This window comes from Mustela lutreola, chromosome 10 (assembly GCF_030435805.1).
Source record: "Mustela lutreola isolate mMusLut2 chromosome 10, mMusLut2.pri, whole genome shotgun sequence".
NCBI lineage: Eukaryota > Metazoa > Chordata > Mammalia > Carnivora > Mustelidae > Mustela > Mustela lutreola.
Window position 1 is genome coordinate 95276647 of NC_081299.1, and position 61537 is coordinate 95338183.

General features: G+C 43.7%; 4 protein-coding genes across 6 annotated transcripts; 2 read left to right on the forward strand and 2 right to left on the reverse strand.

The window, feature by feature from the left end:
- Positions 1-540: 540 nt before the first annotated feature.
- OVGP1 (oviductal glycoprotein 1) lies at positions 541-17910 on the reverse strand. Its single transcript, XM_059134896.1, is given in 12 exon segments — positions 541-802; positions 805-849; positions 852-1379; positions 2371-2506; positions 6152-6268; positions 7842-8027; positions 8123-8231; positions 9935-10059; positions 10559-10724; positions 10946-11002; positions 11928-12132; positions 12532-17910. Coding segments are annotated over 11 exon segments (1653 nt in total). The 5' UTR covers positions 12008-12132; positions 12532-17910; the 3' UTR covers positions 541-698.
- A 146-nt stretch (positions 17911-18056) lies between these two features.
- On the reverse strand, positions 18057-26702 carry WDR77 (WD repeat domain 77). 2 transcript variants are annotated; one of them, XM_059134898.1, is made up of 11 exons: positions 26411-26702; positions 25973-26158; positions 24826-24967; positions 24489-24538; positions 22097-22167; positions 21910-21964; positions 21359-21430; positions 20696-20804; positions 19855-19923; positions 19123-19198; positions 18057-19067 (listed from the first exon to the last, which is right to left on the reverse strand). In XM_059134898.1, the coding sequence occupies exons 1-11, from the start codon at positions 26523-26525 to the stop codon at positions 18945-18947; spliced, it is 1068 nt and encodes a 355-aa protein (XP_058990881.1). In that variant the 5' UTR covers positions 26526-26702; the 3' UTR covers positions 18057-18944. The 2 variants fall into 2 exon arrangements, with proteins under 2 accessions (XP_058990881.1, XP_058990880.1); XM_059134897.1 differs by having other exon boundaries at positions 18057-19198; positions 26411-26697.
- A 67-nt stretch (positions 26703-26769) lies between these two features.
- On the forward strand, positions 26770-40862 carry ATP5PB (ATP synthase peripheral stalk-membrane subunit b). Its single transcript, XM_059134899.1, has 7 exons — positions 26770-26926; positions 27206-27242; positions 31171-31316; positions 33242-33405; positions 33806-33931; positions 39321-39500; positions 40542-40862. Exons 1-7 carry the CDS (start codon positions 26887-26889, stop codon positions 40617-40619), a joined length of 771 nt encoding a protein of 256 aa, XP_058990882.1. The 5' UTR covers positions 26770-26886; the 3' UTR covers positions 40620-40862.
- A 13302-nt stretch (positions 40863-54164) lies between these two features.
- C10H1orf162 (chromosome 10 C1orf162 homolog) lies at positions 54165-59030 on the forward strand. 2 transcript variants are annotated; one of them, XM_059136708.1, is made up of 7 exons: positions 54166-54303; positions 56264-56339; positions 57134-57200; positions 57678-57772; positions 58046-58113; positions 58514-58618; positions 58727-59030. In XM_059136708.1, exons 2-7 carry the CDS (start codon positions 56303-56305, stop codon positions 58787-58789), a joined length of 435 nt encoding a protein of 144 aa, XP_058992691.1. In that variant the 5' UTR covers positions 54166-54303; positions 56264-56302; the 3' UTR covers positions 58790-59030. The 2 variants fall into 2 exon arrangements, with proteins under 2 accessions (XP_058992692.1, XP_058992691.1); XM_059136709.1 differs by lacking the exon at positions 57678-57772 and having other exon boundaries at positions 54165-54303.
- Positions 59031-61537: the final 2507 nt, after the last annotated feature.

Here is a 61537-nt window from a genome sequence, read left to right on the forward strand (position 1 = left end):
GAAGAAAAGAGAGCCAGAGAAGAGACTCGGTACTCCCCAGCATGAAGCAATCCGGGATGAGAGGAGAAATCAGCAAAGAACATTGTGAAGAAATGACCAGTCAGGTAAAAACAAAAGCTGGAAGTACAATGAAGAAAGTGTCAAGGAGGACAAAGTGACCAAGTGTGTCAATGCTGCTGCTGTCTCAAGGAAAGTAGGAACAGGGCTTTGGTCACTGCAATGAGCAGCATGTGTATCACCAGGGACATTGGCAAGAGTAGTTCTAATATATTCATGGGAGCAGATGTTATACTGGAGTCAAAAAGAGGATTATGGGAAACTGTGCTGGGAGAGATCCTGTCTCTGACCACCCATGAGGGGAGTAGTTGTGCAAGGCAGAGAGGGAAACACATAATCCACATTGAAAAAAACTGGTACTGACTAGACACAAATTTCCTCTTTCCAAAAAAAAAAGCTGTAGGGGAAAGTGAACTTGAAAGGCAGAAGCTGACAATTGCATTGTACAGGTCATTTCAAGAAAAGAACTCCAGAAAACTCAGATGGATTCTTGTGTTTCCAGTTTATTCAACAGAAAAAGAGATGATCTCACTGATATTGGGGTTTGCTCATACCCATGAAGGGTTTATGAATGTCTGGGTAAAAGCAGCTCCCTACAAGAAAAGACAAGGGCTTTTCCCAGCTTCTGCCTTCAACAGAGCCTAGGCTCCTTGACCCACAGCAGAATTTTCTGGGTTTTCTTTTCTTAGAGAGAGAGCACTTGTTGGAAGGGTCATAAGATTGACAGAGGAATTGTTTCCGTAATGGGAATACAGGGATTGTCAAAAGCAAGAGGAATGTGTCCTGGGGCTAGATGACAGGACCAGAGGATGACCTCCTGCTTTCAGCTTCCATGTGAGGAACAACATAATCCAACAGGGGATCAGTGTCCACCTCAGAAATCAAACTCTCTTCTCTAAGGGTCTTGGTCTGCCTATCAGGAATGACTGTCATCTTTCCAGAGGGGATAGTCATCATCTCAGAGTCTATAGCCCTCTTTCCACGGGGCATGGTTCTTCCAGAGGTCCAAAAATAATTAGGAATCATAGTCGTCTCTCCGTTGGTCATGGTTTCTCTAAAGGTCTCAATATTCCCTTCCAGAGTTACAGTGAAACTTCCAAAGGGCTCAGTTTCCCTTGTAGGGGTCACAGTCCCACCTCTGTTTCTTGTAGTCATATTTTGAAACTTTCCATGGTTATTAGCGGCCAGAGACTTTCCTCCTGGGAATGAAATCCTCATATCAGCGGTCCAAGCTTTGGTTATAGCTGGCCTTTCAGGGCCAGTTCTTGGAGAAGTCATAGCAGTTGAGAACCAAAATTTTGGTGAAGGAGTTGAGCTGGACTCTAGAGAAAATCATCAGAACAGGATGAGACTCCTACTGCTTCCTTCCCATCCTATTAATTACTGGCAGGACTACAACAGAAGTACATGCTCCCAAAATCCAGAGTTGAAGGATTTTATAATATACCCACTTGAGGGCATAGATAAAATCCCACCATATGGAATACCTGCTCCTTGACTTCATCACGTTAATGTGACCCCAGACACACATGGGGACTCAGCACATTTACTAGATTTCTGGTGAATGACCCTAGGGAGCCTGCCAGTCTTTTATGCTTAAGACCTCACCTCACTTTGACCTCTCTGATTGTGAATTCAACAAGACCTTGCTGCCCCAAGTCCTAATAACAGAAACCTCTTGTGTCCCCCATTGTAGGAGACACCAGGAACAATGTCAAGGGGCAAGGAGGCCACTCTAGGCAGCATTTTGTAAAGAACTGGGTTGGAGTCCTATCTTTGGCCCTGACTAGCAGGGCCACTAGTTAGCCTGACTAGTTAGCTTTCTGAGCCCCAGTTTCTTGGTGTATAAAATGATGGGTAAACCAACTCAAAGAATGTTTCAGCTCTAGCATGCCAGGTTCCATCTCCTAAACACTGGGGCAGTCTCTACTATCAATGAGATGGCAAAAGAAATCTGACTTTCTTTTCTGGCCCTTGTCCCATGAAAACAGGAGGAGGCAAGAGAGAAATAAACTAGCATATGTTGAACACTAACTATGAGCCCGTAGTTTTCATTCTTCATTTCTTTTCATTCTTGTAATAATGTTGTGAGTATAAGGATCATTCCTGTTTTACAGATAGGGAAACCAAAGCTCAGAGGGGTCACTTGGAGCACACCTCTAAACCAAGAAAATGGACTGGCCTGACATCAGAACTTATTCTCTTCCTTTGAAGTCATGCTGCCTCACCAAAGCCTTCAGATCTAACAGAAGGGACCCAGCCAGAGCCTAGTTACACAACTTCTAACCCCAGTTCCAGGCAATAGCTACTCACCATTCTGCAGCAGGAGACTATTCAACTTGCTGACAAGGGGGAAAGGGCCAGTGCCACAGAAAGCACCCTTGGTGTCATCCAGGTCCAACGTCCACACCATGGCTCCCCCAAAATTCTCTCTCTTTATGAACATTGCCTGAAAAAGTAGTAGTCAATCAACCTGCTATGCTGGGCAACCACCTGACTGGGTACAATGGCTAAACACTGAAGACAGACCCTCAGGAAACACCACAGGAGCAAGAGAGTCAGTGTTTGAATCCAGCCTCTAACCACTTCCTAGCTGAGGGATCTTGAAAAGGTCACACAAACCTTAGTGCCTTTGGGCACCAGGGTGGCTCAGTCGGTTAAGCGACTGCCTACAGCTCAGGTCATAATCCCAGGGTCCTGGGATCAAGCCCCACATCAGGCTCCCTGCTCAGAGGGGAGTCTGTTTCTCCCTCTCCCTCCATCCCTCCCCTCTATTTATGCACTCTCTCTCTCTCTCTCTCATACTCTCTCTCTCTCTCTCTCTCTCTCAAATAAATAAATATTTAAAAACAGCAACAACAACAACAAAAAACCTTATGTGTTTCAGTTGACTCACTTGTGAAAAAGGATAGTAAAATTTCCAACATGTTTAGGGGCCAAAGAATTCCTACAAGTACACACTATAGCAAGGATGGAGCTCAAAGACATTATACTGAGTGAAAGAAGCCATCACGAAAGAACAACTACTGTATGACTCCACTCACAGAGGGTCCTCGGAGTTGTCACTTGTATATAAACAGAAAGCAGAGTAGGGATTACCAGCGGCTGAAAAGATGAGAAAGTTCTGGAGATGTTAGGTGGTGATAGTTAAACAATAATATGAATGCGCTTAGTGGTACTGAACTGGATGCCTAAAAATGGGTTAAATGGCAAATTTTATGTCATGCATATTTTGCCACAATTTTAAAAATAGATTTTAAAAAAAAGAGTTCCTACCTGTAAAATATTTGGAGCAATACCTTGCACCAAGTAAATGTTCATAAATATTTAAAACTGTTTCTCCAAGATCCCATGGCTAATCAACATTATCATCATTCTAAATAGATGTTGCTATATTATTTTAGAATCACTTCCATGTAGCTTATCTCACAATGATGTTATAAAGAAGAGAGAAACTACCTTCACAGATAAGAAAATAAAGGCTTTTGTCCATGATTTCTAAAACCTCAGCTATAACTAGAAGGCAGGGTTTAGACTCCAATCCGGGTCCTATTACTTCTTTGCTTGTGTTCTCTATCAGGGTTGATGGAAAAGACAGACTCTATCACCTCTGCATAGCTGCATGACTTGGCCAAATCACTTTGGCCTCCTTTCTGGGATTTGCTTTCCCCAAATGTAGAATAAGAAGGAGGAGGGACCCAATTAGAGCTCAGCTGAAACTATGAAGACTCCGGGTTTTTATCCTGCTTACAAATGAACAAATTAGCCTGCCAGCTTTATGTGTACATGTGCACGCACAGGATCTCTGGTTCAGAGAACAGACCAGTGATGCTCGCTGCAACAGAAGAGTTGGAAGAGCACCTAGACCTTGGTCCTCGTGCACCAGTTGCCCAGAGAATAACATGGCAAAGGCCAGATAGTCACGTCCACATGCAGGAAGGTGTCAGCACAGGCTCCTGAACTCATGAGCTCATCGAGGACAGCCAGCAAATCAGACTGTCATCCAGAGAGAGGGAGAGCCTCACTGGAACGTAGACGAGCCCTCTCTGAGGAGGGGACCTCTACATCTGGGACCGTAGCAAAGGCTCTGAGGGAGAGGGAGAGGCAGCTTCCTATTTTCATTAGAGCTCGTCTGCTTCCTTTGCTCAGAGGGCCCAGACCGCGCAGGAACACTGAGAAATCCAGGGATAATTCTCTCCCAATGATGATCTCTCAGGTTTCTTTCAGCTCTGGGATTCTGGGATGAAATCCCTTAATCAGCCTCACACAGGGTTCTGCCCCCCTCTAGTTTTACAAGGCATGGTAACAGCCCCTCAAAGCAAGGACACCATCCTGGCTGGCCTGGGTCCTCCCCCAGCATACGTAGGTCAATTACTTCTCCCGTGTCCTGCGGATCATATTCTTAATTCCATCCAACTGGGTAATTCCACTGAGTCATTGAATTTTTCTGTGTGTGTGTCTTCTGGTCCCAAACCAGAGTAAGATCCTAGAGGCTGAAAGCCATTCTCTCTACCTCTCTCCCTGCAGCAGGCTTCACCCAGTGATAGGCACAGGGGAGCTTATGGTGGATCTTCATGAATGCTGCCCTTCTCTGATGCTTCCTACCCCAAACTTCCCCCAAAGAACAGCTGACACCTGTTACTTCTACACTACATCACCCATAATAGAGGAGACTAGAACTTCTTTTTTTTTTTTTAAATTTCTTTTCAGCGTAACAGTATTCATTGTTTTTGCACCACACCCAATGCTCCATGCAATCCATGCCCTCTCCAATACCCACCACCTAGTTCCCCCAACCTCCCACACCCCGCCCCTTCAAGACCCTCAGGTTGTTTTTCAGAGTCCATAGTCTCTCATGGTTCACCTCCCCTTCCAATTTCCCTCAACTCCCTTCTCCTCTCCATCTCCCCATATCCTCTATGCTATTTGTTATGCTCCACAAATAAGTGAAACCATATGATAATTGACTCTCTCTGCTTGACTTATTTCACTCAGCATAATCTCTTCCAGAGACTGGAACATCTAATAAACCCTGATATCCAGGCAGTTGCCAAGTCCTGATCATTTCTTATTCAAAAATTACCTCCTCTTCCAACCACCTGGTCCACGCCCTCACTATCTTCCCTGCACACCTCTGCATTCCCCAGTGCTTTCAGAATGCCAGAATCCCATGGGGACATACTAAGAACAGTTTCCAAATTCTTTTTAAGACCTGCTAAATACTCAGGGATGGAACCACGAATTTCTATATTTGTCAAGTCTCAGATGATTCCAAAACACGGGCAGGTTTGGAAATCACCAAAGGCATGTCATCTCTGTTGTAATTCACTATGGAAACCCACCGGGCTCACTTCCCTTCAACATCCCTTGCATGGGGCGAGGGGGTGATCAGAGTTAGGTTCTAAAGGCTTCAAACTTACAGATCATATGCCTGGTCAGAAACCTGATTTTGTCTTAAAATACCTGCAAGAAGTGGGCCAAACACCTTCACCAGGATTCAAGTCCCTCTATAAACCGGCCTGCACTTCACCACCTTCTCTTACACTTAACAAAAATTCTCTGCCCCCCCCCAAATTCTTTGAACCTACTTTGAATGAGCTTTCAGTGCCCACTGAACCTCTCCCCATGTCCTTATTTCCCCCTGCTGCTCACCTCTGTCAGGAGGCCCTCCCAGACTCTCCTACCCCACATATCAGTGCTACCCATGGAACGCTTAGCATGGTCTACCTTGTATTGCTGTTTGTCTGTTATGAAATTATCTGGTCCAAACAGAAAAGAAGAAACTGTTGCCAAAAATCTGTGTAAACCGAAAGAAGTCATTTCTCCCCTCAAAACCAAAATTCTTTCTCTTCAAAAGGAGAGGGTTGAATAGACGGGATTAGGAAACCCCAGGTTGGTCAGGTACCTGAGACTCACCTGATCCAGCCACCCTCACCTTTTTATCCTCCAACCAGTACATGCACACACGCATGCGTGTACATATGTGCACATGAGCGCGCGCACGCGCACACACACACACACATTGTACAGATAAGAGTCTCATGGGAGCCAGAAGAAAACTATATGCCGGAACAAGAAAGGACCAAGGTCTTACCTTGTGACTGAAGCTGATGGCATCATCATAGCCAACCCACTCCTTCCCCTTGTAGGCGTAGGGGACATGCTGAAAATCAATCCAGTGCTTTGTCGCTCTCTGGAGAAAGGAGCAAACCTGCCCGGAGGATCACCAGGTTAGTTCTGGGAAGAGCCATGGGGAGAAATGCCAGCAGGCACGCTGCTCTTTTCCCAGTGGTGAAGAAACCAAGGGCCCCTCCCCAGGGAGTATGAAGAGGCGGACCAAAGAGGTAGCAGGAAGCCACTCACAGAGGACCTTCTCTTTCCTGAACAAATTCCTACTAGAACATGTTCCTTTCTCTAATGTCCATGATGGAAAGGGAGACAGAACCAAGGAATGGCTAACATCCTTAGAAACCAAATCAGGTCTTGGCTAAATAACGTCAATGCTAATACAAACAGTAACCTATCCCACCTGACCAAACCCGGATCTCTTCCAAAGAGTTACCATAAACAATTTCTCTTCATTTATCATAAACAATTTCTCTTCATTAGAAATCAGCCTGAAGGGCCCAGTCTCGGTAGTTATCACACTAGCTTGTGAACCTCCAATAAATTTAAAGTTCTCAAAGGTAGGGAGAACTGGGTAATTACAATCACTCGACCATCCCAGTGACTACTAGGTGCCCGGGCTTGTACTGGAAACCCTACGCCACAGATAAGTCGAAGTGTTCCAGTCCGTTGTAGAAGCTCATGTCCCAGGCTTTTTTTCTTTCCTTTCTTCCTCTCTTTGGTTCTTTAAAGGTTCCGTCAACATCTTTTTGGCTGTAATGTTGTTCAAGAATATTATTTCCACTATGCTATCACTTGTAGGAAAACCTTCACTGGCTTAGCAGGAAAACCTCTCCAGCCAGCCAGCAGAGAGCAAAGACTGGGGAGACCCTGTGCCTTCACTCCTACCTAAGGCACCCACATACACCATGTGCCCCAGCACCTGCTGTCCTCTGCCTGGGAGGCCCCTTCCTCTTGTCATTCCTGCGCATCAGGATTCTTCCTGTGCTCCAAAGCTCTGCTCCATGAGACCTTTCCAGATCCCTAAGCCACACCCCCTGTTTCTCTTATTGTCCTCCCTCATATTCATATCCCCTTGGGTCCATGTCTCTTCCTTCCACTCAGTAGAAAGCTTTGTTGAGACAGAGAATAAGGGAATGGAACTGGGGGAAGAAGAAAGAATCTGTAGGAAGGAAAGTCTTGAATTGCTTCTAAAGAATCCAGTAGTAGGAGGGAAGGGAATCAGGGAGTGAAAATGAAACAAGATTGGCCAGGAGAGCTTAGTGATTGAAGCTGGGGAGGGGTAGGTGGGAGTTGGGGTGGGGGGTTACACTATTCTTTTACTTTTGCAAATGTTTGAAATTATATATATTTCAGATATTATTTTTATTTAGGCCAGATAGTCATAAGTCAGGGTTGACTTGCGTAACAGTTAAGATTCTTTCAAGGGCCAACCCTGCACTTGGACTTGACTGAGCCCCCTTATCCCCTACAAAGGACTCAGATACCTTTCCCTGAAGAAAAAGGAAGTATCTCTGATAGTGGATTTCTCCTGCACTGGTAAACCACTTGTTTGTCCTGTCTCCAGTCCTCACCCTTGCCTCTGCCCTGCTGACCTTGCTCTTGTCCTGTTAGAGGATGGAGAAGCCCTAACAGATAGATGTCCCTATTTCTGTCACCTCATAATAAGCCAGGAAGCCAGATTGCTTGGTGTACTTTCCTGGAGATGCAGGTCCCACGGCTTCAGCCTGCAGTCCATTCTTAGAGGCTTTAAGGAGGCGAAAGGTACGCCCATAGGTGGGGAAGCCCATGAGGAGCTTCTCTGGGGGCGCCCCCAGCTTTCGCCAGTAATTCATGGCATACGCCTGCAGGTAGATAGAACACAAACCCCTCCGTGTTACTGAGGGCCGATGCCCTGGGCTCAGGGAAGGCATCTGGGCCCCTTGAGGTCTTTCCTTACCGAAGAGCTGGGGTCTCCAGACAGAGAGTACAGGGGGCTGTTGTGCCCTGTGAGCTTTTCCCAGCCTCCATGAAAGTCATAAGACAAGACACTGATGAAATCCAGGAGTCTGTGGAGGCCAAGAGGAGGAGATAAGCAGATTGGGCTAACGAGATTTTCAAGTCAGATCAACCATGGGACTAGCCAGCTAACTGTGCCCTGGCCACCCAAGCTGCCCTCCCATCTCAGCCCAGGCTGCCCGCCCTTCTGTGTCATCTACTTGAGATGAGCTGCTGCAGCAAACTGCTGGTCAGGGACAGCCATGCCTCAGAACCCGGGTCATCCCGAGGGCTTCCAGGGAAGTAGGCAGGAGTCGGACATGAAAACACATTTGTGGGGCGCCTGGGTGGTTCAGTTGGTTAAGCATCTGCCTTCGGCTCAGGTCATGATCCCACAGTCCTGGGATCGAGTCCTGTGTTGGGCTCCCAGCTCAGGGGGTAGACTGTTTCCACTCCCTCTGCCCCTCCTCCCATGCTCATGCTCACACTCGCTCACTCTCTCAAATAAATAAATAAAATCTTTTTAAAATTTTTCAGAAGGAAACACACTCATGCCTGACGCAAGTACTAACAGGTTGTGTAAATGTCATGAGGAAGGCAGTACTGCCCACAGCAGCTAAAGAGCATCTGTCCTCCCACCATTCGAGGCGCCAAGGAAACCAAGTCTTCCAGAACACTTTCAGAATGAACAAGTGTCAGTAAGCACTTACCAGGTCACAGGCGTAAAGGTGTACAAGGATTCCATCATTTAATTTTAACCTGGTCAATGGCCTCAGTGTCACAGTGGTCTCCATTTTAGAGCTGAAGATGGTGTGACTCTGACAGGCTCACTAACTTGCTGCGGTCACCCAGCTGCCTGAGGGTCAGCCTCCCTCAATCCTGCCGGCTACCCACACCACTGCTGACAAACTCTGTGCCGCACGGGGTCTCTCCCCCTGGCCCCCACACTGAAACCCAGCTCTCTGGTGTCATCACACACAGAAACACCCCATCCTCTCTTTCCTTCTGCACGGGCCTCAGCTCCTCCTCTGTAAAATACTCCATTCTTGAGGTTTGAGAAATTAGCCCAGAGCTGGCATGTCCAGAAAGAGTGAGTTCTGAGTGACGCCTGGTGGTTCATGGGTTAAGTGACTGCCTTCTGCTTGGGTCCTGATCCCTGGGTCCAGGGATTAAGCCCAGGGTCAGGCTCCCTGCTCAGCGGGGAGTTTGCTTCTCCCTCTCTGCCTGCCACTCCCCCTGCTGCTCTCTAGCTCTCCTGACAAATAAGTAAAATCTTTAAAAAAGAAAAAAGTCAGTTATGAGCTATTCTTTGCTCTGCTTTGTAACTTGCACAAAGACGGGTGCTAGGAGAGCTGGGCCTGGCTGGGCTTTCCTATTTTTGTTATGTGTGGCGATGGGTGATTTTTCATTTGCCTCTGAGGCCAGCCATGGGCGGCAGAGCGTATGTCTACAGCTGTCCCCTGGGACGGCAGAGGCCGGGCCCACGGGATGCTTCGCCTGTGAGACCCAGCAAAAGGCTTTGCGGAACGCACTACCCAAGAGGACGTGATGGTTGGGACTGATTCTACACTCCACCTCTGATCTCCTAAAGCAAGCCCGGGCTATGTGGAGCTGAGCTAACCTTTGTCCCCACCCTTGTCCCTCAGCTGGATGCCCCCTCCCCCACCAGCACCTTGCGAGAACTCAGGGGCAGTGCGGGGGCGGTGCGGCGGTTGTGAGCGAGCGCTGCCTCCTTGCCTCCCACGTCCTGCCCCGCCAGGCAGCACGCACTCACCCTCCTAGAGGGCGCACGTCATAAGCCGTCCGGATGGTCTGTGGGTCCCCAGAGACGGCGGCAGAGAGCAGCAGCCTGGGACGCGCCGTGAGTATCGCCTCCTGCCGGAAGGCAGACAGGAGCTCCTACCAAGAAAGACGCGGACGCGGCGTCCGCACCGTCAGGAAAAGAAAGTATCAGACGGTTAAACTATTTACAGAGCCCCTCGAGCCAGGCTCGAGGACACAGAGGGGAGCCAGACACGGGCCCTTCCCCCAGGCTCGCGAGGGAGGTGGCCTCGAGCCACCACGATAGCTGACTTAATAGAGGGAGGGGTAGAGGCGTGGCCGGCAGGGTCAGGAGCACCGGCTGCAGACTGTGGGCCTGAGGGAGACCCGGCCGCTGCCGAAAGGAGGCGTCACTTGGGCTGGCCTGCTGCAGTAGGACCTGGCTGTGACCAAGAGGAAGAGCCACAAGACTCCTGCTCCTTCGCCTGACACTTATAAGATGATGGTAGTAAAAGAATGTTCTACCACCATTCTCCTGCCCTTGCCCCTGGCCTTGTGCTCCTCCTGCGCCATGAGCCCAGATATGATAAAAATAGAATCATTGCTGGATCCTGGAGCCCGCCGGACTTGGCCTTACTTCAATTAAGAGGAAGAAAGTCCACCGGTCACTCTTGGGGCTGCCTCTCAGTCCAGGGTACAGGAAGAAGAGGTCCAGACCGTCAAACTTATGTCTCCTCAGGAGGGATATAACCGAACCAATAAACCTTCCCCGGTTGGATAATGTGGACAGCATAGTGGTGAACCTGCAGGAGACCCGTGGTGAGGCGGGGAAGGAGGGCTTTCTGCAGAACCGCAACCTCCACAAAGCCCTTTGGTTCTTGCCCCGCGGAGGCCACACAGCTGTGGCTGGAGGAAAGGAAGGCGGGTCCACCCTTCTCAGAAGCCCCTCCCAGCACGGGGCGGGGCGGGGCTAAATACCTGCGTTGGAGGAATTCAAACAGCGGGGAGGGGGCTCCAGTCTCACCTGGTAGTGCCGAAATTCCACCCACCAATGGACAGCAGTGTTCTCAGCTCCCCGTTCCTGTGATGGGGGATAAATGGAGGTAACCTGGGACCCCACTGCAGTGGGTCCCTGGGGAACAGTACAAAGTAGAGGGGGAGGGTGGAGAAGTGAAAGAGGAAGGCAGGTGGAGGGAGGGAGAGGAGAGCAGAGCAAAGCACAGGGAAGAAAAGGAGGGAAAAGAGGGGAGAACAATCAAACCAGGGGTCATCACAACCCAGGTTCCCCCCAGGCTTGTCCAAATTCCACAAAACCCCCCCTCATCCCCAGGATGCTCCCACATAAAGAAGAAGAAAGAAGTAATCTGAAATGTTTCTTTTCCATTTTCTTAGGTGACAAGTACTTATTGAGCAATTACTATGCGCGGTTGAGGGCTTTAGGTGCTTGACTGAGATACGACAGAGAGTGAGACAGACAAGCTCCCTGCTCTCAGGGAGCCTGTGATCAAGTGACAAAAATTTTTACCTTGGCTGTCTATAATCATTCACACAGAGACAGACCTCCTCTTGGACAGGGAGAGAACCCAGGAGTTGTGGGGAGGAATAGTTAAGCAAGCACTTAATGAGCACCCGCTGTGTCCAAGGCACTCCCCCAGCCACTGGTATACAAACATATTGGAGACCCTGCTCCTTACCTTGGGGGGGTGGGGCTTATTGGCTAGGGGGTGCAGGTGACAAATGGTAATAAAGACCCTAGCATTTGTGATGGGCAGGCTCTCCTTGAAGCACTCCAGCAGCATGAGTACATGAACTCCGCCCCACTGGCTTGAAGGGTGAGTTGGGGGTTACCAGGCAGAGGCAACAAAGGCCTCACAAGGGCAAGGAGGAAAGAATGAGCTTGGGGTGTTATTCAACAGGGAGTTCTCAGGCGGGGATGCTCCCAAGGCCCACTTGAGAGGAGGCTAGGACCTCCTGAAAAAATGATCCCCACATGCCAATGAACACACCTCTGCTTGAGTTTGTTGAACTCTGCATACGTAGTTTTCTCATCCTGGGGATCCTTAGCAACAATCTGATTGTTGTTCATTGAGGCAAAGGCAAATATCAGGTGCGTACAGAGAAAGGGGTCCAGGTCCTGGGGCAAGACGGAGGCAGGGCTGGCGCGACCCTGTGCCCAGCTGGTGAAATAACACACCAGTTTGTAGGCAGCGCCTGGCAAGGGAGGACATGTGTTAGCTGGCAGAGACCAAGGGAGGGTATGGAGCTTGGCTCCCGCTGACCGCTGTGACCACAGCCCGGGAGGCCTGGCCACCAGAATACCCCGACCCCCATGCAAACGCAGCCCAAAGCAACCCTGAGGTCTGCCCCCACCCCCACCCCTACTGCTGAGGCCCCAGGAGGAAAAGAGTGCTTTATGCAGTCCTGATCAGAATGGATCCTCATCCTGGCACACAGAGCAACACAAATGGCCAGGACTGAAAATCCTCCACTGAACTGCAGCAGATCAATGATCTGGGACACAGGAACCAGGACAGGGAGGATCTGCAGGGGACACTCCACACAGAGAACTTCTCAGCCGGAGAAGCTCTGGAGATGACACAATGTCCTTACCATCGTGCTGTTTCAGCACAAGAACCAGGCCTGCAGGAAACAAAGGATGGAATCACACTCAAATTCCCATGCTCTCCCCAAGTGACATGCCCCAGCCCCACTCCGGTCCTCCAGGGCACCCACGGACTGGGGCCCATAGCCAGACACTGACACACACATGGAGACACGCTGCGTTCACTGGCTTCCTCTTCTCTAAGTTGAGCCATTGTTGCCAGATCTATCGAAGCTCCTATTCACCCCAACAAACACCACATCGATTCACACATGCTGATTAGCATGGGGACAACGATGACTTAGAAGTCCCAGCAAAAGCTCTAGGCCAGTGATTCTCCCCCTGGCTGTAAGTATAAAATGTAGTAATGTTCTGGCTCCTCCTCTAGAGATTCTGGTATCACTGGTCCAACGTGGAACGGGGCGTAAAGATACTTAATGGGTAGCTGGATTGGAGAACCACTGCTCCGATCACTCCTGCCTGGGCCCTTCCAGCCCTTCACTGTGTCCCATCCCACCTCCATCTAACCCAACCCCGAGCCTCTGGCTGCTCCTCAGGCACTCAAGAGGTGACAAACGTAGGAAGCCTGGTATCTCCTGGACTAATATTGTGGGGGCTGGGACCTGCCACACTCACCAATCCACAGCAACAGTCTGCCCATCTCAGAGGTCTGAGAGCTGTGAGCTTAGGGCTCGAGCCCCTTTATAAGAGCTCTGGGACAGTGCTGGCATAGCCCAGCTGCACACACACACAAAGCCAGGGGCAGTGATTAATGGGCTGCTGCCCGAGACACAGTGACCCCGCACCTCCCATCCTCCCTCTCCAGTCGAGCTGTAGCTCTCAGAGCTTGCAAAGTGATAGCTCGGTCTGACACTGGCATGCAGTGGGTGTCTGCCAAGGGCCATGGCGAGGTCAGGGCAGTGCTCAGCCCTGTTCCTGGGATTTGCCCCCCAGGGATTGAGTATGAAGAGGAGTAAACACTGTATGGAGGCAGTAATCCCAGTGTTATCAGGTTATTGGTTAGGGTAGCAATGTAATGAAAAGTTGAAAAGTCCCAGCTTTGGACCTAGGCAGGCCAAGGTTTGAATCTCAGTGTTATCAGTTAGAAGTTTATAATCGTGGATATTATTTCGATCTTTGGGCTTCAGCTTCCACGCTTGTAAGATGGAAGTAATACCCCATATTCACCTCATAAGGTTTTATAGGAATTAAAAAGATAATGTATGAAAAACTGTTAGCTCAGGACTTTGCATGTAATAAGGGCTCAGTGAATGGTCGATGTCACTAAGGATGCGGAAAGAGTTGCGCCCACACCCCCACAGAGTGAGGTTCTCAAACTCACACACTGACACCCACCAGGCAGGTGACACAAATGCCTGGGTGAAGTGGACACAATATAATAGCCCTCTCCACTTTATTATAACAACAAGAGTTCAAGCCCAATGATACACACGAAATAACATGAAACCCCTTGGTCAGGAGACAACAGAGATTGGTATCAACAGGGACAGCACTCCAAGTAGCCACTAATGGTGGCCATGTAGTGAAATAGATCCCATGTTGGAAGATCCCTCAATTTCTTTCCTCCTTCCTTCCTTCTGTTGTCAGAGAGAGAGAGAGAGAGTGAGCACACAAGCAGGGAGAATGGCAGGCAGAGGGAGAAGGAGGCTCCCCGCTGACTGAGGAGCCCAATGTGGGACTTGATCCCAGGACTCTGGGATCATGACCTGAGCCCAAGGCAGACGTTTTACTGAGTTACCCAGGCATCCTAACCTCTCAATTCCTTAAGAAAAGACAAAAATATGAATCTTTGTGTGAGTGAACAATGTTTGATCCAGTATATAAGCCAGTGCTGAGAACTTAAGGAACATAAGGAATATAATTCTGGATACCTAAGAATCAATGTTTAAAAATACAACAACAATATGAGAGATAAACAATATAGATCTGTAGCCAGATGCTTTTATGATATATCGGTCTTCTCTTCCTGCTACAGAGATCCTCTGTCAGGGTCTAAAGCTCAATCGTGGAAGACCAGATTAGATACCCATCTTCTCAGAAACCGATAGTTCACCTGGTCCACATGTCACTGAGGTACTAACCAGATGTCAATATAATAAATGACACGGGGGCCTGCTTCCCTTCATCTCTCTGCCTGCCTCTCTGTCTACTTGTAATCTCTGTCAAATAAATAAATAAAATCTTTTTTAAAAATGACACATGGAAACACAAGTACTAGTGATTGAATTTGAATCCCATCCAGTATGAAGAAATCAAAATCTTAAATCTTGAATCAGAAGATTGCTTGGGTATCGTGGAACAAAAACCTTAAATGATATAGAATGTTTAGGCAAAGGGTATTTCTGTAAAACTCCAGGCAAGCCTGATGGAATAACCCACCTTAAAGAGACTGTGTCTCCATTTTTTCATCCATCCTTGTCTTCCTTTAAATATTCAGCAAATATTCATTGAACATGCACCAGGCCCTGCTAGGCACTTTGGGTACAATGGTGAGCCTGACACCATTTCTGCTCTCACGGAGCTTCTAGTCTAGTGAACAGACTGATCACACCCCCAAAAGTTAGTGTTAGGTCTCCATCTTAAAGAAGTATTTGTCTCTCCCATCTCTCTTGGATAGGGGGAAAGGGGAAAACACGAGTTTTGTTGCTTAACACACTTGAGATCCAGTTCTTACCCTGCACCATCACTGGGGCCACTTACATGCTCAATGCCATACTCCATTCCTTGGCCTGAGTGACCTGAATCAGGAGATAATTAAGCTTCCTGAGAGCAACACTGGATCAGGCCAGGCAACAACTTGAACCACTGGTTACGTTACCACTGGTGTGGTTTCTAATGCTGATGACCATGTTCTTCCTTCCCAATTCCTAGCCTGAGTCACCTAGTTCTTGTTAAGAGGTCTGTGTATTCATTTCTCTTCCTATTCTGTAAACTATAGACACTACAGTTGTTCCTCAGGCCTGGATGCTGACTCAGTCTTGCCTCCTGGGGCCCTTGCTGGTTATCTTTCAAGTCCCCCCTTGAAGTGAATGCCTGCCTGTCTCTACTTCTAAGCCTCTCCTCAGGCCCCTTCTGTCCCCCAGATTCCATATCACTTAGATTTCCCACGAGATTTGTGCCCTTCCATCCTGACTCCTGCCAGAAGCACTAGTTCTGAAAGCTGTCTCCTGGACAGAGCTAAATTTGCCTGCCAGTCTGGATCATCTTCATCTGTACTTGGGTCAGTCCTCCAGGATCCTATTCTGCTGCAGTGGGTAAGGCTGGATCTCAGACCTAACCATCCCATGCCTTATGATGACTGAGGATGAAAAGAACACTGCAGTGAAACAATGGACACCCAGGAGTGACCTCTGCTTCGTTCAGCAATGACCATGCCAAGGATGGCAACTGTAACCCTCATGTGTATAGCAGCAGATGATGAATAGTAAATACTGAATGAGGGCTATGTTCGAAGTCACTGCACCATGTCACTCTGTCTGTTCTCAAAAAATACCACCATTGTTATATATTTTACACACCCACCCGGATACTTGAGAATACTCCTCCCTAGTGCTTAGCCTGTTCTCACGAGGGAGAAGACATTTATTAATGTCTTCTAGTTGGCTTATGGAAAAAACACCTACAGCAGTGCATCGCCTCCTGTATTTTACAACACTCAACTAGATGAAAGCAAGATGGTGGAGCCGAAACACCTCGCTTTTAAGAGAGCATTTGGCCAAATCTTTGGTGATACACATGTGGATAAACTAAACAAATATGACTTGAATAAAATCAGTTAGTTGAATCTAAGGGCCCAAAGAGTGTTGACTAGATTGGTACAAACCCATTTTACATCTTTAAAATAGTACAGGGTTGCCTGGCTAGCTCAGTTGGTAGAGTGTGCAACTCTTGACCTCAGGATTGTGAATCTGAGCCCCCCTTGTGGTAGGTTTACTTAAAAAAAAAAAAAAAAAAAAAAAAAAGTGAGCTAGAGCAGTGTTTTCCAATATGTGATATGAGATTTTTGGTTCTGTGTAGGGATTTTTAACATATTAACACGTATTTAAAAAGTGTGTATTTCCCCCACATCCCTGATTTCATAGACGCTGTTTAAAAACTGAGGCAATTCAGAGTATTGTAATAAATTAATAACGATAGTACTATTGGGATGATTTTGCTGCTCTAATGTGATGGGAGAATCAGCAAGTAATGTTCATATGACTATTAAAGAACTGGCCTCCTGCTGTCCTGTGGAGCAGGAGACACCGTGGGAATCAGAGCAGTGTCTGGTGCCACCTGAAAACACACCGAGCTTCCCTCAGCATTTCGCTCCGGGTGCCACCTGAAAGGTGAGCCTGTAACTGCAATGACTGAAGGTCAGCAGTGGACAATCATGGGTCAGGATGATGGGTTTCAGAGTAAGAACAATGAAGATGGGGAAATGGATTGACTCCAGCATTAGACCTCTGAACCAGTGAAATTAAATGCAATATAAATCCCTGTAGGTTTAAGCCAAGTAAAATGAGCCCATTCCCAACCGTCACCGGTCGAGTCCATGCTCACACTACTGAAACTCTCCCCTTGTCCAGGACTTACTGAACCACATGGGCTATCGCATTTCTCATTGGGGAGTCACTTTCTATTTTAAACCACCTTTTTTGCTCACTGTACACAGATAATTCAACCCAAACTGGGACAGTCATTCCTACCTGGGCTGGTGATTTTGATCAAATTTGCAAATGTCTTGGTGGCAATCATTAATAGATGTGATTACTCTCATCCACACAGACATGAATCCAAACCAACTTTTTTTTTTTTTTTTACAGTAAGATAATGTGGTTTTTCAAAAACTAGGGTTTCCTTCTTTGCGGTCATTTTAACCACCTTGAAACAGACAATTCCTTGGGTTCTCATCTCCACTGCTTTCCTTTCCACCATTCCTGAGTTCAGGAGGAAAAGAGCTAGGCAAACTTAGTTCCTACCACCTCACCCCTCCTTTCTCTAAGCCATCACAACTTTTTGTGAAGTTTATCTCTGGGAAGAACTTAAGTGTTTCCACACACCCACCCACCCTATTACCTTCCAAGAAGTTATGGTCAGGAGCAGTGAAGGCTTTCTTCCCATCTTACCCCAAACCCAGTAATCACATAACTACAAATCCCAGTATTTTTACTCAGGGTTATTGTGATGACAGACCTCACATTTGGCAAGGGTGAAGCATGGAAGGTTTACTTACAAATATTTTGTCCATATTCCCCTTCAAACTAGCCCAGTTTCAGGTGATTTTTAGCTGAGCTAAACTCGCAAAGCACCAAAGCACATAATGGATTGTTATTTAGTTTCATAATCAGTAATTGGCCATGATTTCTGGGGTTAACTAGTCCACCAACCCAAGCAACTCATTATTTAAGTCCCAAGTAGTTACTCTAAGGGGTTAGGGAAGGACACATACAAATACTGGGCTCTGACTGATACCTGGATGACTCCCGTAAGTGAGGTATGTCTAACTACACATAATACACGCACCAAAAGATAGGCCAACAAAGCCTCAGCTTTTTATTTCACCAACTAGTATTTCTGATTCTCTGATGCTGTATTTTAAAATCTTCAGAGTCCCTAGAGACAGCATTCAGACTTCCTATATCCAGAGAAAAGGGTCTAGAAGCCAGGAGAGGTCAGGCCCCAAGCTGTTTTCCAGTGAGAAACAGGGTAGAGGGTAGACCTTTCTCTGCACAAGTCTATGTCAGTTTTTAATTTAACTGAAATGCCTTTATGCTCTCCACCATCCCCCAACCTTTTTCCACGGGATCTATGACAGGAAAACACTCATCTTTCACATATATAATTCCATGGGGTGGTGGGGGCGGGAACGTTATACAGGCACCAGCCAAAATTTTATTCAGCCAGAAAATGGACTTTTGACTCAGTTTAATGGCAAAGAGATGTGCAAAACCACATGAGTCTCCTGGCTTTTCCTTAAGGTGAGCTGGATGGGATTTTTGTGAATGGAAGCATTGCCATTAAGAAAGGCAGATTAAGTTCTATAAAAAATAAAGTTGCTCCTATCTCCATGAGTAGTATATAAGCTGCTTCCAAGAATCCAGGGATGTTCACATCCCACACCTCATCCAGTCATGGCCAATTCTTCATGCACAGCTACATAGGAAGCATAAAACCCTTTTGGACCTTTTTTTTTTTTTTTTTTTGGTGGGGGGAGGGCTTGGGAAAGTTGTAAGATGGGTTTTTTTTTAAATTTCCTCCCACCACCAAAAACTATGTATCTACACACACACTCAGACACACATACATATCCAATTTTAAGAAAGTTTTTCTTCCCTATGACTGCAAGATCCCAGCATCCAGCTTCCCTCAGGGTGAGAGACAAAGCCTATTAATTGCCCAGATCTGCTGTACCAATATACTATGTAAGGCTCCTGTGTGGTATTACAGAAAGAAAGGGCAGGGGCAGATGGAGTGGATACTCAGGGGGATTTGCTTTTTGTCTTAAATCCACTCTACTCGGCAACACTCTTAGGTCCAAGGGCTGGGAGAGGCTCTGTAGGCAGGATGTGGTGGAGGACCTGATGGTCCCAGCCCACTGTGGTAAGGAGGGAGTGATTGAGCGGGGACCAAGTAGCATCTCTCACAAAGTCTCTGTGGGCTCGGCTTCTAAACCTAGAAGAGAAAAAAGGAAAGTCTGGGCATGATGAGAGACAAGAGGAAAAAGCAGAGTTGGAGAAGAGAGAATCCAACACAACCAGGGCACCTTTCTGGATGTGTGACACAAACTTCACCATATGTGTGGCCTTGTCCTTAGGACAGCAATGTAGTTATCCACAGAGAACTTCATCAATCATTCAATCCGGTGCCCTCATTCCATAAAGAAATGGTGGCTAAAGCAAGGGGAGAAATACGGGCCAGGATTAGAGAGCAAATCATGGCTCTCTTGGTGAGAAGGAAGTATTAATTCCAGTACTGGGTTTGCTGCCTTTCACCCCACAGCACGTTGCATATACGTAGGTGTTCTTTATGTGAAAAGGGTAGTCCCTTTCCGCACCTGATCTTAGCCAAAAGGCTGAGAAGCGATGGGTAGTTCCTTTCTGGAGATGGCTAGATCACCAGACTTGGAAATCCCACCTACCACCACACCCCTCCTTACCAGGGACAGAGCTGGCTGTGAGTCAGCCCCAGGAACAGGGAGATAGTGTCTCCCCACTCCCACCACCGGGTCCCCTTGAGGGAGACCATGCACTTTGATGAAGACAGAAAGGACCAGCCACCCATAGCTCTTCTCCCCAATTCTTGACCACAGGATCCCACTTCACACTTACACCTCAGAAAGGCCTGAGTCCAACACGGCGAGTGAGCAGTCTTCACTGACAGAGGCCAGGAAGGGGGTGCTAGGAGAGCAAGGGGAGGGTTATGACTGGCAAAGCTAGCGTCCCAAGATGAATCCTGCCTGGTCTAGCCCCCACCTCCCACCCAAAAGTGACCTGGAAGAGGTGGCCCGATCCCCACCCTGGGTTAAGGTCTGGCTACCTCTCGAGTCCACATTATAAGTTCCAGGGAAAGAGGAGGGAAATGTAATAAGCCAGGGTGGATAATCATCCTAGTGGCCAACTACCCCATCTGGTCCTCTCTGCAGCTTTAGCAAGAACCCAGAAACTTTCCCAACCACACAGTCTCAGAAGCACACAATATTAATCATTCTGGGTGTTGAGCAGGAAGAGTATCTTATTTTAGCCCTGTGCAGGCAGAAACCAAACTACCCGGGGTGCCGGGGTGGCTCAGTGGGTTGGGCCGCTGCCTTCGGCTCAGGTCATGATCTGAGTCCTGGGATCGAGTCCCGCATCGGGCTCTCTGCTCAGCAGAGAGCCTGCTTCCCTCTCTCTCTCTGCCTGCCTCTCCATCTACTTGTGATTTCTCTCTGTCAAATAAATAAATAAAATCTTTAAAAAAACAAAAAACAAAAACAAAACAAAACAAAACAAAAAAGAAACCAAACTACCCAAAAAAGGACTATGGTCTTCAGAGATCATCCTCTCCTGAACCTCAGCTAGAGCACCATCTGCTTTAAGGAATGACCTAATCAGCTGATGCTCTGCAAACATAAACATGACCCAGCACTGTCCCATTCATACCCATCAGGCCGCTGGGGACAAAGGACAGTACCTGTGTGGGGAGAATACCAGCCCAGTGACACACTGAGAGTGCACAGCTGAGCTGAGGGCACACCTTGCACTCTTGGAGTCTACAAGGGAGACGGTCCCACTCTCATCACCTAGAAAAAAGAGGAAGCCCATCACAGTGGATAAGAACATGGGCCCTGGAGTCAGCCATACCTGGATCTGAATGCTAGCTCCTCAACCTTACAGGAGCTAACCACTCTGAGCATCAGTTTCTTCTTTTGTCAAATAGGGTAATTAGTCACTGGTGATTGTGAAAATTAATGAACAAGGTAGTTATCATTTTAACCACTAACTATGTCATCACATGTACAGCCTGGCAGCTATGAGAGCATGGGAGTTATTCCTACTCTCCAACAGAATGCCCTATTTGGCAATCCACTTGTTTTGTGGTCCACTGACTTCTGGCTATGCCCAGAATACAGGAGCTGGAGGACACAATCAGGAATCAAATCTAAAAAGTCATCATGTTTTCCCAAGCCAAACTAAACCCACTCTTGGATCATCCCACCCTTCCCACTGGTATAATTCACATAATGCCCAAGCATGTTGCTGAGACTGAGCAGCTAGGGCCTCATGCATTACGGGGTCAGCGTGCTCTCATCCTCCCCCTTCCCAGAGTCAAATGCTATGGGACAGGCTGCCTTACCAAAGACAAAGACTTCACTCTGCTGAGGATGCCAAGCCAGAGAGGTAGGAAGGTAGCCAGAGGCAGTACAGCCTGCAATGAGACAAGAGGGATCTGAAACGAGAGACTCAGAGCCCAGCTCTGTGAAGGAGCTTCTCCTACAAAGTCACTCCAAATCCCAGAAACACCATTATTCACCTTCCCAAACTCTGCTAAGGCAGTTGTGTCCCTGCCTTTGACGCTCACACCTCATTTATCCTTTGGACCCCAGCCCTTTCTGGACATGAGTCACAGGCAGGTTTCAGGCCTAAAGCATGATGGCATCAATTCCGGCCCCTTTACCCACCCATCCCAGAAACGTAAAGTCAATTGGTCACCCACAAACCAACCCTTCCTCTTGGTACCCACTGCACAAAATGCAATCAACAGAGCCTCAGTGGGGAAAGAAGTGATTATGTCCCGTATGTCACACTGACTGAGCATCTGGTGACTTTGCCTCTGTCTCTGGGCAAGGAAGCCTCTTCCAGGTGGGTTCCTAGGACCACCCTCCCACCACTGGCTCTCAGACTCACCCATCTGTGATGCTGGCTTAGGACAGCGGGTATCCCAGAGTAAAATTCTGTTGTCCTAGAAGGAAGAACAGAAAAAGAGCTTCATAACCCCCAAAGCAGCTGCTGGCCAAGTCTCCACACTAGACTTGTGGCCAGAGGGTTCAAGTGTGGTCAGGAAGTAGGGAGGGAAGGAAAGGTTGTATCTCACCTCACTGCATGAAAGGAACATGGAATCCTTGTGGGGGGAGGCTGCGACACAGGTGACCTGCCCGGAGTGAGCTGTGAAGGAGAGAGGTAGGGAGGTATGACAGAGCAGAAGCTGGAGGCATTACTACTGCACAGCCCAGATACTACCCAGGGAGGTGTGAGAAAAGGGCCTTATCTCATGATGCAATTTAAATAAATTTTTGTGAGAGATTCTGGATTAGACAGAACCTAAAAGAAGATGTTGATGGAGTTCTAAAACCTACAAAGGCTTGGGGAAGAAAATGAATTAGTAAAGAAAAGGAAAGAAAAATTAGAGGCTACGCAAGAAGAGTGAAGGAATTTACATCCCAGAATAGCAATTCCAATACAATAGTAACCACACCCCTCCAGATAACATACAGACACTTTCAAAGAAGGTCTGCACACTGAAACATTTGCTGAAATTGACTGAGAAGCTGCCAGGGTCTGCCAGTGCCCCTTTCCTGCCTCCAATTTCACATCCCCCTTCTCCCAGTTGAAGGGACGCACACCTCTCACCCACCCCACATCGCACCCTGGTACAATGCCCAGGTGTCAAAAACCTAAGGTATTAAACCAAAGAGGCTTTTATCTAAGAGTCAAAGAGCAAAGAAAAGCATCTGGGTAAAATTCACTGCAGGGGCTGGCCTTGCTTCATCCTACCACAAACGCTAGAGTGATTCTGGGACTTATCTCTGTTTCTAACAATGAAAACTTTGAAAACCATGACAGATGGTTGTCATAAGGACACATCTGACAGGCTGAACTGAACTTAAAAATGAAGTGAGACTTTTTCTAATAGAAAGTTAGGTCTAACTCAGCCAGCTAGCCTAACAATGCAGGCAATGCAGGTTGGTTTTTAGCCAGTTAGGTTACTTGGTAGACATTTTGCAGAGATTGAAGGGGCTTAATCTGCTAATCCAGTGCACAATGATGATATGGCCAGAAAGTACCTCCCTTGCAACTACTTAAACTTAAATTAGATGCCAAATTAAAAAATAGGTGAGAGGGTAGTTTTCTGAAAAATTTTTAGGAGGCCTACATGGTAAAAAACTTTGAAGATCACTGTTATTTGTTATTACAGGCTGTGGAAACCACATACAATTTAGCCAGACTACTTGAGATAGCCTGAATATGGCTCTGCCCGACAGGAGATGTAATCAAACTACCTCTCACAGTTCTTTCCTAGCCCTAGCATCCACGGAAAGCCACACAATGAAAAGGAATTGATTGCTCACTTGAAAGCAAAGCTCAGAGATAAGCACCATGGGGGGGGGGGGTACAAAAGATAGAATAAGTGGTTCCTCTGCCCTCAAGGGATGTGCAATTCAGTGGAGGAAGTAAGACAAGAACTACAAAGAATTAATGAAAAAGGATGAACGGAGGAAGTGCTGAAAGAGTTAGGGCAGAGCAGGAAAAAATCCCTCATAGGCCTAAGAAACAAAAGGCATGTGTATTAGATGCTAGGTTGGCAATTTAACATTGTTTGACCATTTATAAGTCTCGGACCCTGAAGGAGTTTGTGATTTTTGCTGTGGCACACATATGAACCATACACTTTGTGGTTAGAATTGGCAGGGAATGGCGCTTAGACATTGAGGGAACCAGGTGTTCATCCAACATCTACATCTCTTGGCCACACACACATTAATGCTCCAGGTATTATCTTCATGAAGAGTGGATCCCCGAATAAAGTCAGCAGCTACCACTATTAATGAAATTGAGTAAAAGAAAAATTAAAAAGTAACATTAATAAAAAGTAATAGCTCTCACCAGAAAAATAGAAATTTTATGCAGGTGAATATTCAGAAGTTCAAGATTCACAAGTCTCAGGGTTTATTCTTGGAGAATGTCAAGGACCTCCTGTGATCCGGTTCAATTAGAGCAGTATGTTTGAAGGGGGAGTGACAGAAGGGCTTAAATGCCCTGAGAAGAAAATGGAATATTAACCCACAAGCCACAAGAACCACAAAAGATGAGGGACTGCAGATGGAGAGAGGAGGTAAGTGCCACCATCTGTGCGAAGTAAAACCTGAAAGCAAAAGAGAGCATCAGAAATGGAAAGGGAAATCACTGACCAAGTGGAAAATGACTCCGAAGAACTCGGGGACCCACTGATCATGAGGAAGCAGCAAGGGCAGAAAAGGACTGAGAGCCGGAGTCTCATGTAGCCAAGAAGATGGTGAAGCCATTACCAGAAATAAGGAAATTGAAAAGGCAATGGATAGATATTGGTGCCTGACTCTAGTTTTGGAAGAAAACTATCAGGCAGAAGCGCAAGTAACTGTTTTCCCTGATATCTGAAGTTCAAAGAGCCCAAGGGGAGAATAAAAACAAAACAGCTAAGACCAGGACTAAAAAGAATGTGCACTTACCCCGGTATGAATTCAGTACCATCTGCTGGGCAAGGTCCCAAACCTTGATGCTAAGAAGCAAAAGGAAAGAGATTCTTAATTTTGACCTGGAGTATCCACATAAAAACACGTGTTCAAGAACTTCCTTTAACTGACATGACCTATGTCATTGACTACTGGGCTTCTGCTAAGCCCTATTCACAATGGATTGTTGTATCTCTAGAAATGTTGTAGATATGTCATAATTAATAACCGTGTTCTTACAGCACACCCAAAACATTACTCAATGAGGCTAACAGGAGAATAAAGACACCCAAAAGAGGTCTAAGATGCAGAAGCAATGAGCATAAGCACCCACCAGAAGTCTTTGCTACCGCTGACAGCTTGTGTGCCAGAGCTCAGGACACTGACTGTAGACACAATGTCATCATGCTCATACTTGCAGAACTTGCTGACAATGAGTGTCTCGTTCTCATCCAGCTCCCACAATTCAACAGCACCTGTTGGGAGTGTGGAGAAGGTTGAGGAAAATGAGTGTGGATTCCAATAATACAGTAAGTCACTTCCAGGTTTCAAGTGAGTCCACTGTCACTAAACTAACAAAGTAAACTATTACTATAAAAGCAAAGTCCATTATTACTAGAGGATTTAGCTTATTTCCAAGCCATCTGGCTTTACGCTGGTATTACTGTTTCTTAATAACAGTCCAGACAATTAAGCAGGGAAAGCTTCTAGGAAGACAGGGAAAGATGGAATGGCTGGCAAAATCCATTATCTGGCTTCTTTGAGAAAACACTGGAAAATAAGTCCCAATAGACAAGGACAAAGTCTCAACAATCTATGTAGCATACAGTCTGGAGTGGTTAAATCTTTCCAATTGCTTGGACATTAGCATTTGTTGAACAATTTGAATAAATGCCCTGTAGCTTCTTTAGAAATGTTGTGAATAACTGAATGTCTTGCACAGTGACAGGTTAAGTACAGAGAGCCCTCCAAAAGTTGTCTTAAGTAGGTAGTGCTCAAGCTCAACTGTCAGAGAGGTTCAGTCTTTAAAGTCCCACTTATCCTTCCATGCAAAGCCTGCCGATATCCAAACACTGTTTTTTTTTTTAAACTCCAAAGACTCCATTGCTGAACCTGACTTTCAGAACAAACAAAGCAGAAGGAAGACATTTAAAAAGAAGAAAATGGGAGGAAATGGAAAGAGACAGCACAGACTGACCTAAGCATCATCTTTAAGATCAAGATCATCCTTGGTCTGGGTTGAGGGGGGTGATACTGGGAAGATTATAGGGAAGAAAAATGGTTCCAATTCACTTCCTAATTTTGTTAGAAATTCTCATGAGGCAAATTGGAATCTCGGAAACGTTATTTTGCCGCTACACAAGAGCTCTCCTTCGGGCCAACACCCGAAGCACTGAGTATGGGAAATTAAAGATTGAACCCGGTTTGATCTGTACCCCATCGTCCATTCCACCTGTGGGGTTGAGTAGAAAGTGACTCACCTGAATCGGAAGCCACTAGGATACCTCTGTCCCCAACCCAAGTGAGGTCAGCCACTCCGGCCTCCGTCTGGACTCCAGCGGAGCAGAAGCCTTCGTTGGGGGCGGCACAAGGGTCCTTGAATAGCCAGAGGGAGCCAGCCCAGCAGCGGCCACTCAAGCTGGAGGCCCCGAGCAGAAGCGCCCCATCTAAAGGAAGTACAAGCTGTCAGCGCGGGAGGAGTGAAAGAGCTCGTCTCCATGGTGACCGCACAGACCAGCACGCGGGCCGAGTCTGGATCTGTGCTCAGGAACCCGGGGCAAGGGTGGGGACTGAATGAAGAGACGCGAGGCAGGGGTCGGGAAGGCATGCGGGGCGGGGGCAGGCTGGAAAGGCCAGTCCCGGGAAAGGGCAACCCGAGCCAGGGTGAGGGAGCCCCCAGGCCCGGGATCTCCGCTCACCGGACCGATACCGCGCAGCCTCCAACTGCCGTTCCATACAAGCGGGCGCATTAGGGGGAAGGTTCCACTCGCGGACCGCCGGGGGCACTAAGGGGGGCGGGGTTTCCTTCCGCATCTCCACGGTTCCAGCTCCAACCTAGACCCAAACTGGACGACAGCCCAAGATACTTCACCCGCAGCCCCACGTGGTGCCCCTCTGGGCCTCCGCCCCTCTCCACAGGCTGCAGCCACTCTACATCTCGCGAGAATTGCTTCTACGGTTCCATTCCGCGGTCGGCAGCGGCCCTCTGGCAAAAAGTTCTCCGCCTTCCGCGCGTCTTATCGCGAGAAAAACAATACGAGGCAAAGTTAGTGGACAGAGGGCACAATGTTCTCTTCTCGCGAGATTTGTGAGCGACCATCTTGCTCCTGCCCCTGACAGAGTGTCTTGTTGGGGTCACTGGGACGCAGAGCGTACTGCGCGGACCCTTTTGACCATGCTGTCCCGGGTGGTTTTTTCTGCGGCTGCTGCAGCGGGTGAGATGTCTAGACCCTGGTCGGGGCCATCAGAGTGACTGCAAAGGAGTGTGTCTAGGGTAACTGGAGGAAGTGGGAGGAAAGGAGGTGTAGAAAGGCGCGGCAAGACTTGGGCCTGGGTGGGGAATTAATTACGCCGCTCGCAAGGGGCGCGCGTGGGGGTCTCGGAGTACTGGAGAGGGAGGTGCATGGCCTTAGTGGGCGGGCTCCGCGGGGACGAGGAAGGGACAGACCGGATTTCACCTTGACCCTGCTGACCTGCGCCTTTTTTCTGTGCAGCCCCCTGTCTGAGGAACGCAGCCCTTCTCGGTCCAGGGTAAGTAAGAGGGGTGTAATACCCCCCTTCGTCCTTGTTTTATCACTTCATTTCACGTCTGTGTAACACCGTCTTAGCTTTAGGCCTGAAATTACCCTTCTTTAGGTAATTTTGAAAGGCTTAAAGCTTCATTGAAACTGCCCGGAACGTTGTCTGGTCATCTTCTGGCAAAGACTAAGAGGGTATGTCATGTGTTCTAACTAAACTGGAAGCTGGTTTTGGTGTCTTCTAAGCCCCGCCCCTTTCTCTTGTGACCTTTGTCTGGACTTAGCCGCGGGAATCGGAATTTCGAGATTGCATACCCAGAAGCAAGTTTTAGTAAATAAAATATTGAAGCATGTTGTTTTTAGTGTCTCTCCCATATTCCGACTTTTACTGCCGGATCGTAAGAGTCAGAGAAATTCATTGATTCAGTCAATCTTACCATGCCACTTACTTAACAAAAGATAGAAAAATGAATAAGGCTAACCTGCCTGCCCTGGAGCTCAGTCTCCGAGAGGAGCAGCTATAGATAGTAGTGGTTTAGAGCAAAGACTGTAAAGCTAGAGTTACACCTGGTTCCTTCACGTACCAGCTGTTTCCTCCTCTGCAAAATGGAGATAATAGTACATTATAGTTAGAACCAAGAGACTTAATTCCTGCAAAACTCGAAAAGCAGCACTGGATATAGAGTATGTGCTCAGTGTTGACATCTGTTACTAATGTTTCATAAATCATAAATCATGTTAGTTTCCTTTGGACTTTGTCTTTTTGCTTCCAGACTTAGACCTAAATCTTGACAACATTTGACAACTATTTTTGCCTTGAAAAAAAAATGGCTTTTAATTCATTTGTAATTAGTTTTTGTGTGTGCAGTAAAGTGAGATTACAGTCGCTTCCAACTTAGCAGAGAAAAAAGATTCCATACATACAGGTAAACAATTTTAATAGAAGTCATAAACAAAATAATTACATAGGTAAGAGGAACATACTCGATTTCTCTTGTTTCACATTCCCTATCTAATATATCAGCAAGGCTCTTTCTCCAAATTATATATGGACTTGTAACCACTCTTCCAATACCAGTGCTACTGAAGTATGAACCACGGTCAACTTTCTCCTGGTCTGTTTCAGCAGCCTCTTAACTAGTTTCCTAGCATCTCTGTTCTTGTCCCATTATAGCCCATTCTCCTAGTAGCTGTAGGGATTACATGAGCTCCCAACACCAACAAAACCCTCCAGAGCTCCTTGTCTCAGTGAAATAAAATCCAAAGTTAACATAATCCAGAAGGCCCAACATGAATTGATCTCCTCCTACCTCTTAATTTATCTCCTTATATTCTCTTTTTGGCTTCACTCTCTAGCCATGCAGGCTTCCTTGCTGTTGCTGTGAAAAGCTTATTGTTGCTCAGAATCTTTGTACTTGCTCTCCTCTTTTTCCCCCAGGTCACTGACTTAGATGTCATCTGACCTCACATCAAAAAAGACTTTTACCATTCATTGCTTCTTAGCACCTACCTTACCCCATTTTTCTCCGTAGACTTTCAGCTGCCTGAAGTTGTGTATAGACATACACGCTAACACTATCCACAACCCCACTAGAATGTGAAGGCTGGGGCTTGTCTGCTCGTTGCTGTGCCCTCAGCACCTGCCATAAGGGTGAATGAATGTAAGACTGGGGAGACCTTTATTTAAAAGGATATATGCTTGAGATGCTTTGAAGGCTGGTTGGGCTTAGCAGCCATTTAGTGAAAGTCATTTCAGGCAGAAGGAGCAGCATGAGGCATGTGTTTGGGTTTTTTTATTTGTTTATTCTTGAGAGCTCTAAGTAGTTCATATGGCTAGAGGATAGGAGAATGAAGAAAGAGGAGGATTTAGAATCTGACAGTTGTCATGTATACTTTGTTAAGTTTCTTTCCTATAGGCAGGAGAGCCTGAAGAGCTTTAAAGTCAACTTTGCATTTTAAAACCATTGGCACTAGTGTAGAGGGGCTAGGTTTAAAGAGGGTATTTGTTGAGAAGCGGGAATACCAGGTTTTGGATTAAGTAGTTAAGGCAAGAGATGATCAGGGCTTGAACTATGACAGCCAGTTCGGGAGAGGATTTGAGTTGGCCTAAAGCAGGTTCTCTAGTTCTGTGATTTAAATCAGTGGTTCTTGGAGCACCTGGGTAGCTCAGTTGGTTGAGCATCCAATTCTTGATTTCAGCTCGTCTCAACTCAGGGTCTTGAGTTCAAGCCCCATGTTGGGCTCCACATTGAGCATGGAACCTACTTAAAAATAAAAAAGGGGTGCCTGGGTGGTTCAGTGGGTTAAGTGTCTGCCTTTGTCGCTAGTCATGATCCCGGGGTCCTAGGATCCAGCCCTTCATCAGGCTCCCTCCTCAGCAGGGAGCCTGCTCCTCCCTCTTCCTCTGCCTGCCACTCCTCCTGCTTGTGTTCTCTCTTTCTCTATCAAATAAATTAAAATCTTTATAAAAAGAATTGAGCATCTGCCTTTGGCTCAGGTCATGATCCTGGGGCACTGGGATCAAGCCCCACATTGGGCTCCCTGCTGGAGGGGAGGCCTGCTTTTTCCTCTCCTGCTCGCCCATCTTGTGTTCCCTCTCTCCCTGTCTTCTCTGTCAAATAAATAAAAATCTTTAAAAAATGAAAAGAAAAAAAAATTGTATAAATCAGTGGTTCTCATTCCAGAACAGTATTGCCCTCCAGGGGACATTTGGCAATGTCTGAAGACATTTTTGGTTGTCACCACTGGGGTGGGGTGGGGGGATGCTGACTGGCTTTTAGTGGCATAAAGGCCATGGAGATACTGCTGATCACTACAGTGTACACGACAGCTTTCCATTATAACAAAAATTGTCTATAGTGATGAGGTTGAGAAACCCTGATTTAAATGAAAGAATCTTGAGCATGATTCCTAAATTACAAAACTTGGTGGGCTAGCTAATATATTAGGAGGCAGAAATAATCTTCAGAAGCTAAAAGAAACCAAAATGAATGAAATAATATAAATTCTTACACTTTGAAGGGATAGAGGTAGAGTGGGGCTGTGTGGGACAAAAACATACTGAGAATTTGAAGGAGGCTGAGCTTGACAGCATATGTATAAAAGACTAGAGGGTTTTATTTCATCAGAATCTTAATGAACTGTCACTGCTGTAACTACTAAAAATGCAGTCTTGGGCTATTGGACTATGCAAATAGTTTACAAATCCACAGTAATAGTACAATAATTCAAGCTCAGTAATTAGCAAGTTCTCAACACATATTTGTAGAATGAATGAATGAATGAATTGGTGAAGCTGTAGTTAGAGTAATTTTGTTCTGTATACCTTATTGTAGGACACAAAATCAGACAGCTCCTTGTGGACAGTTAGGATTGTGAGAGAACAGATGTTTAACCCACATATTTAAACCCACATGTTTAACCCACAACGGGCGTTTTGTATGTTACATATAATAATAAAATTAGAACTAATGGATAGAGGTATCAAGTATATACACAGCATCTCAGAACATAAGTAGAGCTACCCAACACTGGAAAGTCCTGTTTCACACTGTGGTTAATTAGCACCCCATCACAGATTATACTCATAAAGGTCGGAGTTCTGACCATCAGGGTGCTCACAATACATTGGATACGTAATAGCTAATTGCTTACATAGAACTTTATTGTATGCTTAGCACCAATCAAAGCATTTTACCTAAAATCCTCCCAGCAACCCTATAAAATCATATTCTTTATTCCCATTTTACCTAGAGAAAGCTGCAATTACAGAAGCTTCATCTACTTGCTCAAGTGACTGGTGTAGGATTTGAACCCAGATAATCTGTCTGCAAAGTCTACATTCCTACATATTGTAATTCTAATAATAAACATATAAAGTGCTAGACAGATGACCTAGACCTGCAGAATAGCCTTTAATTTTGTCTAATTGCTACCCGTAGGGTATTGCAGGCAACAAGGATCTTCCACACAGGGCAGCCAAGTCTTGCCCCTGTACCACCTCTTCCTGAGCATGGAGGAAAAGTTCGTTTGGGCCTGATTCCTGAAGAATTCTTTCAGTTCCTTTATCCCAAAACTGGCGTAACAGGTAAGCATTTGCCCCGTGTTTGATAGTATGTTTAGGTGGTATAGCTTAGGTGTACGTAGGATTTTAGTGGTCTCTACCTCTTCCACTTACACAGAAAAATGAAGTCAGCAGTAAATTGTGGAAGTAATTCAGTGGAACAGTTGTGACTTGGTTGCCCTAACTTGTCTATGAAGTAAAGTGTTTGGGATCTTAACTTGATTTTATAACATTGTCTCCATTTGTTGGTACACACATCCACTGAATGCCTGCTCTGTGCCAGGTACTCTTCTGGGCATACAGTGGTGAGCTGTGGTGGCTGCCATCACAGAACACATGTTCTGTCATAGAATAGACCGTAAAGAAATGAATAACTGTATGATACATTGTCAGGTAGTGGAAAGAGCTGTGGGTTAAAATAAAGCTAGGTAAGGTAGTAGAGGTTATTATATTGTATATATAAGTGGAAAACAGAAATTGAGCCATATTTACCAGTTTTTTTCCTTTTAAGAAAGCATACACTATTCTGAGATCTTACATTTTTTATAATGCAATCTGCCTTCACTTACAGTATTTAATCCTCACAGCAGTCTGTAAGAGATTTTTATTACCAAGAGTAACTAGAAAATAAAGAATTTGCTGAGATTTAGTCTCTCTTTGGTGACTGGGTTGGACTTAAATCCAGGTTCTCCAATTCAATATTCTTTTATGGTATCCATTGCCTTTCTTGCCTTTCTTGCTACTGCTGTGACTAGGAAACACTGGAAACCAAGGTGATTGTTGTCTGTTTTTTTTTACCCCTCCAGGGAGTGGCCGAAAAGAACATTTCTGTAACTGAAATTGCAAGGAACATTAGGGTCCTCAGATCCCCAAAGAAGATTTAAAAGAAAAAAAGTTACCTATGATAGGCTTTTTTTTTTGCAAGTTCACAGTTAAAATTTTTAATTTATGTTCGTTCAAATTTAAAGTTTATGTAATGGAGGCAAATTTTAAAAAGAGCTGTTGAAATTTTTTATGGAAAACTGGATAAAATACGTTTGAAACTGTTAATGCTTTTTATTCCTGTAATATATCGTAACATCCTTTGGTACTTGTGTTGCTCAGAAACACTTGTAAAGTGCTGCCCTTTAGGGAGCAGTTTTGTCTGTTTCTCAAATCTTCTGAGGCATAATCATGGTGTCCTTTCAGAGCTCACAGCCTGGTTAAAGAAGATAGTTATATTTGAAGCATTGTAATTAGGCATTGTAGGAATTGAGAATCCTAATATTGAATTCATCCGTTTACATATATACTATTTTCTGTTAGGGTTTTTTTGTTTGTTTTCTTGCTTGCTTATTTCCAGTGTCAGGTAGGCAGGAATGGATAAATTTTATCCTGACCAGTGTTCCCATTATAGTATATTTAGTTGCACAAATTACTTAATCTGTCACGCCAGGCACTCTGCATACCTTATTTCTCAGTTTCTTCCATCCTGTGAAGAAAGTACTGTTTGCGTTTTACAGGAGGAAACTAAACCTCAGATACTTGCTTAGTTTCTTCTGTGTTGCAGAGCCAGATTTCCTGGAGTCCAGATCCTTGTTTTTTTTCCACCCTACCATGCTGCTCCTCAGTGCAGGGTTATTTATAAATCCAGCTACTCTGAATCATTACATAACACCTTCAGCAATCAAATGTAGGACTTTCTTTCTTTCTTTCTTTCTTTCTTTCTTTTTTTTTAAGATTTACTTGACAGAGATCACAAGTAGGCAGAGATAGAGGAAGGGAAACAGGCTCCCCGCTGAGCAGAAAGCCCAACGTGGGGCTTGATCCCAGGACCCTGGGATCATGACTTGAGCCGAAGGCAGAGGCTTTAACCCACTGAGCCACCCAGGCACCCCAAAATGTAGAACTTTCTGTCTCTCCTTTCAGATATAGTATATCCATCATAAAGTAACTTTTCCTTTTTTCAGGACCGTATGTGCTTGGAACTGGACTTATCCTGTATTTTCTGTCCAAAGAAATATATGTGATTACTGCAGAGACCTTCTCTGCCATATCAACAATAGGGTTGCTTATCTATGTAGCTAAAAAATACGGTGCCTCTATTGGAGAATTTGCTGATAAACTCAATGAGGTAAGCACTGCAAACCTGATTTCTCATTTTAGATGGTATTAAAAGCATCAGTACCATCAAGTGATGTTTCTGATGTTAATGTTAGGGGACAAGCATATAGAAATGAATCTGATTACAATGATTAAAATTATAGAGTGTTAATGTTGGTTACTAATTTGAGACTTTTTTAAATCTATAAAACTTTGTCCAGTTTTTTCATAGTTATGTTCATTCAACAAGATATTGCATAGCTATTATGAGCAATTATTTTTTAAGGATTTGTGCATTTCTGCCTGTATGTGTATACGCTTCTTCATGAGTGTTTTCACAAATGAGGAATATAACTTTGAGAAAGCATAGAATGAAGCTGTTTTTATTGCCCCTAATGCTTTTGCTGATCTTTTTTGTAAAATAATTGCAGCAAAAAATTGCCCAGCTAGAAGAGGCGAAACAGGCTTCCATCAAACAGATCCAGGATGCGATTGATATGGAGAAGTCACAGCAGGCACTGGTTGACAAGCGCCATTACCTTTTTGATGTCCAGAGGGTAGGTTTCAGAACCTTCTAAGGAAAATAAAGTTACTCATTTTTGTGCATTTAAGACAAAAGTTAGAATTTTATGAGGAATGGTTGAATATCTTGAGCATAGTTTATTTAGAAATGAGATTCAGGTGGGGCTTGGCAATTACAGCTATTTAGGTGTTTAATATCTACCAAGTAGATAAATAGTTACTCTAAAATTAGAATAAAAGCTATAAAAGAACATATTTTGGATCCACACAAAAGGAAAGTAGCCATTAAATTATAGCTGACTAAAAAATGATACTATCTAGGGCCATAGGTGAAATACTCCGGTATGCTTGCTATGAGGAAGTCTGAGACCTTACATTCCAGTTCACAAAGCAAATTCAGATAGCTGTGAAACTTTTTACAAACATGGTCAGGGCATCATTAGATTCTAAAATGCTTCATTTCTGAAACATTTTTAGGAATATGATCAAGTATTTTTGTTTGACATCACATTGTTACTTACTTTGAGCCCCTGGTTTATCCTGATATTTACAGTGAGATGCCCTTATATTGAAATTTTATGTTACAGAAGTGCATATGAAATGAAAAGTGAGATGCTAAAATAAAGAGTATCTGAAATAGTAAAGATCTAGGCTAGTATTACTTAGTGTGGTCTTGATATCACATGTATCAGTCCTCTTTGGTGCAGGTTTATGGACCCAGGCCAAGACTTGTGTGCTCAGAAACACTGTTAGATATTTTTAAAACTGATCCCTAAAGATTCTTAAGCACATAAATGTTTGAAAACCTCAGGAAACTTTAGAACCTCTCCATATATATTTAGGTTTCAACCAGAGAATGCTTCCTATCTCATACATGATATATACACAAAAAATCTGACTTTTCAGGATGTATCTCTTTAATAAGAATCATATGGTAGTCTTTACCTTTTTACTTACTTATGAAATATTTAATGACTCGATTGAGCTTTTCCTGTATAGAGACTCTGGTCAAAGGCAGGTGTTTGGGAATAAAAGAAAAGTCTGCTTTCATGGAGTCTGCCTTCTAGCCAGGGGCTGAGAGGATAGAAAATAATTGAGCAGATAGGAATGTCAGTGATAATGAGTGCTGTGTAGAACAACAAACTAGGAAAGGAAGAGAGATCTTAGAAGAAGGGAGTCACTTATAATGGGCAGTCTAGAAAGGCCACTAATTTGTTACTTGAACAGATTTCTGAAGAAGTATTGGTGAAAGCTCTGTGGACTGGTGGGGAAACAGTATTGTAGCAGAGTGAGGAAAAATTTTAAGGGCCCTACACCTGGAAATTTATTTGGTATAGTCAAGGAGTAGTAAGGAGACCAGTGTAGTTGAAGCAGAATGGATGAGGAGGAGAAAGGAAATTAGAGAGTGATCAGGGAGGGGCTAGAGTGGGTCGAGTCTTATAGCCTTCTCTGTGGACTGTGATCTACTGTGAGTAAGAAAGACATTGAAGCTTTAAGCAGAGGAGTAACACGATCTCACTTGCCTTGATGCAAATAGCCTTTGGTCTTGTAGCATTGGCTTGAAATGCCTACAAGTTAGTGAAGTAGAGTTGTTAGGTGTAGACCATTGGATATAGGAGTTTGGAATTTATGAGGAGAAGTCCAGAATTCCAGGCTGGAGATTTGGGAGTCATAAGCTGACAGGTTGTACTTAAAGTTTTAAGACATGATGGGGAAGAACCAGTGAAAACAAGGACAGTTCCAATGAGTAGTCATCCTAGTTATGGTCAGGAAATAAAGGACTTACAAATTTGCCATGGATTTAGCAACATGGAAGTTCTTGGTAATCTTGGTAAGGGCTGTTTTAGGAAGTAATGGGAGTTGGTTGAAGAAAACATGGAAGGGAAGAGATTGGAGTCAGTATATACAACTGTCAAAATTGTCAAAGTTTTACTGTAATGGTAGGAAAAGGAATTAGTTGCTAGGAGGGGAGGATATAGGAATCAAGAGCTTTTTTTAAAGGATAGAAAGTATTGTTACATGTTAGTGTTTGATAAAAGGAGAGAGAACAATTGATGCAGAAAAAAGGGAGAGAAATTTGCTGGAGTAATGCCCTTCAGTAGGCCAGAGGACTTGGAGTAAAGGTGCGGGTGACGGGGCTGGCATGGACAGCTCAGCTGCAGTTACAGAAGGAAGGCAAAGTACACAAGTATGGGTTCAGACTGGTTTACATGGTGTGAGAAGTTTGTAGAAGCTCTTTTACTGCTCCCCTTTTCTTGGTGAACTAGGATGAAGGTCATGTGCTGAGAGTGAAAGTAGTCGAGATACCAGAGATGTAGGAGAAAAAAGACCGGGAGGATGAATGGACTAAAGAAATGTACTTAGAGGTATTAAGGGCCTCCTTGAGATTAAAACAGGCAAACCTGTAAAGATTCTCATTACAGACTAGAAGATAACAACATCCCTGTCACTGTTGTTAAATCGATTATTTTCCTGGAGATAGTAGCTGGATTCAAGAGTATCGACATAATTATTAAAATAATAACCAAATTCAGTCAGGTGTCTAGGTACACCGTTAATATCTGATAAGCAAAATCTGTACCCTTCCATATACAAATAGCAGTCAGTTAGGCAGTACACTGGAAGAAGATAGACTGTATAGGAAAAGATGCCTTGAGTAAACTTCACTAGAAATGTGCAGAGTTTTTCCTTCAAAAAACATAACGATGCTTGTGAGGTATAAGGTTCTAAGAGCCTTGTTCTTAGATTGGAAGGCTCAGTGTTACAAAGACATCAGTTCTCCTTACTTTAATCTTTACACTTAACACATTCCTAGAAGGAAAATAACTAATAGCCTGGAGGGAGGGGATGTTGGGACTTGGACACATTGATTATTAGTTAAAAAAAGAAAGAAAGACTATCCAGGAATATTTTGAAAAAGAGAAGTAATAAACAGTCTTGCCAAATATGAAAATCCGTTATAAGATTATAAGGAGTTGTAAATAGTGTGGTGCAGTGCATGAATGGAAAGTCAGTGTGGCACAGTAGAGGAGAAGATCTAGAGATCCATTTAAATGCTAAGAACGCTAATGCAGTGTAGATGTCTCAGTTCCGTTGTAGAGGGGAGAGAATTGGCACCTGTGTAGACACAGCTTTGGTTTCCTACCTTTCACTTTCTACTAAAATAAATTCCAAATGAATTAAAGATCTTTGTAAGAAATGAAGTCATAAGGTAGAAAAAGAGAACATAAACACACAAAAAAAATACCTTTGGAGTTGACAAAGCCTTTTTTTTTTTAGATTTTATTTATTTATTTGACAGAGATCACAAGTAGAGAGGCAGGCAGAGAAAGAGGGGAGGAAGCAGGCTCCCTGCCAAGCAGAGAGCCCGATGCGGGACTCGATCCCAGGACCCTGAGATCATGACCTGAGCTGAAGGCAGAGGCTTAACCCACTGAGCCACCCAGGCGCCCCTGACAAAGCCTTTCTAATAAAGATTAAAAAATCCACAAACTTAATGGTGACAGATGTTAACTAGGCTTACTGTGGTGGTCGTCTCACAGTATATTTGAAGTACTGAATCTATGTTAAACACCTGAAATTATACCTCAGTTCATAAAACCTTTAAATTACACCTCAATTTTTATGAAGTCCATGGATCAAGATGTGTGTACACACACACAACCAATAGAGTATTGCTGGGCCCTCAGAAGGAATGAAACCTTGCCATTTACAACAATATGGATGGAGCTAGAGAGTATTATGCTAAGTGAAATAAATCAGAAAAAGAAAAATACCGTATGATTTCACTCATGGAATTTAAGAAACAAAATAAATGAGCATGGGGGAAAAAAGAGAGGCAAACCAAGAAACAGACTCTTAACTGTAGATAACAAACTGATGGTCACAGAGGGGTGGTGGGTAGGGGTTGGATGAAATGGTTTGATGGGAATGAAGGAATGCACCTGCTACAATGAGCGTTGGGTGTTGTATGGAAGTGTTGAATCACTGTATTCTACACTGAAACTAATATTACACTGTATGTTAACAAACTGGAATTTAAATAAAACTTGAGAGAGAAAAAAAATAAAAATTTTAAAAACCCGGAAACTATAAGAGGAAAAGTTGTTAAATGGATCTCATGAACGTTTTACATGTAAAAATAATCATACACTAAGTTAAACGACAAACTGGGAAGAATAAGTTTTTTCCATCTCACACAAAAGGGTATTACCTTAGGAGAGACCAACATCCCAGTAGAAAACTAGGCATAGGACATAGACCATTCATAAATAAATAAGTGTAAGTGGTTTCTGAATATGTAAATGTTCTTAGATAATGACATTAAAATTCCTATTTTTTCCGCTTATGAGGATAGAGAGTAAAAGGTTTAATTATCATTGGTTAGGGTTTGAAGTAATAAGCATTTGTGTTACTGGTAGGAGAATGAAGTGTAGTTCAGCTTTATGTAGAATGTGACAGTATTAATCACAATTTAAGAGCATGGGTTTTATAGCCTGGCTCCTTGTATTCAGATTTTGGCTTCACAATGTATTACCTCTGTGACTTTTGATGAGTTCCTTAGCTTCTGCTTCAGTTTCTTTGCTGTAAAATGGATATAATAATAGCAACTATCCAGTAGTATGATTATAAGACTTAGCTGAATTGACACAGTTTTTAGAATATAGTAGGTACTATATTGAGTACATGTTATTATTACAGCAAGTATTTTTTTTGTTAACTTTGTTTTTTTACTTATTTTAAAGATTTTATTTATTAGAGAAAGAAAGAGCGTGCACGAGCGGGATGGGGAGGGGAGAGGGAGGAGCAGACTCCCCACTGAGCAGGGAGCCCAGCAGGGGCCTGGATCCCAGCATGACCTGTGCTGAAGGCAGAGGCTTTACCAACTTAGCCACTCAGCCACTCCATTTATAGCAAGTATTTACACATAGGTGCAAAGACATACAGAACAGTTGCAGCATTATTTCTGGTAGAAAAAATTGGAAGCAGTTTAATGTATTAATAGAGTTTAGCTAAATGAACTCTGGATTATGGGACACCAGTGTGAATTCAGGGTAGCTTAAAATTGTGGTGGGTCTAGATGTCACAATTAGTAAAAGTGATGTGTGTGCATGGGTATGTGTGCATGCCTGCCTATACCTGTATTTTGTTTACTGAATATATTTGGGAGAGAATACAAGAAATACAGGAAGATGGTGCCCTGTGGGTGGATGAGAGGAAACTCACTTTATGTACTTTTAAGTATATTTTTGCCATATGCTATTAGAATTTATTTACCACATTCATCTCTTACCTGTTCATGTTAAATAAAATATTATCATAAAATACAAGAAAGTGGTGAGGTATTCTAATCGCAGAATCCACAGAGTGGAAGTGATCCTTCAGTGATGCCAAGTATTTCATCGGTTCTGAATTTTGCTTCAGAATAACATTGCTATGGCACTGGAACTTACTTACCGGGAGCGGCTGCACAAGGTATACAGGGAGGTGAAGAATCGCCTGGACTATCACATCTCTGTGCAGAACATGATGCGTCGAAAGGAACAAGAGCACATGATAAACTGGGTGGAGAAGCATGTGGTGCAGAGCATCTCTGCACAGCAGGTATTTGGCGTTCAGAAGCTTCTGGAGTTGTACTGGTTTCTCTTAATGGGCCTTTGCTGTTGCTCTCTTAGGATAGGAGTAGCTGTCAAGGAGTCTTTAGCCTAGAGATGCTGGGGTTGCCCTGGTTCATTGTGGGTAGTGGTAACGTGGAAGACACTGCACAGCTACGTTGGTGGCTTTCCTCTTCCTCACAATGTGGTCTCCACAGGGTCCCTCACAGTCTGAGACAGTGGCAGATAATTGAGAACACTGATGGTGGCACACTTGTACTCAGGTTCCATCACGTGGGAAACGTTAACCTACATAGTTCATTTCTCTGTACAGCAGACTGGATAAAACTTTCTGAGTCCCTTCCATTCCCTAATACCATGATCTCTACTCGGTTTCCTCTTCCCAGCTGCTTACATTGTTGTTCTTGAACAGAAGAGAAATGTTTTTTTTATTACTTGCCTTAATTTGTTTTCCTTTTTAAAGGTTATATTCCTTTTTTAATTAGGACTTGATTTCTTCTTTCCCAAATATATGGAATATATAGGCATTTCTGATAATTTTCTATATAGCCATCAGGGACTAGAAGAACAGGGTCTACCAACATTTAGTGATTTTTTTTTTTTAAGTAAATTGTCTTACCTAAAAATAACATAATTAAGAAATGGGGAAAACCCTAAAGAAAAAAGATAAAATTTTTATTCTTAACATTTCTGTGTTAATGTTTGTTAGGTTGCTGTTTCTCATGCAGCTTTTAGCTATACAAGCTAACAAGTGGCACGTGGTTATAGGAGTGCCTGGCTTCAAATTCTACTTAGATTTCACTCATAAAAACTGTGAGCCAGGAGATTTTAACTAATTCCCTGGATTTGCTTAGAGTAAATTGCATCCCCCCTTGATACGTAAAAAATGTGTAGTGGTCTGTCATGTCATCTTGAGAGTCTGTAGGAACCTCAAGATCTTGTAACAGGAACTGTCATTTAGAATTACAGTATTTATATGTACTTCTGTTATTTGGAGAGGTCTAACTAGAGTTCTCTTTCCTTATCATAGGAAAAGGAGACAATCGCCAAGTGCATTGCAGATCTAAAGCTGCTTGCAAAGAAGGCTCAAGCACAGCCAGTTCTGTAAATGCATCTGTCCCAGTGGAGACAGCTAGAAGCAATTGACTGAAGAAATTAGTCCATGTGACACAATCTTTCTGTATTGCTATCTACTGAAGTTACACTTCACCTTCCCTAAAAATGAAATGTTTGTTGCTTATAGTGAGAGAATTAAAACAGTCTGTTGGTGAACGAGATGTTTTTCATCCTTCCATGATCACTTTTGAATGAGAAGTTGCTATTAATAAAACTTGTTGGTGGCTAACGATTACCAAGCTATACTTTAAATCTGTAGTTAATTCTACCATCTTGCACTGTATAAGTGATAGTTGAAACTAGGTTTTTCAGGTTGTATAATATTCTGAAATATTTTAACATCATATGGCTAAAAATTGAACGCATCATTGAACTGATGTTTTAGTGGTAAGCTGTTTCTGGCTACTGACAAGTTACAGGAAATTTAAAGCTTTTTATTATTAAAATAACTAAAGGAAGTGTGTATCCAGTCACATTGGTTTTATTATTTTAGTATGTCTGTAGGATATATTATGGACCCAATGTGTTATAAAATTAACCTAAAGAGTCCAGCAGATATGTCAAAAAATTCTGCCCTTCCATAGGCTTGTTTTGTTTTTTGTTTTATTTTTATTTTTTAAATATTTTATTTATTTATTTATTTGACACAGAGAGATCACAAGGAGGCAGAGAGGCAGGCAGAGGGGGAGAAAGGAGGAAGTAGGCTCCTGCCGAGCAGAGAGCCTGATGTGGGACTCCATCCCAGGACCCTGAGATCATGACCTGAGCCAAAGGCAGAGGCTGAACCCACTGAGCCACCTACGTTCCCCCATAGGCTTGTTTGTATTTAATTCTCCCATACTTATTTAAGGATGTACTTATAAACAAAGGGCAACTTACATAATAGGAAATATTTGAAAATGTGTACCATTTGGGTAACTGCTATTTTCTCTCACTTCCTAGGATTTTAATTCATGTAACAGCCGATGTAGGGTCAGTATTTATTGGTAGCTAATATATTCATCTGCTACAGAAATCAGATTGACATCTTTATTGTTATTAAAGAGATTTTGCTATGGTTGGCAGAGGTGCTCCAAATTCTTTGTTTAACAAAGGATTTATAAATACCTAATTTGTGCTAAGCACCATTCTTCACTGGTCATACAGAGATAAAATTGCCTCTCAGAAAGTTAAAAATCTAGAAAAGGCAGTAAGAGTATGTGAACAATAGAGACTTTAGCACCGGTGCTTTGAGAATATAATGGCACTTCAGGTGGTTTCACTAGCCTCGTTTTCCTTTTATAGAACTATCAGTAAGCGTTCAGTCGGAGAAGCAGAACTACTAGGACAGAGGTTTGTACGGAATTTGACTTGGCACTGTTGTGGGAACTGCTTAAGCATGGCTCTCTGAGGCTGTTAACCTTTGTTTCTGATGTAGGAGCTCGAAGTCCAAGAGTAGGCAGGGAAGAGGGGAAGATGGCTGTAAAGAGGGAGACACAGGAACAAGTAGAAATCGCAACCACAGACCGAAACCCTTGTCATTTTTATTACCTCGGACTTTGATGGTATGACTTCCAGAAAAGCCTGGGTCCTTTTTCACACATATTACGGTGGCCAAAGGTTAGAAAAGCTGAAGAGTGCTCCAGGGAAAGACGGGGAAGTTGTCGGCCAGTTAAGAACTGGGAGCCACAGATCACCAACAACACATATGAGCTCCTAAATAGTTGCTGCTTCACATCTGCTCTGTAAACTTGCTCAGGGACCGATTGCTCACTCTAACAGAAATATTCAGGGAAGAGAATTCTGGAAAGTAATTTCGTGTAACCCACTCAACACATTACAAACCACCACAATAACTAGCCTATTAATAAATGTTAGCCTGGATGAGTAATACTGAAAGCAAAAATCTAATCCCAAGAAGTCCGTGAACATCCAGTGAAGTGGAGAGAGCAGAAAGGTGACAGGTAAGAAAGGGAAGGCTGAGCTGGTGTTTGAAAGAGAAAGCCAAAAGAGTTAGGGGTTGGGTCCAGAAAGAAGGAGCAGTACTCATGATTGTGGGAAAGCTAATGTAAAAGAGGAACATTTTTAAATCTAAGTTACTCAAGTGAAATACAAATAGGAGTTATATTAGGGTCCTTAAATGTTCTGCTTAGCAGTTAGATTTTGTTCTGAGGACCGGGGAGCAGAGGAATGACAACTAGATTTTTGTTTCAGAAAAGGTACTGTCAACAGAAGACGACAGTTTGGGGAGAGGCAGAGCTTGCTCAGCGGCAGGATCATTCTAGCCAAAAGACATTGAAGACCTCAACTGAAGGCCTTGTCAGTGTGGTTGGAAAGAAGGTAATTGAGAAACACTAAAGGCAACGTTAATGGGACTTGAGTGTGCAGATAATGGAAGGAAGGAACAATCAATGTGAGTTACAGCTTTCTTGGAGAAGTTATAGCCTGAAAGGGAAGAGAATGGGAGGCACTGTTACTCACCGTGACTCAGGAAAGAATGTAAGTAAGTATAGAGCCATGAAAAAATATCAGTGTTTTTGAAATGGTAGAGGATTACACAAAAAAAGGAATAGCCAGTTATTGGAGGAAAACCAGGAGAGAGCAGTGTCAAAAAATCAAGACCGTGGAGAGTTCTGTGTCAGAAGAGCCACTTTTTCAGGGAGATTAAGAGGACTCAAAGTGCGCATTAGAGTTAATAGCAGAAAGTCTCTGGTGGCCCATATTAGAGTAGGTTTGGTTGAATAGCAGGGCAAAAGATAGATTACGGTTGTGGTAAAGGATTGAGAAGCAGTGAGGAAATAGATCTACATAGAATAATTTTCAGAACATTACTCACCCTCACTTGTATTGTCTACACCCCTGTTGGATTCCTTAAAGACATCTCAAATGTAAGTTAAAAATAGATCTCTTAGTCTCCACCCCCACCCTGCTCTTCCTAAGTCTTCTCTATCCCATAATGGCACCACCTTTCACCTAAGTTGGCCAGCCCAAAAAACTAGGAGTCTACCTTAGTCCTTCTCACTGTTCGTTTTTTTTTTGTTGTTGTTGTTGTTGTTTTTTCTTAAGATTTTACTTATGAGAGTGAGCAGTCGCAAGCAGGGGATAGGGGGAGGTGGAGGAAAGCAGACGAAGCCAACTCCCTGTTGAGCAGGGAGCCTGAAAATGATAATGTGGGGCTCGATTCCAGGATCCTGGGATCATGACCTGAGCCAAAGGCAGATGCTTAGTCAGTTGAGTCACCCAGGAGCCCCAGGCTTTCACTTTACCCAGTCCATCAGCAAGTCTTGTTTACTTCTACTCAAAAATTATCACAAATATGTCCACTCCTACCACTGCCTAATCCAAGCTGCCATGTTTCACTTGGACTACTACAATTCTCTGTCGTACACTTGCATCCTTTTAACAATTCTCTGCAGCCAAAGTGAGCTTTATAAAATGTAAGTTGAATCCTATCACTACCCTGCCTAAAACTATGTAATGCTCTATCACATTTAGAATAAAATCTGATCCTTATCTTATTTACAAGGTACTGTATGATCTGGTCCCTAGCAATGTCTCTGACCTCATGACCACCACTCTCCCTATTGATTCTGCTTTGGCCACCCTTTCTTTGCTGTTTCTCACACATCTGAACTGTTCCAGTTTGAACGCTTTGCACAAACTCCAAGCTTCCCAGACAGGTTGCCACAGATGGCTAATATGCCGGAGATACTACTTAATATGTGGGGCAGGGGGGCTGACCCTCAGGCCAACGATTTCAGGCTGAGAACAGTTTCATCTGGGGCTTCTCATCAGGCCATTTGGTCTGAGCAGAGTCTAAGAACAGGCCCCACAGTGCCCAGAACCAGAGAACCGGATGACCAACGTCTTGCATTCAGCAACACTGACACATTGCCAAGAGAGGGTTTTCCCACCTGGACATAAGCAATGGTGCCCAGTTGTAGAGCACGTGCTGCTTCTCTTGGGCCAGGGGCCATGGATGTGCTAGAGGAATTTGTTTACCTGTGCCCAAGCAGTATGATGTCAACCCAAAGAGGAGGTGATAAGCCAAGCAGGAGTCCTAGAGGCAAAACTCCAGACCCCGGCTCCAAATCTCTACTTCCAAATTATCAGAAATGTATTTCTATGCGGTAGATGTGGTTTGGGACCTACCAACCGGCTGCATGGTGACTGGCTGGCTGGGCAATCTGCAGATGAGAGTATCATGATTATTTCTTAAGTATGTGATATGAAAAAGTCCAGTTGAATTTGAAGTATTTTTGTATGAGCAAAAGAAATCAATTACATTGTTAGTGAAAAAAGGGAAATGTTAGATTCTTTTGTTGTAAGTTTTATACTGAGCAAAACAAATTATTTTCAATGATAAATAATAATCTGAAGACCATTCTAGTCAAGTCAATCACCCTAATTCGGTGGTTATTCTTAACATCCCTCATGGTAAGATAACCCAGAAATGTTTCCTGATGTGATTAAATATAAAGTAGACAATGTCTCCTATGATGTAATCTAGCCAAAAATAATGAACTTGAATCTGTCAAGGCTTAAGATGTAAATTCCAGTTTCCAGGAACTACAGGAGATAGAGGAACAAGATAAATGACATTAAAGGAAGTAATTAAATTAAGGATTATGTTTCTCCATGTATTAGGTCTTAAGTGTTTTCCATTAAAGTTTTTTGATGTTCTCTGTTAAGGTCTGGTACCTCTTTTATAACATTTATTCTAAAAACTCTTTATTCTTTATTAGTATTATAAAATGTACCTTGCTTATATTTTCTATTTGTTGTTGAAGAAATAAAATTAAGATGTGGATTCCTGGAACTTTGTTGGTTGGGGTTAAAATGCAATTGAAATTCAAAATCTTGTAACATTTGCTTCCGGTAACGGTAGATTAGGTAACTCAGACTGTGCAACTGAAGAAATTTTTTAACATCTGAGTGAGATATAATACATATCTTAAGAATATTAAAGCACTGGGGCGCCTGGGTGGCTCAGTGGGTTAAAGCCTCTGCCTTCAGCTCAGGTCGTGATCCCAGGATCCTGGGATCGAACCCCGCATTGGGCTCTCTGCTCAGCAGGGAGCCTGCTTCCTCCTCTCTCTCTCTGCCTGCTTCTCTGCCTACTTGTAATCTCCGTCTGTCAAATAAATAAATTTAATTTAATTTAAAAAGTTAAAAAAAATATATTAAAGCACTAAGAGTTAATGAAATATCATCAGGCCAAGGACCGAAAGACAGTGGAAGTTCAGAGAGGTGAGATTAGCACTCGGGCCCACATATGCCCTGGAAGCATTTGCCAATCTGAGAGAGATGGCCAGAAGACTAAACTATTCTTTCGGTGACTTCACAGACTAGTGGCTATTCTCAGAGAAATGAAGGATGGAGTCAAGGACCCACTGAGGAGGGGAACCGAGTAAACATCACCACTTCCCACCACCACCAACACACATACAGTCAGCTGTACTTGGAAATAAAGGTGAAGACCAAAAAACCAGCCCTTCCATGGCCAGTGCCCTGCTGTGAGTGGATAACTCCATGAACACTCAGCCTTGAACTTGGATTAAGGTGATCCCAGATTGCTGGTGGCGCCAGGTTCCTGGCAAAAGCAATACAAGAAACCTGGTTTGGAGGAATAAAACGTGACCCTACTCTTATATTTCTACGAATGATTTTTCAAACCCAATTTTACAGTAAAATATAATCAGATGATTAGAAGATAAGATACTGTAAGCAAAAACTAAATATTAAGCCATAAACTAAATATGCTTATTGTATTAAAGCAGATAAAAGTCAAGTTTGAAAATGTTGACAGAACTGAGCATACATTTAAAGAAACAGAAAATTTGAAGAATATAAATTCTAGAACTGAAAAAAATATATAGAAAAATTAGCTCAGTTGGCTCTTGTCAATAGCAGATTAGACCATGGTGAAAGGAGCAATTATGAACTGGAAATAACTTAGAATATCTAGAAGGAAGGAGAGAGACAAAAAAAAAAAAAAAGAGAGAGAGAGAGAAATACCAAATGGACAGTAGGAGAGAAGATACAACAAGGTCTAATATGCAGTTGGAATCCCCAAAGAAAATGAAGGAGAGGCAATACTTAAAAGAGCTCACAGCCAGAAAATCATGACACGAAGTGGTCGATATATGGAGAGGAAATAACCAACCAGGATTCCATGGCATTAAAATATCTTTTAAGAATGGAAGAGAAATAAAAATTTTGAAAGAACTAAATGAGTTAACAACCAGCAGCACTTCACTGAAACACTAAAAGGTATCCTTAAGACAAGGAAAATGATCCCATAGAAAATGCCAGAAACGGGAAAAGGAAGAAAAACAGCTGTTAAATACATGAGTAGAGGGGTGCCTGGGTGGCTCAGTGGGTTAAGCCTCTGCCTTCGGCTCAGGTCATGATCTCAAGGTCCTGGGATCGAGTCCCGCATGGGGATCTCTGCTCAGCGGGGAGCCTGCTTCCTCCTCTCTCTCTCTCTGCCTGCCTCTCTGCCTACTTGTGATCTCATTCTGTCAAATAAATAAATAAAATCTTTAAAAAAAGAATACGTGAGTAGACCTAAGATAAGTGTAAAGATAAGCTCTTGGGAGATTAAAATATTTTTATGTAGAAGTAGACAAATTCATAATCACATCCATGACTAAAAAATTAGTAAACAGTTAGGATATAGAATTTGGACAGAACAACAAACTGTACTTAATAGAGACATACAGAATGCTACTGCCAATAACCACAGGCTACACATTCTTCTCAAGTACATATGAAATAGCATTCAAAGGGCCCCTGGATGGCTCAGAGTCACTTAAGCCGCTGACTCCTGGTTTCGGCTCAGGTCGTGATCTCAGGGTTGTGATACCGAGCCCTGTGTAGGGGGGCTCCACGGAGTGCAGAGTCTGCTTGAGATTATCTTTCCCTCTCTCTTTCCCTCCTTGTCAAGCTCTCTCTCTCTCACTCAAATAGATAAACAAATCTGGTGGAAAAAAAAAGATAGTATATAAAAATTGACCATGTAATATTGTATAATGCATGCTTCAACAGATTTTGAAGGATTGAAATCATGCATAGTATTTTTTGTTGATCACAGAGCAGTTGTGCTTAAAAATTAACCAAATGATAAGGAAATCAATGTGTATTTTGAAATTAGGAAATACATTTCTAAGCAATCCATGCCTCAAAGAAGAAATTAGAAACTATTGTGAAATGAATGACAAAAAACAGAAGATACAGAGGTGCAAGGAGTACGAAATCTGGCCCCAAACTTCCTGAAGTCGGGTTTGTGGTTAGAGAATCCTCAAAAGTTGTTTTGTTTTTCTCTTTCTCCTCTGCCCAGAGCCAAGACTGGAATAAACCAGCGTGACAGGCAGAGTTCTACAGTGCCCCCCCAGTGTCTTCCCTGGTGTTACCCCAGTAAAATCCCTTGCCCTGAGCACTGATGGACTCTGTGACTTGCATCTAATGATACAATATATCAAAGGTGATATGTTGCCACTCCCTCCATTGGGTTATTTTATGTGGCACAGGTGATGAGAAGTCACTCCCACTGCTACATTACACTGTAGACCACCATCCTGGCAGCCTGGCAAGACTCTCCTGCTGGCCTCAAAGAAGCAGACTGGCATGTTGTGAACTACCTATGAAAAGGGCCACAGGTGGGGAACGACAGGCAGCTTCTAGGACCCGAGGGCTAACCCCAGCACACAGGCAGTAAGAAGCTAGAGCCCCTCAGTCGCACAGCCGAAAGGAGAAGAATTCATGCAAAAAATGGAGTTTGGAAGTAGATCTTCTAGTCAAGCCTCTGATGAAACCAAGGCCCCAGCCAGTGCCCTCACTGCACTCTGATAAGACCCTAAGCAGAGAACCCTGGTAAGCAGTACCAAAGCCTCTAACTCACAGACACTGAGAGATAATAAATGTGTACTCTTTTAGGCTTCAGAATGTGTGATCATTTGTTATGCTGCTGTTGAAAGCTAGTACAAGGATCCTTAACATGTCCATCTGTGGCTTTTTTCCTAATCCACCCACTGTGGTTCTCCTTTCAGAGGGTCTGATGCAATCCACCCCCCAACTCCCGCCTTGGTGCAGGCTTTAGATTCGGTTTCCTGATCTCATGCACATGGCCTTTCGACCCTAACTCTGAGTCAACAAAAATTAGCAGCTGTTCCCAGAGCAAACCCCAGCTCCAGCTCTCACTCAATATGCTTCCTTTGTACTTTTGAGGATTCCCAGCATCCAGTTCAGCCACGCATTTCTCAATTCTGGTGTTTAAAATGTTTCATCAGCATTGGTTGGTGTTCTTTGACAAGAGGATCTCTTTAAAGATCCAGTCTGTTCTATGTCCTGGGATTCGTGTTCACCGTTCAACCCACTGAAGTCTTATTCTCTGCCACTGCCACACCCTAAGCTGTGTTCACAGAAAGGGGTCATCATGATCCCTTCATTTCCAGATCCAGTCCACTCTTTCCAGTCCTCATGTTACTGGGTCTCCCTCTTGGCAGCATCTGGTGCTGTTGGCCACAGCTTTCCTTCCTTCCTTTTCTTCCTGGCTTCTAATAGCTTGTGTTCGCTGTCACTGCTTCCTCTCAGTTTCCTTAGCTGACAGCTGTCTGCCTCCCTCTAAATATTGGTGTTTCTCAGGGTTCTGGCCTATGAATTTTTATTCCCACTCTACAGGCTACATGGACAGACTTAGCCATTCCCATGGCTTTTACTATCACTTGTATGCAGCTGACTTCCTCACTTCTAACTCAAATCGTGTTAGGCAGGATGGGTTAGGTTAAGGGAGATCAGAAACTATCCCCAAATCTTTGTGTAATGTGGAAATGCTTATTTCTTGCTCATAAAGAATCCACCACAGGTCCAGGTGGCCCTCCGGAGAAACTATCCTCTATATGATGACGCAGTGATCCAGCTTCAAGAGCCTGCAACCTTACCTTCTCACCACAAATCTCCGTGACCACCCTGCAGAAGGGGTCAGAAGAGGTCTTACTTCAGTGATTAAATGCTTCAACTCAAAGGGAATAACTCACTTTCATTCATAGTCTTTTGGCCACAAGAAGTCACATAGCAACCCCCCCCCCCCCCCAAATCACAGGCGAGGCTTTGGGCCAGAAGGAGAAGAGAATTGATTGTGGGCAAGAACTAGGACTGTCTATCACACAAATCTAGAGCTCTTTTATGAGCGCTAGATCTGTGTGTCCTGTTACCCTTGCCACATTTCTGCCTGAATGTTGCACAAGCACCCTGAAGTCAATGTGTCAAAGAGTAAACACATTATTTGTCCAATTCTACATCACTTCTATATTGGCACTAACTAGTCAGTGATAACGATGCAGAAATCTGGGAGCTACCCTGAGCTCCTCTCTCCCATACCCTCCTCTTACAAGTAGTAAATGACTAGATTCATCACCTCTCTTCCCCATCTCTTCTTTGTCATGGCCACTGCCTCTGGTCAGACCTCTGCAATGGTAAAGGATTTGCTCCCCCCTGCCTGGCCCCTCCCCAGGCCCTCCTATGTTCTGTTGCCTAAACCCATTGTGACCATGTCACTCTTCAGCCATCTCTCGTAAGATTTGTTTAGAGTCCTCCATTACCTGGTCTTTTCCTTCCTCCAGCCTTTTCTCTTCCATTCCCCATCCCCACCTGACCTTCATTCCCCACTGCACCAGCCATGGAAAAAAAACTTGCATTTCTTGGACTGTAACTAACATGACAAAGCATGTTTTACTCGTGCAATCCCTCTGCCTGGAATACGCTTCCTTCCTCTGCCTGTCTAGAAAATGTGATTCATCTTTCAAGACACAACTCATACATCATCTCCTCTATGGTGCTTCTCGGGACACTCAGTCTCCCTCCTTATTGTGTAAGCTCAGCCCTTTCTCCATTGGGTCCCACTCTTCTGGTGCAGATATCAGCATTTCATCTACAATATTTCATTATGCTGTTTACTCCATAACTTGGCAATGCATGTGGGTCATAGAAGGTTCTCAGTAAATGTTGAATTAATTAATTAATTGTCACTCTAAGTCTTGAGCTACTACTGTTTCCCTCTCTGGCTCTTCTTCATCTTTCAGCCCTTTGGTAACATCTTTGATCTTTTGCCCTTCCTTGTTTTTGTTTCCACTCCTAGATATCTCTCAAATTCACTTACATCTCGGCACAAAAACAGGCACATAGATCAATGGAGAATAGAGAACCCAAAAATGGACCCTCAACTCTAAGGTCTACTAATCTTCAATAAAGCAGGAAAGAATGTCCAATGGAAAAAAGACAATGTCTTTGGTAAATGGTGGGAAAATTGGACAGCCACATGCAGAAGAATGAAACTGGACCACTTTCTTATACCATACATAAAAATAGACTCTAAAAGGATGAAAGACCTAATTGTGAGACAGGAATCCATCAAAATCCTAGAAGAGAGCACAGGCAGCAACCACTGTAACCTCAGCTGCAACAACTTCTTGCTAGACACATCTCCAAAGCAAGGGAAACCAAGGCAAGAAATGAACCACTGGGACTTCAAGATAAGAAGGTTCTGCACAGCAAAGGAAACAGTCAACAAAACCAAAAGACATAGTGAAATAAGTCAATTGGAGAAAGACAACTATCATATGATCTCCCTGATATGAGGAAGTGGAGATGCATCATGGGAGCTTAAGGGGGAAGGAGAAGAATAAGTGAAACAAGATGGGATTGGGAGGGAGACAAACCATAAGTGACTCTTAATCTCACAAAACAAACTGAGGATTGCTGCAGCGAGGGGGGTTGGGGGGTTATGGACATTGGGGAGGGTATGTGCTATGGTGAGTGCTGTCAAATGTGTAAACCTGGCGATTCACGGACCTGTACCCCTGGGGATAAAAATATATTTTATGTTTATAAAAAATAAAAAAATGTTTTAAAAAAGACAACAGACAGAATGGGAGAAGATAATTGCAAATGACATATCAGATAAAAGGCTAGTACCCTTTATCTTTACAGATTATAAAGAACTATAAAGAACTTATCAAACTCAACACCCAAAGAACAAATAATCCAATCAAGAGATGGGCAGAAGACATGAACAGACATCCAAATGGCTAACAGACACATGAAAAAGTGCTCAACATCACTTGGTAGCCGGGAAATACAAATCAAAACCACATTGAGATATCACCTCACACCAGTCAGAATGGCTAAAATTAACAAGTCAGGAAATGACAGGTGTTGTTGTAGATACGGAGAAAGTATAAACCCTCTTATGCTTTTGGTAAGAATTCAATCTGGCACAGCCACTCTGGAAAATAGTATGGAGGTTTCTCAAAAAGTTGAAAGTAGAGCTACCCCAAAGATACAAATCTAGTGATCTGAAGGGGCACCTGCATGCCATTGTTTATAGCAGCAATGTCCACAATAGCCAAACTATGGGAAGAGCCCAGATGTCCATTGCCAGATGAAGAGATAAAGATGTGGTATATATACACAAGAGGCTACTACTCAGCCTTCACAAAAATGAAATCTTGCCATTTGCAATGATGTAGATGGAAATACAGGGTATTACGCTAAGTAAAGTAGGTCAATCAGAGAAAGAATTATACAGTCTCACCGATATGTGGAATTTAAGAAACAAAATAGGATCATAGGGGAAGGGAGGGAAAAATAAGACAAAATTAGGGGGACAAGCCATAAGAGACTCTTAATCATACAATACAACTGAGGGTCGCTGGAGGGGAGGATGATGGGGGATGGGGTGACTGGGTGATGGACGACAGTAAGGAGGACACGTGATATAATGAGCACTGAGTTATTATGTAAGACTGATGAATCACTGAACTCTATCTCTGAAACTAATAATACACTAAATGTTAAACAATTGAATTTAATACATTTTAAAAATGCTCCACTCTTGAACCATGCTGATCTCTAGGAAAACATCTCCTGAGTCCCAGCAATCAGTCCCCGCCCTGGGGTACCCTATGTGGTTCCTTTCTGCTCCCTCTGTCCAAAACCCATCCATGCTCTAGAGCCCCAGCTATGGGTCCACCAGCATGCAGCCTTGCCTGATTTCACTAGCTCTACAAGCTCTGCCAGCTCTTCCTTTTCCCTTGCCTGTTGAGTTGCTCTGCCCTCTGCCTGAAACTGTCTTTCTGGGGCTCTCTGCCTGCCCAGCTTTTTCCCATCCTCTGGTTCTCAGTGTCTGCTCCTTGGACAGACCATCCCTGCTCCTCCATCTATCTAAAGACCTCCCACCATTTAATCTGCTTCTGTCCCTCATGGCCCTTAACACAATCTGTAATGTCTGTTGTTTTCTTGTTTTTGATTTCTCTTCTCAATTAGACAATAGGCCCCATGAGAAAATTTTCTGCTTTGTTCTCTGAAATATCCATAGCACCTAATTCACACACAGTTTATTTAGCAAGTGTATGTATTAATATTTTAAATCTTTTTTTCAAATTTAGAATGTTTCTTATTTTCAAATACCACATAAAAAAATAACATGCCTTTCTTGATTAAGAGATCCAGAGGGAGTAATTCCAAGTTAAAGGTGTTTTTACTCTATTTCAATAGTTTCTTTTAGTTGCTGAGAGGAAAATCTAACAAGGATTATCCAATCTGTTCCTCTGATAACTTTGGCCTCATAAGAATTCTTGCTTTATTTTTCATTAACTCCACAAATTACAAATTCTTTTGTAAAAAGAATAATAATTTCGGGGATTATTTTCTTTTGTCAAACTTCTTGAATCCTTAAATATCAGATTTTCACTCTCAAGGTTTTCTTACAGAGCCAAACACAAAACACAGTGGAGTGACCAGAACTTCTATGGTGTTCTTAGAAATTACTGTGTGCCAAATTTCTTAAATATCTGTGAATATGTATTAGTGAATCTTTCATAAATTCTCTTTTGGATAATATTTCTAAATCCATATGTTTATTTTTCTAAATTCTAAATCCATCCTCCCTTTACTTTTCACTACTTCTTTTAAGATGCAGAGTACTTTATTAACATTATTTTATGGATAAATATTTACAAAGAAATGACTCACCATCACCCTAAAGGGATTGCCCATAACTTTTTTTTTTTTTAAGATTTTATTTATTTATCTTGAGAGAGAGAGAGCACCACACGGGCTCAATCTCATGACCCTGAGAACATGACCTGAGTCAAAATCAAGAGTCAGATGCTTAACTGACTGAGCCACTCAGGCACCCTCAGTGATCTCCATAACTCCTAGCACGCTTCATGTCTGCCCAGCTAGTACCTTACGCTTGACTCTGCTTGACCCTGCTCTTTGTCCCTCCTTATCAACCTCATCTCTCTGGTTAGAACAAGTGATATTTGAAGGTGCTTGATGACAATGATAATGCCATATTGCTGGGAACTCCACCTTATCTTGCATGGTAGTTAAGTGCTTAATTAGAAATACACTTGTCTTAACCCTTACGTTCTTGTGTTCATGTGTCAAAAGATATAAGAGAAGCTGTTCATGGGATTAAAAAATAATTAAAACATATATATATATATAATGTTGGGCTCAAAGGGGAAGTCTGACCTCAAGTTTAGACAAGATCTTTGCAACACACAGCTTGATGGGGTAGTAGCAGTAAATCATGATTTCGTCATCTCTGAAAAGTAGGAGTAGTCACGGAAGCAAGTGAAAAGTTCAGTCTTAGACAACGGGCATCTTATGACCGGACTTTTTCTTAGAAGGTAAATGCATTTACCCCATGCTTTTAATCTAGATGAAATAATTATTCATGCAAGGGAAATGTCATCTAATTTCTAGTGGTTTCTATCTCTTTTTTTCCTCTTTAACTTTATTCGGTGGGGAAAGGGTTGTATTTGAGTGGCTGCACGTAGCTAGTGGATTTTGTGGCAACTGGTAAGAGTCTCCCAGTACTGGACAAAATGTGCAAAAGTATATATAGTGCTGTTTCTATTTTAATTTATGCTCTGTCAAATGTTTGGGGCGTTGTTTTCAAATGGAAATGTGTTTCCTGCTTTTCTTGGCCTGGATCTGTAAGTATTTATTTTCCTGCTGCTCTGTGTGATGGTTTTGTCTTTCAATATGAGGTGGCCCCCAAAATTTTAAAGGTGGCTGTGGTGGCATTTCTTTGGGATGGTTGTAAACTCAGAGCCACTTATTTGAAAATTAAGACTTTACAGAAACCTACAATCGTCTCATCTCCTATGTCCCCAATGGTGAAGTTTAATATAAATTCATAGCATAAGATCATGCTCTTTTTAGGGCAAACACATATTTCAATATTTTAAAAAATAGTCTCTATTTTATGGTGCTCTACAAAGAGCATTGTTGACTTTTAAATTAGAAAAGGAGCAAAAATGCTAGAAAAATTGTTACCACTGATGATTCTGCTGCAGATGATGGGCTTCCTAGTCTTGTGTCTCAGAATTCTCACCAGATTTCCCTGTTGGCACTTTACCTTATATTATATTATTTGGTCAAGTCTAACGCACTTATTATTATTGCTGTTGTAAGAGGTAAATGGCGATTAGTTATCCTTCTCCCGACCCTCCCCATGTCCAAGGACTTGGAAATTGATTCACTTTTGAAAGCTGAATAAATAAACACAAAAAATAGGTGACATTTATAATCTAAATAAATTACCTTAAAATACAGCAGGTATAGACAGAGCCAAAAATTCTTATCATGGGTGTGCCTAAATATGAAGTCAAACTGTGGTTTCCTAAAATGTCTTTGTCCTGTTATTTAAATAAAAGTGGAGACCATTTTTATCAGCAAAGAAACTGGTTAAGCGAGCTATAGTATATAGCTATAACTGAAACACTTATGGTCGCTAAAAATGCTTATAGAAAGTTTTGAATGTCATAGGAGGGATGTTTATGATAAAGAAAAAACTTAAAAACAACAACAGAAAAGGACATATGAAGTCTCAACTAGCTTTTAGGAAATGCATGGAAGATGAACTAAAAAGAAATACTCCAAAATTATTAATATAATAATCAATAGTAGGATTTCAGGTGATTTTACTCTGTTTCTCTTAGGTACTTTACACTTTTTAGTACAAATAAATAAGAGGGAAAATACAGAAAACTTAACGTAAAAAGTAGAACCGTAGCCCAGATAAGGACACTGACACTCTTGAAAAGATAATACTTGAACAGAATAAAAATTCTGAAACAGCCTAGAGAAAGGGCCTTCACAAGAAAGACGGTCAAAGCTTACCCAGCTGCCAGTGAGGAGTGAAGCAAATACATTAGACCTCTATGACATTCAGTATTAAAATCATCCATTCATCTTCTCCCATACTCAGTTCAATTCAATGTTTGCCAAGCAAAACTGTGGTTTTAAATGGCTCTCCCATGTGTTCTGATAGAATGCACTGGTGACACCAACACGTTCCTTATGTCATTTCAGTTTATACATCAGTCTCCTGGGAGTTAGTTGGTATGAGTCAGTTCTGGACCCATCAGTCATTCTGGTTGAATTTTAGCCCTGCTAAAATCAGATTTCTAGACCTGCAAAGCTGAGGACTGTTGGCTGAGGTATAATAACCACACCATGTAAAGTCCATGACCACTGTCCTCACTAGAACACCCACCATGATTAGCCTCTCTCTCATGGATACTGCTCTGGTAACAAAATCACAGCCTCAGAGTTCAGCCCTCTGCTACCTTTCCTTTCTAGCTTTCAAAGAGGAACATTTTTTATTCTCGGGAAGACAGCATGGGAGGATGGAGTTCCAAACCTGAACCCAAAAATGGTAAGTCCAGGGCAGAAACCATTACCTGCCTCACTACTGAGTTAACATGGACTGGATTAACCAGTAATGATACTGAAGAGCTGAATGGGACAACATTTCTGAGGTTGGAAGAATCAAATTTTACCCAATGCCAAGAAGAGTGTCAAGGGGAACCAGGGAGAACAGTCTATCCTCCCAAGTTGAGTAAAGGGCGTCTGTGTGCTCAGTATAAGACCAGCTGGGTAGCTTAGGGCAAGGTAGTTCACTTCCCTCTACTGGCCCCCTATTTATGACTCTGGCCTTGCGAGAACTCACTGTGGCTGCCTTTGACTAGACACTGTTAAAAGCCACCCGCAAACAAAGGAACCACTAAAAAAAGGCAGTAGTTTCCAAGGTCAAGTTCCCCAAAACTTTGGGAAATGCTAGTTTTGGGTTTTGCTTTTGGTTCTCTACTCCCTGGCCTTGACATTGTCTGCTTATGTCCGAGGAAGCACATTTCCCTGGGGTCTATTAAATCTTGGAGGGAGGGACAGGAGATGTGTTTATTTGTCAAAGGGGCACACGGGGCTGCAGAAACGTGAGGCTCCTCTTTCATGGGTGTAGCTGTTTGTTTTTTAAGTTTTTAAGTGAAAGTTCTACTTTTGTTAAAGGATCCAGGACATGAAACACCGTTCTCTCCTTTTACAGAGTGGGACTCTCCATTGTTTATGTCCCCTGGGGGCTTGGATAGGGTGGGGCACCTGGGGACTTAATTTAAGCTGGAAAGATTCACGAGATGTGGCAGATGCACTAAGTCCCTTCGCATTCTCTCACAGACAAACCAAGTGTCAGCACCACAGCTCCGACAATTGCCTCCACACACTGCTCCCAGGAGCCCACCAAGTAAGCGAGCCATTCTCCCACCCATCTCATCTTGCACTACATGGCATTGGATTTTGTGCTGACGGCCCTGCCTGATGGGACTTGGGAGGGCGGGCTGGGGAAAAGGGACCAGAAACAGTTGAAAAAAAAAAAAAATCGGTTTTTTATATTTAGAGTGTGGTTCTTAACCCGGAGTGCCCCAGGGAGGGAGATCCCTCAGGAGATCCATGAATCCCCTCAGCTCGTCGACAAACTGTGTGTACGGGCGGGCTTGTGAAGATTTTTGAGGGGGACAAGAGCTCATGATTTGCACTGAGGTTTCAGAGAGTTCTGGAACCCCAAAGCAGAAAGTTGAAAAGCAGTGGGTAAAAGTCACCTAGCCAGCATGAAAGCTATTTTAGGGATCGACCCACAGGCAGGAACGGTGACCCTCTGGCCTTTAGCAGAGGCCTTCAGAAAGCCCAGCTGGTCATCTGCTCCCTTTCTTTGCCAAAACAGCGTACAGCATTTGGTCTTGGCCTTTTTTGTGGGGGTCCTGCTAACACTGCTGCTGCTGGTCCTTGTCTTCCTCATCGTGAAGAGCTACAGGAAATGTAAGCGGTCTCCGAGAGATGGGACGGCTCTTCTGGCTCTGACATTGAGAATTAGTCTCGGTGTTAGCTCTGAGGGGGAGTAAAACCTTGGTAGTGCACCCTCTCCACAGACTGGGGAACTGATCCCCTTGGCTTCTGTCCCTGCCCTCCCTACCCCTCCACTTTTGCCACCTCCAACACCCACCTCGCCCCCCAGCCTGCAGAGAGGGTCTTCCCATTCCTCCACGCCCCGCTGGTGAGACTTGTTCCTCTCTTTCCTGGCCCCTGTGGCAGGCCACTCCAGTCCCTGGGCCCGGGATCCTCCCTTGGACAGTCACTCCAGCCGTGATCCTCCGGCCAAGGTAAGATGATCACACTGTTTAGGGGACCCTGGGCACGTGCATCTTCTGATCTCTTTGATCCTTTATGACCACAGCCTCCAAGTGGCTTCTACAGAGACCATGGCTTTTATTTTTTTTTATTATTATTTTTTTAAAAACTGTTTCCTTTTTTTAAAAAATATTTTATTTGACAGAGATCACAAGTAGGCAGAGAGGCAGGTAGAGAGAGAGGGGGAAGCAAGCTCCCTGCAGAGCAGAGAGCCCATGTGGGGGCTCGATCCCAGGACCCTGGGATCATGAACTGAGCTGAAGGCAGAGGCTTTAACCCACTGAGCCACCCAGGCCCCCGAGACCCTGGCTTTTAAAGAGACACTGCCCTCCAAACTGAACTCAGTCGTTCCTCCTCCTTCTTCCTCTGCAGCTTTCATCCCCAGAGGAAGCACTTACCTATGCTAGCGTAGCTTTCAAAATCTTGGAAGAGAAGAGTGAACACCTGACGGAGAAACATTCTGCACCCTCGGACAAGGTTGTCTATGCTCCAGTCAAAGGGACAGACTCCCCCTACCTTTCCAGTGAGGCTTGATGTCTGTCCCGCTTACTCTCGGCTCTGTCTTTATTCATCACTTTCCCTTAGGACAAATTCTGGACCAAAGCATGGTCTGGTTGGAGCTGTTTGGGTGGGATCTGGAAATGTTAGCTGGCAGTTTTGAAGACCGAGGGGGAGTGTTGGCCTGAGAAGACACTGCCAGCCCTCCTGCTTGGATGGACAGCCTCTTAGCCCTTTGAGGGCTGAGACGGCCTCCCTGGTCCTCTTCCAGAGTGTGTGGTACAGAGCTCAGCGCACAAAGGGTGCTCACTTGGTGCCACTGAACAGCTTGGGAGAAGCCAGCCAAATGGGCAAGTGAGCAGGATTTCCAAATAAAACCAACCAGTCTGCAGTGCTGGCTCCTCCGGTATCATTTATTTGTCTGGTCCTATCACATCCAGAGATCCAGAACTCCTCCATAGCCAGAAGCCAAACAGAGAGGATGGTACCCCAGAACAAGCTCAGGACTGATCAGGGCTCCGGCCTCAATCTCGGCCCCAGCTAGCTGCATTCTTTTGGTAAGTGTAGTTGCTTCCTCGTGAAAACAGAACTAATAACGTTTACCTGTTAGTTTGAGAATAAGGAAGATGTACCATCTTCTATGGTACTTTGTACATCCCAAGAGTTTTAAACAAATATAAGTTCCACATGTACAAAGCAATGTTCACATGTGGATGTCCACCTCTTTGATATAGCATAAAAGATATGCAAAGTGATGTTATATGGGAACAAAAAATTTAAATGTGAACCCCCCCCCAAATCCTAATGGATGATTCCACAGACAGTCCCAGTAAAAATACCAATAGGATTTTCTTTTTTTTTTTTTTTTTTAAAGATTTTATTTATTTGAGAGAGAGAGAAAGCACGAACAGGGGGTAGGGACACTGGGAGAAGCAAGCTACCCTGCTGAGCAGAGAGCCTGATGTGGGGCTCGGTCCCAAGACCTCAAGATCATGACCTGAGCCGATGGCAGAGGCTTAACCCACTGAGCCACCCAGGCATCCCTCCCCTACCCCAGTAAGATTATTTTTCATTCAGTGAGGTTACTCTAAAGTCCCTATGTAGACAATAAACCAGAAAGCAAATCCAGGAAAATTTATCAAAAGAAGCAAATAAAAGTATATAGGAAGGCTACCCCTAACCAATAACTAAAAGTGTTTTTTTTTAAATCAAGCATGAGTCATTAAAATGTGTTCATGGTTCGCAAATAAACAAATGGGATAGAGTAAGAAGACTAGAAATAGATATACATGAAGAAATTGAGTAAGATTTACTAAAGATTATTAAGATTATTAAGATTTACTAAAGATTTATTAAAGATTGAGTAAGATGGCATATCCGATCATTTGGGGGAAATTGGTTTATCTGTAAAAAGTGTTTTGACAGGTAGGCAGCCATGTGGAAGAAAATAAGATCAGATCCACATCTCCCTCCTTAAATCAAATTCTAGACGCATCAAAAATTTAACTGTAAAAAAAAAGTGTAAAAGTACTAGGAGTATATAGAACTTTAAGAATGAGTGGTCCCTGCCTTGAATATGTGACCCCAAGCCAATAAACCAGAAAAAGTTGATTAACTGGACTTACAAAATACTGTTCAAAATGCCAAGCCTGGAAAATATTTGCAAAGCATCTCATAGCCACAGGGCTGATTTTCTTAATATACTCAGAGCTTCTGTCAGTCAGTCAGAAAAAAAAAAAAAAAAATCAGCAACTCAGTAGGAAAATCAAATTGAAACAAAAAAGCACAAAGGATGAGTCCGGGTTAGTCACAGAAAGGGAAACGTAAGTAGCTTTTCAATAGATGAAGAGATACTCAAGTTTACTCATAATAAAAGAAATAGTAATTAAAACTACAGTTAGGTGTTCTCCATCCATGAGATGAGAAACATTCACAAAGTCTGCTAACAAACCCCTGTGGGGAACAAAGACACACATTCAAATGATATGGTTGGCAATTTGGCAAAAGCTAACCAGGTTTTAAATCCTATAGCTGCAAATACATCCTGTTTAAGGTTTAAATTATGCATAGTTTAAATTGTCGTGTTCACCAAATTGCCTAAAACTCGGTGAGGCTCCTCATACTCTAAGTACACTCCTAGTGCCCAGCATGTGTGTTCATGGAAGCCTCACAAAAACACTAGGAGGCTACAATGGTCATTATTCGCATTTTAGAAGAGAAAGGGAGACCCAGAGGGGCCGAGTAATGTGCTGAGTTCTCACTGGCTCTGGGGCTCACACCCAGGTGGGCTGGCTCCAGAGTGTGCCCGTTTTCCCACTATGCTCAACTCTGCAACAGTGGAAGATCAAAGAAACCCCCAGTGTCTGTTGAGAGGGGACTAGCCAATGGAGTACAATGTAGCCATTCAAAAGAGGGAAGACGCTCTGTGTTCTAGGACAAAAAAGATCTCCGAGAGTTATATCAAACATAAGCTGTTAAACAGAATTCTGCCCGCTCTGTTCGTGTCCAGGAGAGAATGTGTGTGTGCGCACACGTGCGTATGTGTGCACCTATATTTGTCCATATCTAGTCTCTGAAAGAAAATACCTTTAACTGGTCTCCGTGACTGCCCCTGGCCAAGGGAGCTTGATAACCGAGGGACTGAGGGGCAGGGAGGGGGAGGAGGTATTGTCCCTTAAAAGCCCTTTTGTAACTTTTGAAGTTCTCCACTTCCCTTGTTGAGGATCTTCAGGGGACCAGGTACCTGGTGCGCCCATCCCCACCTGGATTCTGAACCAACTGAGAAGTACCATCTTCATCACACCTCTGGCACTGGAGAACGTAGCATGTACGTGGCTGCAGAGAAGGGGACAATCCCCTTCCCTCCCCTCCCCGTCTCTGAACAGTGGCTCAGCTGAG

Bases quoted from the DNA above. Each gene is read 5' to 3' on its own strand.
- WDR77 (XM_059134898.1), bottom strand. From the start codon at position 26,525: ATGCGGAAGGAAACCCCGCCCCCCTTAGTGCCCCCGGCGGTCCGCGAG. The intron at 20,805-21,358 runs GTAAGGCAGCCT...TCTTTTTTCTAG, and splicing joins GAGTGAAGTCTTTGTCTTTG to GTGATGAGAGTGGGACCGTC. The intron at 19,199-19,854 runs GTAAGTGTGAAG...TTTCTCTTCTAG, and splicing joins GACTCAGGCCTTTCTGAGGT to GTTTAGAAGCCGAGCCCACA.
- ATP5PB (XM_059134899.1), top strand. From the start codon at position 26,887: ATGCTGTCCCGGGTGGTTTTTTCTGCGGCTGCTGCAGCGG. The intron at 27,243-31,170 runs GTAAGTAAGAGG...TGCTACCCGTAG, and splicing joins GCAGCCCTTCTCGGTCCAGG to GGTATTGCAGGCAACAAGGA. The intron at 31,317-33,241 runs GTAAGCATTTGC...TCCTTTTTTCAG, and splicing joins TCCCAAAACTGGCGTAACAG to GACCGTATGTGCTTGGAACT.
- C10H1orf162 (XM_059136708.1), top strand. From the start codon at position 56,303: ATGGGAGGATGGAGTTCCAAACCTGAACCCAAAAATG. The intron at 57,773-58,045 runs GTAAGCGGTCTC...CCCCTGTGGCAG, and splicing joins CGTGAAGAGCTACAGGAAAT to GCCACTCCAGTCCCTGGGCC. The intron at 58,114-58,513 runs GTAAGATGATCA...CTTCCTCTGCAG, and splicing joins GCCGTGATCCTCCGGCCAAG to CTTTCATCCCCAGAGGAAGC.